Below are 71,837 nucleotides of genomic sequence, written 5' to 3'. Positions count from 1 at the left end.
AGTAAAAAGTATGCGTTGACGCTATGCGCTAAAAAAACGCAAAAACTTTACGGTGTAGCCTCAAGCGCAAACTATCCAAAAAAATGTGGCCGCAAGCGTTAGCGTAAACAAAAAATCAACGCCGCAAGTATGCGGCGTAGGCTATATGTACATCTCTGGACCTATGTAGGCATATAGGCTATATACAGTGGTGGGCGCAGCTAATGTAAAAGTTAGCTTTCAATAAAGAAATCAGGGGTTTCCAATAAATTTACTTTCGCTATAACGAGTCCGCTAAAATTTCTAAATATTAGCGAAAATGCTAATCCGCCAACCAAAGCGTTCGTTTCGCTAATTAGCGGAACTGTGCCCTCTACTGTGTGTACATAATATGAACCCTGCATGTTGTGTAAAATAAATACCACATTCCAGAGTCTGCGTTGGAAGGGGCCCCGGACTTATGTTCGGAGGGGGCCACGTTCTTTGTTGCTACGGCCCTGTGCCCAGGGCGAAAGAGAAAATTGAATTGAGTCCTGTCTTTGTCATGAGTTACCAAGGGGAGGTTGGGGGGACTTATATATCAGTCCGGTATAACCTGTCCCCTCACCCCCCATGGTAACTCATGACAAAAACAGGACTCAGTTCAATTTTCTCTTTCGCCCTGGGCGTGTGATGTTCCAGGCCAGCGTTTCTTAACCTTTTCTGACTCTAGCACCCCTGTAAAGAGGCCTTGACAGTCCAGCACCCGTAACTTTTGTTAACATACGACTACTACAGTGCCGGCCAAAAGCTTAGTAGAGGCTGAAATTTTGACATGCTTTCAGATCGCTGGCGATATATTTTGTAATGTTAAGTCTCTTGTTGTCTAATAAACTGAGCTGTTGTTTTAACGAAGTTGATTCAGGATTTGGTATTTGACTTTCATTCGCCAACAGAAATTTATTTATAACCATATATAAGTGAATCAACTCTCTAAACACAACAGCACAATTTGTTAGACGACAAGAAACTTCACTACAAAATATACCGCAAGCAATCAAAAAGCTTGTCAAAATTTCGGCGCCGTCCAACGCCGGCGCAAGACCGGTTCTAAATTTATAAGGTTTGCATCAGACGCCTGAACAAAAAAAAAAATAACTTGCAACTTTCAAAGAGATTGCTACTCAAAAAAGAAGTGGCTGTGTGGCTATGCTTTAAAAATTGCCTTTTCTGCCTTCCCTGTCTCTTGTTTTCAATATCTAGTGATAATGTTAGGACTAAAGAAGGGTTTGTACAACAAAGTCACAAATGTGTTAGTCCAAAAGGATAGGCGCATGGATTTTATTTTAAATAAATGTGAAAGCATGCTGCTAATTTTTTTGATTAATATGATACCATTTTTGTTGTTAAAAAATTTTATTGTAAAAGTGACTTGAAAAACTTAGTGCCTCACCATCTAGGAACCTCACCGCACGTCACTGCCCTTACCCTAACCTTAGAGTAATCTATGCTCTAACCCTAACCCTCGCTGATCACAGTTTCCGCAAACATTTTTCCGCAGTTTCCTCTTACCCCAACTCTAACCATCGAGTAATTCATGCTCTCTAACCCTCGTTGATCGAAGTTTCCGCAAATATTTTTCCACAGTTTCCGCTAACCCTAACCCTCGAGTTGTTTGTGGAAACATCGATCAGCGACTTTGGCTTTGTGCTATTAAACTGCGATCAGCGACTTTGGCTTTTTTAATTTTTTCTCTCAATCTTTTCAGGGTACGAATTGTTCAGGGTGCGAACTAGGTTGCACCCAGTCACTCTTCAGCTTAAATATATCTAAAGCATCATTTACCGTTTTACAAAAACCAGACACACGCTTTAGTCGTCTGGGCTAGAAAGTGAAGTCAATAAGTGCGAAATACATAAAGCGCAGTAGATGGAACTGCTCTAAATAGCGCTGTAATATAGCCACTTCCTTTATTGATTACAAACTATTCTGATAAAAGGCCATTTTGATGATAATAATAAGGCAGTGGCTGTTTGACCGGCTCCGGTCTTTTAATCTGAAACACTATTTGATCGGTCATGGCGTATTCTTTTTCTCTTTCAAAGCAAAAGACGTAAGGAAAAGAAAAAAGTGCTTATATAACTTCTAAATTCAACAATTTTATTTAACTGAGTCAGAGGCGCGTACCATATTTCTTGGGCTGGTGTTCCCGAGGGAATGAGTTCGATAGTAGCCTACTACCCGGAAGTGTTCTTTTTTTTAACTAAATTTTGATCTGAAGTGACTCAATCGTTAGGCGTAAGCTGCTGCATTTTCGTGGTCAATTTTTAATTCGAGTAGCCTTTTTATGTCTTTTCAAATATAAGTAATAAAGTTAGAGTATTTTTAATTTGCTGGAATTTGAGAATTTCTCTGGGTAAGTTTCCGTTCGTCATAAGAGGATGTGACCATGTTTGCTAAACGACGCATTAGATTTTTGCTTTCAACACGTTAGTTTGGTGGCTGTAAAAAGTGACAATACTTCTTTAAAAAAAAAAGACTTCATCAATGTTCAGTTAACTTTTAGGTTGTATTTTTAGTAGGCAATTTTAGTTTAAAAAGAAACGCTTCTGAGTAGTATCGAACTCATACCCTTGCAGATACGAGACCGAGAAAGATCGTCTGTGCCGCTGACTCAGTTGAATAAAACAATTGAATTTAGATGAAAACAAATCAATAGCTTTTTTTCCCCTAAAAGTCTGAACCTTAAAACATTTGACCAGGCTAACACTCCCAATAGTATTTCAATAAATATAATTTAATTTATGTTGTGGAATATGTTTTCGTTCATTAGAACTCTTCAGCACAACTGGACCGAAACAAAAATTATTCGAAACAAAATTAGCCTACAATATAAATAGATTTCAGCACTAGTGGACCAAAACAAACGAAAAATTACATACGGTATTAATTAGATAAAATGTTCATGACCTCCATGTTCTTTACTTTTTTTCTTTCTTTTCTTCATTGTTTTAGCAAACCCGCAACTATCGAATACTATAATTTGACCAGGCTTAAGGAAATAACGGCAAACAGTTGAAAACTCAAATAAATTTTACAAATCAGGAGGATACAGAAATGCTATTACGGTGAAATCTAGAACAAATACTTCTATTACATCATCATGCTAACCTAGCATTAAGCAAAAAGTCGAGCAATTAATGCGGCAGAAACAGGTGATAAGGGATGGGAAAGGCAGTGGCTATTTGACCGGCGCCGGTCTTTGAATGTGAAACACTATTTGACCGGTCATGACGTCACTCTATAGGCACTTCTTTCTTTTTCTCTTTCAAAGCAAAAGACGAGAAGAGTAAGTATATAAGTTGTAAATTCGATGATTATCTTCAACTGATTGGATGGCGCGTGGGTTACGTCTCTGGTTGGTATTCCAGAGGGAATGAGTTCAATACTTCGCGGAAGCGTTTTTTTTTTTAATTTTTAACTAAATTTTGACCCGAAGTGACTCAACGTTAGGCTGCTGCATTTTTGTAGTCAATTTTTATTTTCGGAAGCCTACAGCCCAATTTTTTATGTCTTTTCAACTATGAGTAATAAAGTCAGAGTTTTTTAATTTTCTTGAATTTGAGAATTTCTCTGGATAATTTTCCGTTCGTCATAACAGGATGTGACCGTGTTAGCCAAACGACGCAAAAATGTAATGCGTCGTTCGGCAAACACGGTCACATCGCAAAAATGTAATGCGTCTTTCGGAAAACACGGTGGAAAAAACTAACCGGAAAAGGCGATCTGACACTTCCTCAAATGGGCGATCAACCTAATACAGAAAGTAATCACTAAGAAAACAAATCAATAGCTTTTTTTCCCCTAAAAGTCTGAACCTTAAAACATTTGACCAGGCTAATTAGTGATTCCTTTCTGTATTAGGTTGATCGCCCATTTGAGGAGGTGTCATAGTACCAGATCGCCTTTTCCAGTTAGTTTTTCCCACTTTTAATCATAGATATGGTTTTTTCTAGTTTTCCCATCCCTTGTCACCTGTTTCTGCCGCATTGATTGCTCGACTTTTTGCTTAATGCTAGGTTAGCATGATGATGTAATAGAAGCGTTTGTTCTAGATTTCACCGTAATAGCATTTCTGTATCCTCCTGATTAGTAAAATTTATTTGAGTTTTCAACTGTTTGCCGTTATTTCCTCAAGCCTGGTCAAATTATAGTATTCGATAGTTGCGGGTTTGCTAAAACAATGAAAAAAAGAAAGAAAAAAAGTAAAGAACATGGAGGTCATGAACAATTGAACATTTTATCTAATTAATACCGTATGTAATTTTTCGTTTGTTTTGGTCCACTAGTGCTGAAATCTATTTATATTGTAGGCTAATTTTGTTTCGAATAATTTTTGTTTTGGTCCAGTTGTGCTGAAGAGTTCTAATGAACGAAAACATGTTCCACAACATAAATTAAATTATATTTATTGAAATACTATTGGGAGTGTTAGCCTGGTCAAATGTTTTAAGGTTCAGACTTTTAAGGGGAAAAAGCTATTGATTTGTTTTCTTAGTGATTAGTTTCTGTATTAGGTTGATCGCCCATTTGAGGAAGTGTCATAGTACCAGATCGCCTTTTCCGGTTAGTTTTTCCCACTTTTGAATTTAGATGTTATATAGGCACTTTTTTCTTTTCTTTTCGTCTTTTGCTTTGAAAGAGAATAGAAAAAAAAAATACACCATGACCGGTCAAATAGTGTTTCAGATTAAAAGACCAGAGCCAGTCAAATAGCTACTGCCTAATAATAATGTAATGGCTTTATTTATTGTCACTCTACTACAGCTAAGGTCTTTTAGCAACATGGCTCATTTATTGTTTTATATTAGGTTTACTGGATCATCACATCAACACTGACTTAATCTCACTCTGTTATGCAAGAAAAAATACAATCAGTACCGTTTTTAAAGTCTTTGGTTTGATGATCGGGAATCGATCTCAGTTTTACAAGAGACAAAGGTGAAATCACTGAGCTGGAGCCCATTGTGATGATGAACTTTGTCTCTCAATTTAAATGTATTTGTATAACACTTATTATATAATATGTTGTTCAGATTGTCTAAAAACTTTAAATTCAACAAAAATGATAAAAGCAGATAAGTTGTTGCTGAAATGTGTTTGTGATGTTTCGTACATGAAATCCATATATGCAGTTTCATCTCGAGGCTTACGCTACAAGAATAATGGAGGTCTTATTGGTGGGAGAAAGAAAAGACTTCCATTCAATTGGCGTGATGTAAGCAATTGTTTCAGCTAAGTACAGTAGAATGTAATATTTGTATGAAATTGCATCCTACGTTTTATGGCTAGTGGTTATTTTTAGTATTAAGGGTACCAGTATTAGCTTGTTGCTTTACCCATTACCCATTCTTTTGGTTCATGTTTATTGCCTACATAAAGAATTGCCTGTGTTGTCGCTTATTTTGTCTATTGAATGATTGACCAATAAAGCATTAACCTAAACCAGGGGTCACCAATCTACGGCCCGTGGGCCAGAACCGGCCCTCGAACTGATTTCATCCTGCCCGCCTCGTGCTGCGGAGATAACAGCTGCACTAGTGCACTACAAGTGTTGAGGAAAAAAGTTACCAAACTTTTTGTAAAGGACTGACGTTGGTGTTTATCATTAGTCCACCACAAAGGGCGACAGCCTATGCTAAATTTGGAAAGGTGTAATGTTTTTTCAAGAGCACGGTGCCCTGTAGTGTATCACAGCAGAGGATAACTTTTCCAGCAACCTTTCGATTTTCATCACAACTTTGCTATTCCACCGCTGACTTTGTTATTTATTGTGCTCAATTCAAGTCAATGGAGATTCTAAATAGTTGTATATCTTTTGGCAATTTGCATCCGGCCCGCAACTGTTAATCTCGCAGCAATCCGGCCCTCAGAGAAAAAGTTTGGTGATCCCTGACCTAAACCATTACAATCTGGGTTTTTTTTTCGCTGAGACTTTTCGGTCATTTGTCCGAAATGACTTCAAAAAATTCGGTCATTTTTTATTTATTTCGGTAATTTTTTCTGATGAAAATATTTCCTTTCAAGTAGCTGATACAAACCAAAGTGTGCACTTCCTGGCTAGCTACAACAGTAAGTTTCGCTGAGAAACGTTGTGATGTTTTATCTGAGAAAAGTCAGAACAGACAAACGTTTCTTCAACGTTCATCAGCGAAATTCAAACCTGGCCGCAGACATCTTTAATTGCACACTAACACACGTTCAAAAAATACGCAAAACAAACACACAGTACAACGGAAAGAAATAAAAACAAGTAAGAATGACCAAACAAAAAAAAACACGTTACGCTCTAATGCAGGGCTACTCAACTGGCGGACCACGGTCCGTATCCGGACGTTCTGGGTGTTAATGGTGGACCTTGAGCTTTTGGAATAATAACCTCTTTGCCACGTTTCAAGGCTTCTTTAAACAGATTTCTACTGGGAGGAAGCAATTTTTACTGTGATTATCCTAGTTACTGGAAGGCTTCGACTCCCAGACTCCCCAACACTTTCTCAGAAATCCAATTCGAGTTACAATTTACCTAAACTTTCCTGGTTGCTTGTGAGGTGTGAAATAACTTATTCACTGGACCGCTAAAATTATTCAACTTGTCAAACTGGACCTTTGTTAAGATTAGTTGAGTAACCCTGCTCTAATGGTTCGCAATTACAAAGTGATTTAACTCCTCAACAATTTCACCGCTCACGTTGTAGCGTGCTCGCTTCACGTTACGACTCGTTTCGCTGAGTCCGATTTGGTGAGTCCGATCCCTTCAAGGGAATTTTTTTAATTTTTTTTTTAAATTATCGGGTACCGTAGCCTAATTATCATTGCCGTTTTAGGGTTTGGGGTTAGGGTTAGAGGTTAGGAACTCACCGAATCGGACTCACCGAATAGTAGCAGACCCTACTGTGCCAGTACGCGTGTTATCATTCATCATTTTCAGCCTGTGAGAGCCCACTGCAGAGCATAAGCCTTCCCCTTTTCATGCCAATTGACATGATTATGTGCTAGTTGGTACCAATTGGTTGTATTGCATTGTTTGTCAATGTCGTCCCTGGGTCTGCTACTATTCGGTGAGTCTGATTCAGTGAGTCCGATTCGGTGAGTTCCTAACCTCTAACCCTAAAACGGCAATGATAATTAGGCTACGGTACCCGATAATATAAAAAAGAAATTGAAAAAATTCCCTGTTAAGGGATCGGACTCACCGAATCAGACTCACCAAATCGGACTCACCGAAACGGGCCATTCCGGTCGTCCCTCCATCTCACTTTTGGTTTTTCTTTCTTTCTTTTGGTTTCTCGTGGTGTCCATGTTGTTAATTTTTTAGTCCATCTATCGTCCTGATATCTTGCTATATGACCTTCCCAGGACCATTTTAGTTTGTTGATTGTGCTTAATATATCTCATAATTTCGTTTGGTTTCTGATCCATTCGGCAGTCTTTTTATCTCGTCATGTTAAACCCATCATGATTCGTTCATGTGCTCTCTGCATAGTTCTTAGTTTAAGTGTTAATTTCTTTGTAAGGTTCCAAGTTTCCGCACCATATGTAGCAGTTGGAAGGATGCATTGATCGTAGACTTGTTTCTTGAAAGAGGCAGTTTTGACTTAAATATCGAACTTGCTCTTCCGAAAGCTTGCCATCCAAGTGATATTCTTCTTTTGATTTCGTCTTCTTTATTGGAGTTGGTTGTAATTTTTTGGCCAAGATATATATAGTGATCAACTTTTTCGATAATTGCTCCGTCCACAAGAATATTGCTGCCGATGTCTGCCAGTTTGTTAAACATAACTTTTGTTTTGTTAAAATTCATATGAAGGCCAATCTTTTTGCTTTCTGTATTGAGTTCACTTAGTATTGTCTGTAGTTGTTTAGGTTGCACGTATGCGTACGTGGAGTGCGCATATGCCGCATCATAATTGAATGTTTTGTATGATGCAGCATTTAACCTCAAACGCATAAGTTTATCTGCAGTTGAACAACGCAAGCGATTTTGTGTTGGAGTTCGCAACCGAGAAAGCAAACTGAATCCACTTCTACGGTTGCGTTCTCTGCATTAAAAGTCAGCAAAGCAAATTAACAATAGCTGCCTAACTTGGCTTATTTTTTTTGGACATTGTGACCGAATTGACTATATTTTTTTCGGACATTTTGCTAAAAAATCGGTCAATGACCGATAAATGACCGAAAAGAAAAAACCCAGATTACAATACCATATTTTTAATGCAATGTAACACCAGAAGTAACTTGGCTAATGTGACTAAGATACTTGCCATATAAAAATTTGAGAGCTGGTATACAAGTCTGTTCCGCCCTGATCATAAATACTATGACATCAATATACATCAAAAGTTGGAATTGGCCACATATATATGTGTGGTGATTCCAATGTATATATAATGTTTTGATATTTTTGATCAGGACAGAGACTTGTACACCAACTCCAGAATTTGTTGTTTTATTAAAAACCTTATGTTTGATTAAGATTATTGTTTACTTAATGTCCATTTTGCGATGATAATGATGGCTAATCCTATTGTTGAAAATTCAAGTACCATTACCGTATATTTAGGGTCTGCTACTATTCGGTGAGTCCGATTCGGTGAGAGCCCTATTCGGTGATTTTTTTGAAAATTATCGGGTACCGTAGCCCAGTGGTTCCCAACTCATGGGTCGCGACCCAAAGTTGGGTCGCCTGATAATTTTTTTGGGTCGCTTGGTTTTCAGGCATATTGTATCTTGGGCGAAAAAAATAACAATAAAAAAAATTTAAAACGTGATGAGATCGATCACAAAACTGGAAAATATAAACATAAGTCATGAAGCGTTTCATGTCGAGACATCGGAAAGCTTTGTAGCATGATCGTAGTGCAAGAAGTTTTAACAATTTTCGCTTTTATTATTGTTATTATTATTATTAAAATGTACACCCAACAAAAATTTCAGTCTCAAACATAAATTAACTTGACAAAGTTACGGGATATATATTGTAACGTGCACTATATGTCACGAACGCTATATTGGACAAACTATGACAAAGTTTTCCACACGTTGGACCACGCATAGTCTGGTGCGGTAAAACGCATCAAAGACAAAGCCCCAAGTGCTGTATGGGCTTATTGCTTTCTCCACAGAGAGGCTTTTGCTGCAAAAAAGCTGTCTCAAGAGTTGCACGAAGTGTTGAATGATGTGAAGTGTGTAGGCCTAAACTTCATCAAAACAAGTCCACTAAATTGTCATTTGTTTTCGTCTTTGTGGATTCTGATTATTATCAAGCATTGCTGTTGCACACAGAAGTGCGATAGTTGTCACGAGGTCGTGTCCTGAAGCGAGTTTGTAATTTGCGAGAGGAGATTGCTATCTTCCTGAGGCAACAGAACTGTGTGAGATTAGCCGAGAAGTTTTTGCAAGAAGATTTCAACGCAAAAGTTGCTTACCTTGCCTTTATATTTGACTCTCTGAATTGTCTAAATTTATATATGCAAGGCAACGGTTTACGGTGATTGATCGCGCCGCAAAAGTTTCTGCTTACCACAAAAAGCTCATATTCTGGAAAAGTTATGTCACCAGAGATGAGTACGATATATTTCCTCAGCTAACGCAATATATCTGTGGCAATGAAGTTGATATAAAGCAAACAATAATTAGACACCTGGAACAGTTTGCCAAAAAGTTTGTGCACTACTATGGAGAATCTCTAACACTTAATAACCAAAATGATTGGAATTGATCCATTTGTTGGAAAAGATCTTTCTCAACTTTCCATCCATGTTGCAGAACAGTTTATGGACATAACGACAGAAGTAGCAAACCGTATTTCTTTTGCGTCCTTCCAAGACAAATACCCCAAAGATTCTGCGAACATCTACTTTTGGGCTTCCATGTACAAAGCTTATCCCACAGTTTCACAAATAGGGATTCAAAAGCAGATTCCATTTGCAACAACTTGGCTTTGTATGATTGGATTTAGCGCCATGTGTGTATTGAAAACTGAACAGCGAAACCGGCTGGAAGTTAAAGCCGACATGCGGCTATATGCCTAAGCAAAATAACGTCTCGATTTCAAAAACTCACTGACAGCAAGCCAGCACAGCTATCTCATTAGTGATTTGATAAACATATTATTTTCCGAAAAAGTTACTGCTTTTGTAGTGCTGTTTGTTTGCAACGCAATCTTGTATGGCTTTTAAAATATTACGACAATTTGCTTGGGTCGCAAGATTTTACCGAACTGAATTTTTTTTTTAAATGGGTCGCCTTAAAAACGAGTTGGGAACCACTGCCGTAGCCTAATTAAAACCCTTAACCTCAAACCCAAAAACCCAAAACCCCCAAACCCCAAAAAACCCCAAACCCCCCAAAAAAAAACCCTATCCCCTATAAAGGCAATGATAATTAGACTACGGCGCGCAATAATTTAAAAAAAAAACTCACCGAATAGGGTTCTCACCGAAAAAGGCTCTCACCGAATAGGGAACTCACCGAATCGGGCCATTCCGGTATATTTAATGTTTTTTAAACACAACTAAAAAGAGGCAACTAGGATATCATCAAATTTTAGTTTGATAGTAAATGATAATGTTGGAAAAAGATGGTAGCAAATGAACAAAAGATATATCAATTTTTGGATGCAGTCAACTGACATTAAACATGTCAATCAATTGCTATTTTTTGTCTACCGGTATGTGTATTGTGTCGTAGTTTTGGTAATTCTTGTGTATTTATGCTATCCTAGATGAATTTTAATCCTGCAAGAATCCCATCAGCATGGAAACCAAAAGATTGGGATGAAAGAAATCAAATTGATTATGAACGTGAATGTGAACTTGCCAAATATATCCCTGGGTAAAGTCTTGATTTGGTCAATGATAATTTTAAGTTATAAAATTGTTTTTTAGCTAGTTTTGTAAAACACATACAATATATATACATACTGTAAATAAGGGAGCAAGTCCTTTAGGCGCAGACAGTTAGGCGTCGGTCAAATAGGTGCGCACACTCTGGCGTCTGGTTGTTTAGGTGCAGAGCACTGTGGCGCCCGTTCATTTAGGTGCTATTCCTAGTAAAGTCTGCAGATTGTATCAGCTTGGCAGGTAGGGCAATGCTTTTCACACAAAATGTTATATTGAACAGAAAAATATGTTATGGCTTCCGTGGTGAAGCTGCTTAAATCGGCAATGCTTTTCACACAAAATGTTATATTGAACATAAAAATATATTGTATTTTAATGCGCGTGTTCAGCATTTATTTGTTGTTAGTCCATCCATGTTTACGTCGACGAAAACTTTATCAATGAATTATTCAAGTTTCCGAACATGACTGAGTTTACTGTTAGTGAGTCAAATAATAACTACACTAAACATCAGTAAAAAATATACCATAGCCTATATTCAAGCGGGTGGTAGGCTTGAGTGAAGAGTAACTTAGTTTTCCGTCAAAACCCCGACTAGGTTTAATAACGAGCACAGTTGCACCATTATGCTTGCAACTTGTAGCCAGGGTTCATATGCCTTATAGAAATGTATCCATGTAGTAGAGCATTGTCTCATACAAAGTCGCCACACGACCAATCCATTCCGAGTAGAAGTAATTGCAAAAGATAACAGATTAAGTAAGGTTCCATCTGGCTGCAACCTGTGTTCAGGAATCAGGATGCATAGCAAATGTCCTGTGGAAATGTGCTAATTTCAAGAATAGTAGAGCGTTGTCTCGCACCTCATCTCCACACGCGCATTAACAAAACATCATATTTTTCTGTTCAACATAACATTTTGTGTGAATAGCATTGCCCTACCTGCCAAGCTGATACAATCTGCAGACTTTACAAGGAATAGCACCTAAATGAACTGGCGCCACAGTGCTCCGCACCTAAATATCCAGACGCCACAATGTGCGCGCCTATCTGACCGGCGCCTAACTGTCTGCGCCTAAAAGACGTGAACCCGTAAATAAATACATTGTGTTGTGAAATGGTGAAAGCAAAAGGACTTTTGACTGAAACTTGACTAAATGTGAGTTTGTATAGGTTTTCTTGCCTTTTTTTAAACTTAATCCATTTGTCATTTTTTTTCCCAGATATAAAGCCAAGGTACCAAATCATTTGCGAGATGATTTTCATATAGAGCCTCTTTATTTAGTCAATAAAAATTCCAAGTTGGTGGAAGGTTTGAAACAAGCAATGTATTTGACCAAGTCCATTATTGTTGATAAAGGATTGCCTGCTAGAATAAATGAGCTTTCCGATTCCGTTAGTTATCCAGATCAAGACGACAATGCAATACAGGTATTTAGCAAGTTTGTAGCTTACGTGCTGCTTTATAATATTATAAGCATGAAGAGGTTTAATGTAAATCAACTTGTTAGCTATTGGTTAGAGTATCTGCGTCTGAATTGGTACGTATGAGTTCAATTTCTTGTCAGGCCATATCAAAGACTTTTAAAAGTAGCAGTGAATCTTATTCTTCCATGGGTTTCAGAGAAGAAATGAATTCAAAGTATTAATATATTCTGCTGCACTGAAACTGTTTGCTTTGCACAGCACTGTGATCAACTCATGATTATTTGCAATCAATACAGTGCTATGTAACAACAGGTTATTACAAATGTTATTAGTAAGCCTTTCATTGACATGTTAAACTTCAATTCAAAAATAATCTTTTTTAGAAAGAAAAACCTGTCCAAAGCTTATGCGAAGTGCAACATAATTAATGTTTTCACTTTGTGTCCTTGTAAACTGGCAGATTCATTATAAAATAATCTTTAATTATTATGTAATTAAATTTTTATATTGCATCTGATCAGATAAATATGCCAATGTATTCTAACTCAGTGTCAAGTAAAAGTATTAATCTTTCAAAAACAATTTCCACACACCATTTTATTTCAGGTTTTTCGCCATGCTCACCTGTTTGATATTGATCCAAAGGTTATTCCCAAAGATAGTAAACATAAACGGTATAAACAAGATCATTACCACATTTTTCCACCTCCAGAAAGGTAATGTGAAATCAATGTTCGAAATGATTTTTATTTAATCTCCTTGTTCATCATGTGTACCGTAGTGGATAGTGGATAAGCTAGTGATACTTTATTGTTTTCTGTGTCACTTCTATACATTATAAATAATATATCTTTAACTTTAACTAATCACTACTTCATAAAGTTTTTATGTGTGGCAATTCAACGAATGAAAATATGAAATTGACTGAAAGAATTTATCTTGCAGGGTGAACAGAAAGTCCTTGAACTTTTTTTCATTTTATGATTAAACATATTGAATGTCACTTATCTATTAACCGGTACATCATTACATCAAATATATACATATATAGTTATTAAAACCTCTACAGCCTGTTTCACCCTAAAAGAGAGATCATCAGAAGGTCCTTTAAGGACCAAAGACCAATATCCTTTAAGTTTAAAGATCTTTTGATAATTCCCCTTTTAGGGTGAAACAAGCTGTGAAAGTTTTAGAAAGTAATAACTACATTTGATGTAACTTACTCTGCTTGGCATTGAGCACTTTTTGTAGCATTTATTGTTTGAAGTCACTTATATACCTTTTAATATGCTAAATGTCTTGCTAAACTCTCTAAAATTTAGGTCTAATTGTAAGGTCTAAAATGAGCCAAAGAGAAGCCATCATTCAGCTCCATCGCGTAGAAATACTAACTCGGAGATCAATAAGCTCCTAAAAGTTGCCAACTCCATCGTTTACCATGTTGTGAATAAATTTAAGAAACTTGGTACGGTACATTTGAAGATCGTCCTAGGATCGGAAGATCTCGCTCGGCACGAACAAAGAAAGTAGTTAAGACTGTCAGAGGGAGGGGGAGGAGAGACCCACGCCGATACATTCGTCAAATGACCAAAAACATGAATGTGAGCAACACTTCAATGAGAACCATTGTGGAAAATGATCTTCAGTTATCTCCTTACAAGATGAGAAATCGGCAGTTTCTTACACCTCTCCAAAACCAAAAGAGACTTGAAAAAGCACAGATTCTTTTCAGAGAACTCAGGCTGGCATGGTAGGGCAAGATATCATTTTTTCAGATAAAAACTCTTCACAATCGAAGCTCAGTTCAATAATCAGAATGATAGAATTCAATTAAATGCAAAGTTTTCAGCAGATATTAAAGATTCTGTGAGAACAGTTTACCGCCGTCAAAATCCGTCTTCTGTCATGGTATAGGCGCTGTCTCCAAAACTTGAAAGTCTCCCCTGATTTTCGTGGAACAAGGAGTTAAAATCAATTCAGATCGCTATTTTGGTTCCAGCCCTTGAAGAAATTAAGAAACACGACAAAGATCAGCTGTTTACATTCCAACAAGGTGGTGCACCAATGTACCATCCCACACTTCAAGAGAGACTCAGGACTGGTGCTCACGTCAACTTTCAAAATTCTAGAGCAAGGAAATGTGGTCTCCCTCATCGCCTGACTTGAATCCCATGGGCTTTTGTGTGTGGTCGTTATTGGAGACAGAGGCCCGTTTTGTTGCTCACCCAAGTGTTGATGTTCTGAAGCAATCATTGCGGAAAGGGCCAAATACACCAGGATGAGCTACGTGCCTCGGTCGAAAACTTCTGACAAAAAATTGAGATAGTTATCGAAGTGAAGGGCGGCCACATTAAAAATAATTAAATAAATTTGTTTCTAGTATTGTAAGCTCTCGTAGTGATACCTTTTTGATAAATTTTATTTATTTTCTATTAATAAATCGTTTATAAGTTGGTCCAAGGACTTTTTGTTTACCCTGTAGACTGGGAATACTTATTTTTCAAAACTTGGTGTTTTTTCAGGTATTGCCCATTAATACTCAGGGAGTTAGTGAGATTATGTGACACACGATCTTTCCAAATGTCAAGCCAGTTTGACAATCGCATGCTTGTGGAAAATATCCACTCAACTGCATGCTTCAAAAGAGGTAAATGCCTGTTGACAAGGTGGATCATATTTTATGCAGGAAGTCGTGCAAAACAATCCGCAGAAATTCTCTAGAGTGGATCTCCGTAAACTCCATGGCAAAGCTGGTTGTTAAAAAACACCGCTCACCTCTACCCAGGGTGTAATAAGTTGGGTGGGCGTAGTTTCTGAAAGAAAGGCAGCCGAGAGAAAGGAACTGGCCACCCTACTCTCGTTACTGCCGAAGACATAGTATAATGAGAACCTCGACTTGTCATCCCCGGTGCTTGAATTGAAGTATGGGACTCAGGCCTCTAAGCTTTGTTTTCCGGCGACCAAGCATAGGCTACAAGAGCTTCCTCCCCGGAGCCAAAACAAAAAATCCGTTAAAAATTGTGTTTTTAAAAATCCTTTAATATCGTGTTTTTACGTTCACTCAGATAAGAACAACGCAAACAAGGATCTGAAACATAATTTGTAGTTGTACTTAAATGCACTGCTTCCCACGTGGTGTAGAGCTAGTTGTCGAGTTTTTATAGATCGACAGCGACGCACGTACTTTGCCTTGTTAGTGAAAAAATATTGCAAATGCGGGTGAAGAGAAAACATTTAGGATACCAATTCAGTGGAGAAATGTTGGCTTGTGGAAGCCGGCGACCAAACATGGCCTACCGGCGCTGCAGTTTCGGAAGCCATTTAACGACTTCGCGACGGCCGTTGCCGCCGCGAGCTTACAGGACTAGGACTCACTTAATCACTTTTTTTTTAATCCAATGCAAATACTAGAAACACTTCTCCAAGCATTCATACAACAAGTTCAAATTCTAAACCAATGAACACCTTTCATTGAAATATTTTACAACCAAGAACCAACTATTACAAATTATCGTTGTTATTTGATAAGGCGATTTTGTTTTTGTAGTGGTTATAAATTACATTATTCGGGTGATCAAACAAATAAAGTTAATTCTGCAAATTGAGGCTTAATCTAAAGAATTTGTTTTTGTGAAGCCGCATTTTTTGTGGATTGTTCAATTTTTATGTTAACAAAAGTAGCAATCCTCACCCTTCTTCATCCCATCTCATTGCTTATGTACGATTTTTTTTTTGTAGAATGTACAGCGATTGCGAATGATCCTACATCGATACTGAATTGGGAAGATCGATGGAAACTTTGTATGGAATCTTCTTCGGACATGCAGATGCAGTCAAACGTGAGAGTGGCAAATAGACTTTTAATGTTGAAAGACAGCTTACTTTACTTGAAAAAAAAACAAAGCAAGAAGCTATATTCCCCTTTCTTTGTTTGAACTTTCAATTACTTTTGCGACATTGTGAAATTCCACTTCACATTTCTGGTCTTTTGTTTTTTTGAATCGTAACTGCCTTTAATCAGAAAGCATATGAATATTTCGCCAAGTTACTGCCATTGCGTTGCTGCAAGTACCCAACTATGTAGCCTAGTGGCTAGTATTATTTCGTTGTTAAAGATGATGTTTTATTTATTGATAAATTGGTACATTAAACTTATTTTGCCACAAAGTTTCGTGCTTAGAGAAAAGAAGCTTACTACCTGCTGTAAATGTGTGTCTTATTAAAATAAGCTGCTTGGAAACTGTTTTTTTTTTTGCTTCTGGTAATCACTGTTCGTGAACAACTCATATTCATGCAGACGCCTTTGCCTCGTTTTGCTGATGCTGGAGCGGTTCAGGAAACGTCAAACATTCCTCTAGCGAGTGTTTATCCTTCTTTGCCGATTGTTGACATCAAAAAGACAAACAATTATGCTTTTGTGACTGAGACAGGTAAAATATTTAAGTGTGCTTTTTGTAAATTTGTGTAGTTTGACCAAAAAGGTCATCATGTGGAGCTCTAAAAATATCAAATTTGAAACGCAGAAATATGGGATTATTTAAAAATGTGAAGGGAAAAATTGTTTTTAGCTTTTAGCACGATAAAATTTATTTTACTAATTAAGTGGGGAACAAACCGACGATGGATTATGATGATGAAGTACAATTTGAGATTCGATTTATTTTAGAATTATTTTTGCAATACGGTACTCTGGTCAAAATAATTACTGTCTACTTTGCAGGCATACCAAGCCAATTCAGCAAACCTTACCTTCATACAATGGTTCTTTTCAACACCGCTCTTGAACCACCTAACGTGGTTTACTCCAAGATGTTGATACAACTGTATGCCTCTTTGTACAGTCATGCTGTCGATATGTATGGCGTAAGTTGTAAAGAATTTGTTTGACTGAGCTGTATCTCCAGTTTTCTTTCCACGGTATATCACGTCTCTCGAAGCTGAATCTAACTGCTCTATTTCTACAGACTGTTGTAAAAAGACCTCGCAACCAGAATTGGTACTTTATGTATATTTTTGGAAAAACTGCCTATTGAATGTGGTAACAATATTTTTCACGTTTATAAACAAGAAAGTTTAAGAGGTCACCTATTTTACTATTATACAGTAGTCAACATGGTACAGTAGAATTCGCCTATAGTGACACCTGAAGGGACGGTGGAAAAAATGTCACCATTACCGAAGTGTCACTATAGCCGAATGCTACTCAACTGTTGCGTATGCAAACGGGACTTTGCAACAGGTGTCACTATAGGCGAAGTGTCACTATAGCCAAAGTCACTATAGGCGAATTCTACTGTAGTAGCCTTTATTTTTATTTTTTTGTGACTTCTAACGCCTTTTAAATTCACACCAACATCGGCACTGGAAAGTACTATAGAATATTTCCTTATCTTTCCAGAAGGAGCCACAGGACTTGGAAGATCCACTGACCGGTCAATGCGTTGCATCGGACGGACGCGTCTTCCAGTTCATGTGCCTCCAGCTCAACACGACCAAGATGAATGATGACGACGGAATCAAGAATATGGTAAGTCGCAGGCACAACGGTTACGTTAGCGTCTGCAGACGTTGAATCAATGTAAAAGTGACGGGATCTGCTGTCTGTGGAGTTGCTTTTCTATCTTTATAGTGTGTCAAAATATCAATTCATTAAAGTCTTCAGCCGAGTTGCATTTCATTTGTTACCACATTGCTTCTTTTTAGATTTGGGTTGAAAACGAAGAAGTAAAAAATGAACTTTACAACGTCGACAATGCAATGACACCGTTTGAAATGTACTCGGAATGCTCCCATGCAACATGGAAGTCTCCCACCTACTACACTGATTACAACCCCGAAGTTTTTAAACTCTTTCAAGGTTTTTGGGTCAACGGAATTTTATGAAATTGCATTCATGATGAAAAAACACGTCCAGTATACAGTAGTCCACATAATCAAGTCCTGTGCAGCGGTCACAGGCATTTCCTCGTGAAACATAAATGATGCAGTTATTTATAGACACATCATGATAGTTACGCCAAGAACACGTCAGGACTTTGACTTGCTGGCTCTCCACTGAATTCAATATGGATTGTCAGCATGTGCTAGAGTACGAAAATACGCTGGGATGTATTGTATAATGTATACTAGGGTGTTTCATTTTTTCACCATTTTTGAAATTCAAAATACCTGGGCTCCCATCTGGTGGTATTTGGGGAAAAAAGTTTACACCCCAAATTTTTTTCAATTATGACGTCATATTGAGGTGGTCCACGAGGTTTGAAATTTTTGGGCCTCAAAATCTCGAAATTTGGCCGTATCTCCGGAACCACTCATCATAGATCGACAAAATTAGTATCAAAATGCGCAGAAGGGTTGGTTTTCTATACCTGATGTAGAGAATATTAAGGTCTATGTGCTTCAGAAAAAAAGTTATTTCAAAAAATCTAATTTTCGGTGTATTTTCTCCTGATGAACAGAGATCAGGTGATCAAAATAAGAAGTTTTTCTGTATTTTTCCATCTTGGAAGCTGTTATTGCGTAATAATAATCGTTGTTCGTTTTGCAAGAGATTAAATGGTAATTTGAAGGTATTACTATTATAATAATAATGTAACCGTTGAGGAAGAGGTAGGCTATGCTGCTCAGTGCTCACATGCTTTAGATTAAGTGTCATTATGGCATTAAGGTCAGGTAATAGTAAGTCGATGCAAAATTTCAAGGAATTGAAGAGAAATGTGCTTCCCCTTAATTTAGATATAGTCAGTCACTATTTTTACTTCAGGAAGAAAGTAGCCGAAACTAATCTTAAGTTTTTGAAGAAAATACCCCATTTCAAAGATTGAAAGATGAACTGCTGAAAGATGTAGTTGGCATATGGAACAAAGCTGGTCTGCCAGTGCTTAGCAAACAGAGAAACCTAGCACTTCTGGTTTACAATCTGCCAAAGCATCGGCACAACTATGTTTGAAACAGAGAAAAGGAAATGAAGTAATTAGATGTCTAAGCAGTAGCGAAAGCGACTCTGATGGTGATATGAATTGGGAAGATGATAAGGAATACGAGCCTCTGAAACCAGCTGTTTGAGGAAAAGTGTACAAGAAAGTACATTCTTTTTCCATAAATGATAGAAGTTGTGTACTTGCTGATCGTAGGATAACTTCGGTACGCCAGCAGTCAGATCTTATGAGGTAGATTCTTGGAAAAGATCAAGTAGCTGCAATGCTGCATCACCTTCGACAGTATATCGCCAACGACAAAACAACGAGAGAAAAATCTCTGACGGAAAGTGAGAAGCTTCTCAACTCAGCTTCTGCCATGCAGTCATGTTATGATGGGCGCGTTGTCAATAAAATAGATCGATGCGTTTCTTGGGCCAACTTGTTGATGATAATGGCATGAAGCACGAAAGTGTGCTTGCTGTTAAATCTTTTCCCAAAAGTGTGTCGGTCACTGCAGAACTGATTTTTGGCACCATCATCCAGGAGGCTTGCAGAGTTCACCTATCCCAAGTATAATCAGTCATGGCTGATACGACTGCTCTCAACATAAGAAAAAAGTCCGGAGTCAATACTCGACTGGTCAATTATTTTAATGATGAAGTTGGTCATGATATTCATACCCTTTAATGCATGTTCCACATAAACGAAATATATCTTTCCCATGTCATTTCTTGTGTGGACCGCGCCAAGAAGGGTCCTGGAGCAATGCAAGATGGGGCTTTGCCCAGATAAGCAAGACTAGACATTAGACAAGCATAGTACTGAAACCTTAACACCAACTATTATTACGCAATAACAGCTTCCAAGAGTGGAAAAATACAGAAAAACTTTTATTTTAATCACCTGATCTCTGTTCATCAGGAGAAAATACACCGAAAATCAGATTTTTTGAAATAACTTTTTTTCTGAAGCACATAGACCTTAATATTCTCTACATCAGGTATAGGAAACCGACCCTTCTGCGCATTTTGATACTAATTTTGTCGATCTATGATGAGCGGTTTCGGAGATACGGCCAAATTTCGAGATTTTGAGGCCCAAAAATTTCAAACCTCATGGACCACCTCAATATGACGTCATAATTGAAAAAAATTTGGGGTGTAAACTTTTTTTCCCAAATACCACCAGATGGGACCCCAGGTATTTTGAATTTCAAAAATGGTGAAAAAATGAAACACCCTAATGTATACTGTATACTTGTATAGTATACACGTTGAAGTGAAATGTGGACTTCCGAAGTGTTTTTTAGTGAAAATAATCTTCCAAAATACCAAAAAAAATTGTACACTTAGGCTACTTATACTTTTCCATTTTGATCGCCAATTAAATCGAAATAGGTAGCACATGACTCCTTGACCAGTAGATTTCAGAGGATCTAATTCATTAGTTGAATCTGAAATGTGTGTTGAAAGATTGTCAGCCGGTGGCAAAGTGACATTACACTTTTTTCCTTTTGTCTTGTAGCCCATCGATTGTTTGAATTTTCACACGCATGGCAGTAGAAAGTTAAACTTCATAGCTAATGTTTCGAAACGAGTGACCTTCGGGTGCTTTTTAACAATAAAATATCAGCGACTTGCAGTGTTGTCCTACAGTGACAAAAGACAATGGAATGGTCGTGGGTGGTGAGATTATGGGTTTGTTTTTCAAAAACCAACAAGTTTGTCTTTTGTGGATTGGAAACAAAGCTTATCCAGTTTCTGCAAGCTGCGAAACTGCCAACTCTCATAGAAGCAAATTCGTCTTCAATTTCTGGTGTTACTGTTAGATCAGTGATGTCTGTCACAATTCATTCTTGTTCTTACACGTAAAGAGACTTTGGAAAAATTGTTGACGTAGTTTATTGGGATACCAAACGTTAGTCGAATAGTTCTACTTGTGAGATGATAGATGAAAATTCTTAAATTGCCGAATGATTTACCACTTCCAGCAAATAAAGAAATCAAATTCTGAGCAGCAAACGTCTTCAATACACTTTTCATTCAACTTCTAATCCCCATGATACACAACTCTGACGATAATTGTAATCAAATCAATTTATAACAGGTTTGCTTGGACCAGAAGCTTCCATAGACTAGGGTAATATTACATCACAAAAATTTATTCTTCTCGTTAACAAGTCAAAAGAAGTTTCCAGAATCAGACGTGCGTGAAATTTTTTAAAAGCAGATTTCACAATAAAAGACTACGAAACTAAAGGTTACAACAGCATTACACAATAAAATAGTTCACCTATTCAAGAACATAAATGCAGCCAGCCACCCGAGCTACGCATTACCCTATGATATTGATTGTGACATACGACCTCCGCCTAGAATATTGTTGCAAACAGTATAACAACACAATCGATACAAAACTATGTAGTATCCGTATCCCATTTGCTAATCACAACCAGTAGCCTAAGTCATTGAAAGAAAAGTGATACAACTCGAGACGTCGCATATAGGCTAATGTTTTACGTTGGACGGCGTAGTCAGCTTACTCACACCAATAAACCACGCGGGCATTAAGGGTAGCCTTCGCTGCGCACACAGGATTATGTTACTGGGAGAAGAGAACATTCGTTATAACTTGACTGTAATGTTAGCAACAAAACGGTCACCTTGAAAATGGCTGCTCCGTTTTTATTATAGGCCTATTCAGGGGTCGGCAACCTTTCGTATGCAGTGTGCCAGTTTATGAATAATATCAAAATATCAACAACTCGCGTGCCAAACATTTTTGTATGTTTGGTTTTGTACTGGCAACTATCTGATGTTAAAATTAAACAGTAAAGTTGACTGAGTTAACAGACAAGAAACAAATTTGTTTTATTAACTTTATTGGAAAACATCGAATGCAGTCATGAGAGTCACTTTTTAATGAGATCCTTGTCCTTGCTTTTTCTTGCTTAGCTCTGTAGTATTAGGATTATTTTGGACACTTTAAGTAGAACATATGCTTCCGAATGATCTTCCGTAAGTCGGCTGCGATGTGGACTGAGAATAAAATTCATGTGCGAAAATATTGGTTCACACAAATAAGTGGAGCCAAATGCAGATAGCAAAGCTATTGACATCTTCTTGAGACAGCTAAATTTCTCCGGCAAAGATTCCCAGCACGTCAAAATGCTTGTTTGTTTGTTTTCAATTGTTTCCAGCGATCTCCGCATTTTGACGAATTTTGATGTCCACAATAAGGATGCTTTGAAATCGATCAGCTGCATCTGGAAGTCTTCGCTGCTCTCGGGCTTGATAAGAAATGAAAATACTGAACCAAAATGTTGAAAATCTTGAAATCTATTGAGACGTTAGATTCCTCATGTACACATCAATTTCAACTATGTTGACTTGGTGATCCAATGAGAAAACCTTCAGGTATTTAAAGTAGCGAAAAGTTGCAGTTTGGATGTCCCTTGTGTAGATATATATCCAATTTAGCTACAAAACCTTTCCATGCCTCAAAAAGATCCATCACCGTTTGTTGTTAACCTTGCAGACGAAGATTAAGTTCGTTAAGGTGGGTATGGTGAGATCTGCAAGAAACATTAGTTTTACAAGCCACTTTTTATCCTCCAGTTCAGGGTAGATCTTGCCTTTCCCTGCCAAAAAGACCCTTATCTCGACTAGACATTCAACAAACCTCAAGAGAACCTTACCGCAACTTAACCACCTGACACTGCAGTGCAGGGGCACATCATGGTATGCACTGTTCATCTCTTCAAACAAAGATCGAAACTGTCGGTGTGTTGTAGCAGAGCATGCGACAAGGTAATTCACTATTTTCGTTACGGTTGACATTACGTCATTAAGAGCTGAATTTGAAATCTTCGCACAAAGGTTTTCTTGATGAAGAATGCAGTGCAATTTCATAACAGGGTGCCCAATCTTTTGCTCAACAAGAGTCACAAATCCACAGTGTCGTCCTATCATAGCAGGCGCACCGTATGTTGTAACCGAGAATATCTTTTTTATATCAATCCCTCTTTCCTCAAAATGGTTAGTGAAGGTGTCAAGTATATCTTTCCTTTAGTAGTACCATAGGCTACATAGGTTTCAAGCAACAAAGCTCTTCATACACCTCGCCTTTACTGCAGTACCTAGCTACAATCGCTAAACGTGGATTATCGTTTATGTCTGTGCTTTCGTCAAGAGCTACGCTGAAAATATTTGCAGCTTTTAACGCAACATTTCGTTGCTCATTTACATCTGCAGCCATGTCCGCGATGCGTCTCTCCACTGTCCGGGGAGAAACAGGCATATCATTCATCCTCGAAAATATCGTGCTTTTGTTCGGTAAATCATCAAACAACACATCGGCACAACTGAGAAAAGCCTTTTTTACAAACTCCCCGTCAGTAAATGGTTTCCCATGTTTGGCAATGACCTCTGCGACTTTGTAGCTACTTTCGATTGTTCGATTTGTGCTATGAATCACCTTCTTGAAAATGCTGCTTTGTTTTTCGTAGCCAGATACTGCCCTTTTCAGTGATTCGATCTTCTCTGCATCGTCCTTCAAGGATTTCTCGTGCTTCGTTTCAAAATGTCGTTTTATGCTTGATGTTCGGCAAACGACGTTTTCACAACACAGTGCACACACACTCACACAGCTCGGTCGTCTCGAGAAACGAATCCAAAAACTGTCGTCCAGGATTCTTGAGATGATCTGACATCTAATTTCCGTCTCTTGGGATACGCCATTAAACCTAATTTCATAAGTTAAATTCTGTAAATATACCCTAACCCTGATAAAAAAAAAAAAAAAAACGAACACTGCAGATCAATGTTGCCACTCTCTTGTCATGAAAAAGTACTAGATTTGACTGAAAAAAAAACACTAGAAAAACTAGCTTCACAAAAAACTACTTTGAACTCTTTTCACAGTTATTTGTGTGTATTTTTTAAAGTATTTATGCTGAATATCTCAAATTTAGTCATCATTGGGTGTAACCAGACAAAAAACTCACTCTCCACTTTGAAAAGCACTACAAACACGTTGATGCTGCCAAACAAAAAATAGGTGGGGCTACTTTGAACACTGTCCAAACTTATGCATACCAACATAACGCTAAATCGCTAAAAAACACTAGAACACTAGATGCAATCCAAAAACACTAGATCTAATGGAAAAACCACTAGGAGTGGCACCACTGCTGCAGATCGAACTGGAAATAAGTGCAACCATTCAGTTGAGTTAGCGCTAGTGATGTAATAATAATGTTAGTGATGCAATGGTTGCACCTTCTTAAAATGCTATAACGTGCGCGTCAAATCATTTGGCGTGCCATGAAAAATCATCTCGCGTGCCACAAGTGGCACGCGTGCCAGGGGTTGCCGACCCCTGCCCTATGTCATTCAAAATAGCCTAAGTTTATTGAGTTTGGAAAACATTAAACATTCATGTGCCTACACATCAACCAGGTAGGCCTAAGTCAAAGTAAATATTTTGATGTATTAAATAGGCTACTATGCCTTGCCTAGCGATGAAAATACAAATATGCTAGTGATAGAAACGCTCCAGCAATTTAAAGGTAAGTTATTTACCGTCGCCTATAGCCTACATCCAGGGCCGGTTTTAGGCCGATTTGACCGATTAGATCAAATTGGACCCCGCACCTTGAAGGGGCCCCGCGCTAGCGGGGGTCTTTCTGTATTACGAGGTTTAAAATACTACTGAAACGTAAAATAAAAAGACTTAACAGTTTGTCAATGCTTTCTATAGAATGCGAGATTGCTAAAGCCATTGACTTTGAAGTTATTTTGAATGACTTTGCTAATAAAAAGGCAAGAAAAGTTTTTTTCTGAAAAACTAAAGGTTAATCGCCTAATTTTCCTTTTTTGCTATTAAAAGTAAAACAACATATCGTAAATAAACATCCACATTACCTTTAATTTGTTTTATAGCAAGTAAATGTCTATCTTTGTAGTTTGTATGTACTGGTATGTATTTTATGATATATAAACACCCATAAATTTTGCTATGAAGAGTAGGGGCCCCGTCATCACATTTCTAATTGGGCCCCGCGGTTCCTAGCACCGGGCCTGCCTACATCTAACTTAGTATTCGAGTCATAAACTTCAAACTGAGCTGGTTGTCCTTGAAGCAAGTGCAGTGAAGAAAATTATTTGTTACTTTTGATAGCCTGACTTACGAATTATAGCCTAATTAGACCTAGGCTGTAACAAATTGTTGTAGGCCTAGTTGTAACGTGAAGATGATCCTTGAGGTTGTTGAGAAACGTGAGACACTGTTTTCCACAAGCTCGTTTTCCTTTGATCTTTTCACGAAAAGCAGTGTGTTCTAATCAGTGATGTAGCCTACGCGTATCCTACAAAAGATATTAACACCGTCAGCCCAAACGTTCGAAAAACCATGCGTCAACGTAGGCTGACTTGTAAAAAAGCTGACTTGTAGGCTGACTTGTAGGCTGACTTGTAAAAAAAAGTTGTCAGCGTCAGCGCATACACTAGCGTGAACTCATTTTGTTTGCTCGGTGCCAAACATTCACACGGTTTTAACCACTCGAAACACACAAGTTTTATTTTGAATTTCCACCAAGAAACACAGCAAGCATCTGAAAGTGTTCATCTGACATTTTGCTGCGTTTTGGTTGCAATATGTCTTTGCCCATTGAAAACATTTTTTCAACTGCAAAATTAAAATGCAAACAGCATCTAAAACATTCAAAAGTATACTTTGACGCTAAAATAGACTACGCTAAAAAACCGCGAAAACTTTACGGCGTAGCCTCAAGCGACAACTATCCAAAAAAAAATGTGGCCGTAACCGTTAGCGTAAACAAAAAGTCGACGCCGCAAGTATACGGCGTAGAATTTGCGGCGTATACGTCGGCCTACATCTCTGGTTCTAGCCTAATTGTTCGTTTCTCATGACATGGCCAAAAAAAAATTGTTTATCGCTTCATGATGCTTTTCAAAAGGTTTCAAGTCTGACTTAAAAATTTTCCTTGGCTATCTATTGTAACTTCACTCTCTCAAACTTGGTGGCAGGGCCTGTATTAATGATTCAAAGCCTCTACAAGTGTGCGAAGCTGCCAGGATTAAGCTCCCTAAGATGCTTTCTCAGACTGATGGTGCCGATTCTAATGTTAGATGTGTATTTTCTAGGTAAGTATGCAAATGGTACAACAAATACTGTACGTTAGAAAATTAAGTTTTTGCAGACCTTTGTGAGATTTTTGGTTTTGCTTACAATTCTTGATCTTCTTCTTGCGTTTGAGGCCGCCACAGATCACGTCTTCGAAACTCTGGGAAAGAATCTTCTAGAATATTTTACGTCTGTTTGGAGACTAAAACCGTTGCTGCACATGTAAAAACCAACAACTAAAGTTGCCAAGCGGCCATAATTTGGCAGAACGTTGGCATCACTTTGTACACTGCTTTTAATGGATGAAAAAAAAATTTTGGACATTTATTTATGGTAATATTTAATTTAACAAGATATGAGGTAAGTGATGTACCATAACTGCTACATTTTTTGTGACTTGTCCTAAAACATTTTAATTTCATTGTGTGCTGTGGTTCTTCCCTGGATTATCTGGCAACACTTCCAACAACACCCGTCCCAACCCAAACAAGTTTGAAGTTGTGGTTTGATGATTCCAACAATTTAAATTCCAACTTTATTCTGAAAAGTAAGTTATCAGTTATAGGGTAGAAGGTTAGCAGTTTTGTTACAGTCGCTTTCGTAAAGTTTTATTTTCAAAATTTTTTGACCTGCAGAGTACCGGTATTGAATGGCTAGCATATGTTAAGTTACATTATATTGGACAGATTGTCAGTGGGGATAAGCAACGATACGGTAGAAGTCAATTTATTAGTTTTAATAGCACAATATAACAAACAAGCGAGCGAAACTGTCAATACAATGCGTTGTACAACTGCAGGTTAGATTTTAGCACAATTAGGATCATCAATTTTACGAAAGACCACAAATGGTCATCTAGTCAGCCATCATCCTACAACAATAAATCTCACTGCACAATCATACTGTACAGTGTACACACAGGTGTGCAGAGATAGGCACATCTTTCAATAAAAAAAGACTTAGCTACTCGCATTGTGAACAGCGTTGTTGGTTTGAATCTTCTTCAAACTAAGAAAGCTGAGGATAAACATATCCTGTGACCAGATCCAAACAATATGAGATTGTGTAGCCTTCTAGATTACAGTGTTCATCGAAGTTTTACTGAAATAACAGAGAAGAACATATAAAAGCCACCATAACAATAAAACAGGATAATAGCACGAAGAATGGCCTCACAAAGGTTGATTTTTGGTGAACTGTTCTTTAGGCTACCCTATTGTGCTTACCTGGGTTTTTTTTTTGGCAGTGGCTATTTGACCGGCGCCGGTCTTTGAATCTGAAACACTATTTGACCTGTCATGACGTTACTATACAATCCCTTTTTTTCTTTTTCTCTTTCAAAGCAAAAGACGGAAGCTCGTAGGCTATATAAGTTCTAAACCCGACCAGTTTATTCAACTCATTACGTGGCGCATGCAATACGTCGCCGGCTCCTATACTAGAGGGACTGAGTACGATACTACCCGGAAGCGTTCCTTTTTTTATTCATTTTTTTTTTAACTAACTTTTGACCCGAAGTGCATTTTTGTAGTCAATTTTTAATTTGAGTTGTCTACAGCCCAATTTTTTATGTGTTTTTAAATGTGAGTAATAAAGTTAGAGTTTTTTTAATTTGCTGGAATTTGAGAATTTCTCTGGGTAATTTTCCGTTTGTGGCCGTGTTAACTATAGCCTACTACATAATTTTTCATTCAGGCACGTTTTAAACCTTTCAAGGTTTTGCCACCTTTTCCCGTTCATTAACGTGCTGGTAGGTCTACATCGATTTTTGTAGTTAGTATCTTTTTCGTCCCGGACGCGTTTATGACAAAAAATAAAATGATTGATTGATTGATGTGACCGTGTTTGCCGAACAAACCATTACATTTTTGCTCTCAACAAGTGAGTTACATACAATGCTTTCAAGCCTTAAAGCAGCCGGCGGCCATCGCGGCCATGGCCGCTAAGCAGTGCTTGAATGACCGCCGGTGCTACCTTCTCAGTCGGCCAAGTTTGGCCGCCGGTTTCTTCTGGTCAATTATTTAATTTCGCAATAGAATGATCGTGGATTAACTGTTGAAAATATGTAGTATCAAAGAGTGACGCAGAATTAGGTCAGCGCGTCATAATCACCAACTGTTGTATTGTGCGGAACATTTGCTATCTGCGATCACCAGCGCTGTAAGTCTTGTTTGTAATTCCCGACCTTTATTTTAACAAAGTCTTAATCCGAAGTGCTAATTTACATCGGCTGGCAATATTGTCGTTTTTATGTCGATGCAATGTTGTCGGACATTGAATCGTTGTTAAACAGGAGAACTATATAGGTTAGTTCACATCCGAGGGAAACACATGACTTCATAGTTGAGAAATGTTCCCGCTGTGGGTTAGTGACTTCACACTTTCAATGGTGACATCATAACGGTATAAACGGTCAGGTTTTATGAAAGGCGGCATTCGGTAATGCAGTTGAAACAATTTGCTGAGCAGCGAGCAGTTGAAACAATTTAGTGTCGTTAGTAGATGGTCCCGCAATACCGGATTACAATCCCGATAAAGCAGTTATTGCATGGTACAACGATTCTTATTGCAGGACGTCGCCCAGACTTAAGAGATCATTTTAGCATTGTAGCAAGTTTAATTCTATTTACTTATGCCATCGTTATTTATTTGTATTTTGGCCTCCAAGCGCGCAAATTTGGCCGCCGAGAAGGAGCTCCCAGTAGGCCACAATGGCTGCCGGAAAAAAATACGAGTTTTAAGGCCTGGCTTTTTGGCAGTGGCTTTTTGACCGGCGCCGGTCTTTGAATCTGAAACACTATTTGACCGGTCATGACGTCACTATATACTACAGTCACTTTTTTCTTTTCTCTTTCAAAGCAAAAGACGAGAAGCGCATATAAGTTCTAAATCCGACCATCTCATTCAACTCGTTATGTGGCGCGTGCGATACGTCGCCGCCTCCGACTCTAGAGGGACTGAGTTCGATACTACCCGGAAGCGTTCTTTTTTTTATTATTTTTTTTTAACTAAATTTTGACACGAAGTACATTTTTGTAGTCAGTTTTTAATTATTTTTTATGTCTTTTCAAATGTGAGTAATAAGGTTAGAGTTTTTTTAATTTGCTGGAATTTGAGAATTTCTCTGGGTAATTTTCCGATTGTGGCCGTGCTAACTACTGATACGGTATATACTAGGGTGCACCATTTGCCCCAACTTTTTACAAGAAAGCCTAACTTTTTTTTACTTGTGAGGTTAGCTTAGAAAATAACTATTCCTAAATTTTGAGTTGCTCGGACAAGGTTTGACCCCCCCAGCCGGCCATTATTTAAGGCCACTTACAACACTTTTTGGCGATTTTTACCACTAGAGGGCGATGTGTAAAATACACAACTAACAATTTAGTTTCAATAGATGCCTCTCTTCTTACTAAATCATTTAAAAAAAAGTTGGTCAAAATTGGATGAGAGGATGCAGAAATATAGGCAACTTTATACATTCTTATGCTTAAGAGCACCTCTAGTGGTGATAATACATTATCAGATATCTTGCTTCTTTCTTATCCAAATCAAATGAAACTGGTGTCTAACCCCCCATTTTCGAGGGTGGAGAATTCATTTTTGATGCTTATTTTACAAATTGGTCACTATAGGGCACTATATCCTCATTCACTCATATATCACTATATCCTTCATCACCTTCAGATCTTGGTGGAATCTTTCTCCCCTTACTCATCGCTGACCACACCAATGTTTTCCGGGAAATTAGCAAGATGGCAATGCAAAAAATGCATCTTGATGCTCATGTTGCAGCCGAGTTCTTTGTAGCTTTCCAATAGCCTCTGAACAATTTCAATATAATTCTCTGCCCGTGTACTCCCAAGAAATCCCTTGACAAGGTTTTTAAATGATAACCACGCATTTTCTTTCAATTCTGACATTGAACCACAGAATCGTTCATCTTCGATGAGTTGCCGAATTTGTGGACCATCAAATACACCAGCCTTATTTTTTTGTATTGACAGGCCAGGAAAAGCCAAAATGAGGTGATTGAAAAAGTTGCTTTCAGTTGACAATGCTTTAACGAATTGCTTCATTAGGCCGAGCTTTATATACAGTGGGAAAATAATTTTCTCTTTGTCAACAAGGGGCTCATGTAGAATATTGGGATCACCAGGTTTAAGGTCAGATCTCGGAGGCCAATTCCTCTCCATCCAGTGCTGATCTGGGCTCTGCTGTTCCACATACACAAATAGAGGGGGTACTTTGTGTATCTGTGTTGCTGACCAAGAAGAAAACATACAATCTTAAAGTCAACACATATGATCCAATTGTGCTTGTGATATTGCAACGATTCCATAACTCTTTTTATGTTTCCGTATTCTTAACGAAGACTAACTGAATGTGCAATTGGTACTACACCGTATAAATTGACATTATGGAGAAGGTTGTACTAAGCTCCTCTTTGAGCTGTCAATGAACATTCGCCATTCAGTTAAGTTGTAGATCGGAATTCCCAACTCCTCTAGTAAACCTTTTACATTATGGCAATACACAAAGCCACAAATACACAATGCAACTGTCACTTCGAAAGTACGGTAAAAACACACTTTCTCTCGATCGAAAGTACGATATGGTACCTTCGCTCCTTTTCCAAGTAAGTTTTTCTCATTTAGTCTGGATGCTAAGTTCCGAAGCTTTTTTCCTAGTCTCAAATCATTCAACTCATGCTGATGGAATACTCCAAGTTCTGAATCATCTTCAATTTCAAAATCTTCATCATTAGGCCTGCCATCAATAAGACATTCATCATGATCCAAATCTTCGAGCGTAGGTGTTTCGAATACCAATTTGTCACGTGTTCCCTTGGTCCACATCCGCAAACTCTCGATACACTGCTTACATACCTTGTGGGGTGCTCAAGACTTATCTTTATCACCAAGTTTTCTTTTTAAATATGCAAAGTAGGCTTATTTGACAGATGCACTGACGTCTTTTCTTTGGCTAGGAAAGTAAAACTGCCGCAAATATATATAGCAAAAGGAAACCAGGTTATTTAGACACTGACGACGAGAAACAGCAGACGCAGTAGCAGACATGATAGTATTCTAACAAACAAACGGCCTACATACATGGTTGAAAGTGGAAAGCAACTAACTTTAATTTTACCATTCTAATCTAGTTTCGTTGGATGATTGCATCCTCCAACCAAAAATGTGGGAAAAAGCATCCACCTAAATCGATGCCTATGCCTTTGTTGCTTAATAATTGAGTTGACCCTTCTTGTATATAACTTACTATATGTTTTGCTTGTGCATTCCTAATTACGTATAGAAAAGCTATATGGCTAAAGCAGCGGCGCAACTAGAAAAAATCAAAGGGGGTCGGCAACAAGAGAGAAAACTAACAATTATTTGTAGAAGCGGATTTTCACAGTTAGATTGTTAGAATATCAGCCTAATGTAAATTAACAGCGCAATTGTGACGTGCAAAGCGACCTTTTTCGGGTCTGCTACTATTCGGTGAGTCCGATTCGGTGAGTTCCTAACTTCTAACCCATAACCTTAACTCCTAACCCTAAAACGGCAGTGATAATTAGGCTACGGTACCCGATAATTTAAAAAAAAATGGAAAAAATCCCCCGTTAAGGGATCGGACTCACCGAATCGGACTCACCAAAACGGGCCATTCCGACCTTTTTCGCTCTGTCTGCGCTTGCTACTCACACTCAAAAAAAGTTTCCAGCACTTGCGAAAGTAGACAGCAAATTGTTTGCTCTCCAGGCCCACATTTTAAAAAGTATATAGTCCACACAAGCTTCGGGCCTGGATACACGTCAAGATTAGGAAGAAAATTTAATTGCCATTTTTTTGATACCAAAATTATAAAATTAGTTTAAGAATGTGTGAAGTTGCGACACTACGAAGATTACGAATCAGGCTAGCCTAAAGCCAGCTGCAGTTTCGTTTTGTGGGTTAATAATAAGGTTGCATCCTAAGTTAGCCAATTTCGCTGAGGCTTTTCGGTCATTTGTCCGAAATGACTTCAAAAAATTCGGTCATTTTTTATTTATTTCGGTCATTTTTTCTGATGAAAATATTTCCTTTCAAGTAGCTGATACAAACAAAATTTGCACTTCCTGACTAGCTACAAGATTAAATTTCGCTGAGAAATGTTGTCGTGTTTTATCGGAGAAAAGTTAGAACAGACAAACGTTCCTTCAAAGTTCATCAGCGAAACTCAACCTTGCAACACCTGGTCGCAGACATTTTTTATTGCACCGAATTGACTATATTTTTTTCCAACATTTTGCTAAAAAGTCGGTAGGCTAAATGACCGAAAAAAATACCCAGTTATGATGTCACCATTGAGGGTGTGAAGCCACTAACCCACAGCGGGAACATTTCTCAACTACAAGACACGTGTTTTCCCCTCCGATTTCAACTAACCTAGTTCTCCTTTTCAACAACGATTCAATGTCCGACAACATTGAATCGATATAAAAACGACAATATTGCCAGCCTATGTATATTAGCACTTTGGATTAACACTTTGTTAAAATAAACGTCAGGAATTGCAAACAAGATTGATAGTGCTGGTGATCGCAGCTGGATATATTCCATTTATATACAATAGCAAATGTTCCCGCGCAATACAACAGTGGTGATTATGAAGCGCTGACCTAATTCTGCGTCACTCTGATATCCCATATTTTCGACATTTAATCTACAATCATTCTAATGCGAAATTAAATAATTGGTTAGAAGGAACCGGCGGCCAAACTTGGCCGACTGAGGAGGTAGCACCGGCGGTCACTCAAGCACTACTTAGCGGCCATGGCCGCCGGCTGCTTTAAGGCTTGCGTTATCTGTACCCGGACGCAATCATTCATTTAAAGCGATCGATATAAATTCAAGAAGAAAATTCTATGGCACAAGTTTGCGTGAATAAATGACGGTCTGTTAATATTTTGTATTGCAGTTTATGCGACTTGAGCGCAGGCCCGGATTTAGGGGGGGGCAGAGGGGGCAGTTGCCCCGGGCCCCCCGACTTTTGAAGGGCCCCCCTATGTGGAAAAAAATGTGATTTTGTGCTATTTTTTTCCTTTTGGCCTTTAAAGTTTCTGCAAAATGCTGTGCAGTACTGGACTGATGCTACTGTATACGTAGAGATGGTTTTTCGCGCCATAGGCGCGAAAAATTTTTTTGCACGGGGGCCCCCCGATCTAAAAGTGCCCCGGGCCCCCCATCAGCTAAATCCGGCCCTGCTTGAGCGTGAAACAAGTTTGGTATGCATAGAATGTAGCTTGAACTGACACACGTTAAGTAGTACGTAAGTCTCAGTCTAGTTAGTCGTCCCTCTTTTTGAAGTTGCAAATCTTAAAGGGGGCTGTCATGCCGACTAGACAGCCCCCCTAGTTGCGCCCCTGGGTTAAAGTGGTGAAAAGTTGCATACTTTGGATGTATGCTGTAGAGCAAACACTTGGCGTGATAGAAAAAAACTGGCCACAATTTTGAAATCAGCACACCGGAATTAGCCTAAATCAAGTGTGAAATCAAAGTCAACAAAAATTTGTTTCAAAGTTGTTTCCCAGTGTAATTTGCCTCAATTGAAGTGACAATGATATAGGCAAATTCTTTTGTATATTTATTATTTGCTAGTTTATTGCAATAACCAGGGGTTCTTAAACTTTTTTTAACGCGGACCCCTTTGCCTTAAAACAAAATTGGTTTGCGTGGACCCCCTTTATGGCCTAGTCCGAGAAACTTTTTAGATCAGCATGAATTGGACATAACCAAATAAAATTGAAATGAATTGGTAACAAAATTTATTTCTATTTGAATTAGGACCTTCTGATGATCCTCCTTTTAGGGTGAAGAGAGTAGTAACTATCTTTGATTTGAGGTAACAAAATTTATGTTTCATTAAATTTAAAAAATAGCGAATGCAGATTGTTTTTCATTATCTTTGATTTAATTTCTTTAATTTGAAGGATGCTGCTGTTCGTCTTCAACAAAAACATGAAATTGTGCCTTCGTCTTTGATAGGGCAACACGCATGTCATCCTTTGCATCCAATCGGTTTCGACTCTTTGTTTTCATAGTTACCAAGGATGAAAATCCAGACTCACATAAATATGTAGTTGCAAAAGGGATTATAGCAGCCATGGCTCTCTTTACCAAAAACCTTTCACAATCTTAACCGAGCCTAGCTGACGTCTAGCTTAGCTGCAACTGATAAAATTTTGCAATGTTCAAATAGCAATAAAAGCAACAATGTGGCAAAGACAACAAAACAACAATTCATTTTTGAAATTATACACTAGGATTTCCATTTGCCTTCATGGACCCCCTAAAACTAGTCCGCGTACCTCTTGGAGGTACACGGACCCCAGTTTAAGAACCCCTGCAATAAGCCATTGCTTTACTTCTCCATTAAACATCTCATTTTGTGTAAGCTAATATAAAAAACCGCAACTCTCCGTAATAACACAATTTCATCTTTTGCATACAGTAGTGTAAAATAAAAAATATGATGTTTTTGTCATTCAGTACCAAATCTGTTAAAACCAAGCATCAAAAATGAAATCTCCACCCTCGAAAATGGGGGGTTAGACACCAGTTTCATTTGATTTGGATAACAAACAAGCTAGTTATTTGATAATGTATTATCACCACTAGGGGCGCTCTTAAGCATAAAATTATATAACATTCCCTATATTTCTGCACCCTCTCATCCTATTTTGACCAATTTTTTTTTTAATGAATGAGTAAGAAGAGAGGCATCTGCTGAAACTAAACTGTTAGTTGATTATTATCCACAGCGCGCTCTAGTGGCAAAAATCATCAAAAAGTGTTGTAAGTGGCCTTAAATAATGGCCGGCTGGGGGGGTCAAACTTTATCCAAACGACACAAAATTTTGAAGTTGTCTTTTACTAAGCTAACCTCACAAGTAAAAAAAAGTTAGGATGAAATGACAGAAGTTTTAAAATTTTTGGGGCAAATGGTGCACCCTAGTATATACTAGCCTATATTATTTTTCAATTCAGGCACGTTTTAAACTTTTCAAGGTTTTGCCACCTTTTCCCGTTCATTAACGTGCTGGTAGGTCTAAATCAATATTTGTAGTTAGTATCTTTTTCGTCCCGGACGCGTTAATGACGAAAAATAAAATGATTGATTGATGTGACCGTGTTTGCCGAACGAAGCAATACATTTTTGCTCTCAACAAGTTAGTTATATACAATGCTTCTTTTAAAAAAATGGTAATGGTATGTAAATGTAATACAACTCAAATTAAAAATTGACTACAAAAATGCACTTTGGGTCAAAATTTAGTTAAAAAAGAAGAACGCTTCTGGGTAGTATCGAACTCAGTCCCTCTAGAATAGGAAGCGGCGACGTACCACACGCGCCACGTAACGAATTGAATAAAATGGTTGGATTCAGAACTTATATGCGCGCTTTTCATCTTTTGCTTTGAAAGAGAAAAAGAAAAAAAGTGACTGGACAATGACGTAATGACGGTCAAATAGTGTTTCAGATTCAAAGACCGGCGCCGGTCAAATAGCCACTGCCATGCTTTTTTTTAAAAAGTCGTAATGGTATGTAAATGTAATGCAACTCAAATTAAAAATTGACTACAAAAATGCACTTCGGGTCAAAATTTAGTTAAAAAAAATAAATAAATAAAAAAATAGAACGCTTTCGGGTAGTAGCGAACTCAGTCCTTCTAGTATAGGAACCGGCGACGTATCGCACGCGCCACGTAACGAGTTGAATAAAATGGTCGGGTTTAGAACTTATATAGGCGCTTCTCGTCTTTTGCTTTGAAAGAGAAAAAGAAAAAAAGTGACTATATAATGACGTCATGACTGGTCAAATAGTGTTTCAGATTCAAAGACCGGCGCCGGTCAAATAGCCACTGCCTTTTTTTTCGCTGACACTTTTCGGTCATTTGTCCGAAATGACTTGAAAAAATTCGGTCATTTTTTATTTATTTCGGTCATTTTTTCTGATGAAAATATTTCCTTTCAAGTAGCTGATACAAACCAAAATTTGCACTTCCTGACTAGCTACAACATAGGCGCCAACTTTTTATGCTGTATTGATACATAAAACAATAGATGAACTAGCGATCAGCAGCAGGACAACATTTTTTGAATGCAAACCGCAACAGCTTCACGATAAATAATCACTAGAACGAGTAGGATGCTACAATTCCACACCAGACAAAATCTGTCATTTTTACATTGATTTAACGTCTGCAGACGTTGAATCAATGTAAAAATGACTGATTTTGCTGCCTGCGACATAGCAAAAATCTACCATTTTGTGTCGATTCAATGTCATCAGATGTTGCACAATTGCAAATGCACCCAAAAACAACATAATTTGCTACGTTGACGGAGTGTGCGTTTAGCTTTGCGCTTGCAAACAGACTCGATGTTGCTTTCGAAAGTCGAAACCTCTACAGTGAATTGTCGCGGCAGTGAATCGCTCGCTGTGAAAATGAACTTGAAGTCTCGGCACGACGTAACCACCAACCAACGCAACAAGGGCTGGTACAAACCGCGCACATGCGGAATAATCAACGCAACAACGGACTCGCGCAAACTGCATGGCGCACACACGACCGTTGCCATAGAAACCTTATCAAAGGCGGGAATATGCGCATCTTTTGTTTCATCTGCAACACGAAAACAGGTCAGTCATAAAGTTGAAAGCAGGTCAGTCATAAGTTGAGATATTGTAGTGAAAAGGGAGCTATGTCAAGTCGAAAACTTAATCAAACGTCTCTCCGAAACTATTTTTCAAGGGCTGCTTACGGATATCGGCAACTTTTATTTTTATTTGTTCAAGGTGACATGCTGTTGAATTGATGTAAACGTGAATGATTTTACTTTCAACAGGTACATTTTCAAGCGTATAATCAAGTTAGTACAGTTGCATTCCATCTTCAAGACATTGTCATTCCATTTACAGTATACCTTTTACTTTTTAGTAAACCTTTTCGTCTCGTTTCATGGTAATAAATCTAATTCGTTGCTTAACTTTATGTTGTGCTTAGCTTAAAGAGTCGCAGTCCATCAACCGCTCGCCTACGCAGACGCATGGCATGTGTTTGCTTAACGTGGCTAAGCACAACATAATTAACGGTAGGTCGAACGTAGCGATAACTCTGAGTGTGGCAATAAAAGCAATCCTAGTGTGACGACATAATTATGTCATCCATCTGCGTGACATTTTGCTGAATTTACGTTGCTGCTGATGAAACACGCTTTCGCCCCCACGACCAAAAAAATAGTTAGGCGCCTATGAGCTACAACATTAAGTTTCGCTAAGAAATGTTGTCGTGTTTTATCTGAGAAAACTTTCTTCAACGTTCATCAGCGAAACTCAACCTTGCAACACCCAATTTGACTGGGCTGTATAGTAGGGTGCATCAAACCCCCCAATGTCAATGAATTGTCATGTAGATCGGTACCAATGTTCCATTTAGGCCAAAAACAAAGTTTGTGAAATTTGGTTGGAATCCGCACCTGCCTATGTGGGCAACCATCAACTTTTCTTTTCAGGGTTGCCATTTTGTAAATACTATATATAATTAAATGAATTTTCGCATTTAACTTTAATAAAGTTTATGATTTCAGGGGGAAAGTGCACCATAGCATACCTTATTTATTATTACAGCGTTTCCTACATTTTCAATTTTGGAATCCAGCAATTAGGCTTTGGTTTTACTTTCTCTTTTACAAATTTTTGTAAATAAACGTAGTTTTGGGCAAAATTCTATCTTTTCAGATTTCTGATTGTAGTCATACGTTTATATGACAACTACTAGAAACAAAATATATGGCTTAGGTGATGCTGTCACTAAATGGGATAGCGAAATAACAGGAAGCAGTCTTCCAACTGCGCTACAGATTTTGAGATCTATTATCTTTCACTTAGAGGACGGATATAGTGAAAATCGCACAAAATATGAGGCTGCCAAAATAGTGTACATGAAAACTATTCCATTTTTTGAAAAAGGAGGCATGTACCCATGTTAGCTGAGCAGACATGTTGTCAAAAAATCATAAAACTGTTACAGGAGAATGAGAAACTGAGGAGAATACCGAAGGCACGAAGAACAACTCCTGCTGTAATTGCTAAGGTTGAACAGTACCAAAATGACCTGTCGAAAACATTCCCTTTATGGACTCCAAATTCCGAGAAAATAATACAAAACCCAGAAGACATAAGATTTCTAAAATCGATGAAGACTGATAGAATAGCTACTATAGCTGGTTTCGATATGAAATCATTTTCAAAACTGAAAAGGAAACAGGAGAGATTTGTAAGCGCAGAGAAACGGCATGAGAAATCTGCTAGAGAAACTGAAACTTTATTTTCTACTGTTGGATTCGAAAGCAGCTCTAGCGAGGATGAAATGCCGCTATCATCATTTATACCACAACAAGCTCCAAAATCTCACAAAAGGACTGTGCGCACAGGGAATGAAGCTTTCATTCCACATGACATTGTCAAATCTCCAAAATTAGTAGCATTAGCTACTAGAATAAAAATGACAGCAGCACAACAAACTGCGTTTACGGAGGCTTTCGTAGAAGAAGCTGGAGGAGATGCTTCAAAAATTACAAAATCCTACTCACAAGCTGACAAGGCCAGGCATCAGGTTAACCAAGAAATAGCACAGGAATGTAGAGAATTATGAATGCCACCGAAGTTTATGTCGCTACATTGGGATGGCAAAGGGCTCCCAACCCTCGCCAATAAGTACGAACACGAAGAGAGGTTGGCGGTTGCCGTAGGTGACTCGAAAGAACTGAAATTACTAGGAATCCCAGCTTACAAAACAAGAACTGATTAACGGGCTGGACATATCATCTTAAACTTAAGTTGTGGATTGTTGCATAGCTGGCAGTGCTCGGAGAATGTAGTCAATATGGTATTTGATACTACATCGACTAAAACAGGTCAAATGACAGCTGCAGCAGCATCTATAAGTATTCAGCAACAACTTGATCGAGCGTTGCTATGGTCAGCATGCCAACACCACATTGGCGAAATCATAGTGTCTCATGTGTTTGAAGACTTGAACATTGAGTCATAAAAGTCTCCGGAGATCACTGTTTTTACCAGGCTCAGGACAAGCTGGAATCATCTTCCCCACGATGGGGATCAAGGACTGAGCCACTTGGATTTACAATGCTTTTCTGTAGAGGCACGTCCTCTTATTCAAGAATGGATAGATGAAGTCCTCGAACTTGCAAGAACTCAGCTAGAGTATAGGCGTGACGACTACAAAGAAATGATGAGTTAATGCGTGGCCTATTTAAGTTCTGATACTGTGAACTTTAGCTTCAAACAACCAGGTGCCATCCACAAGGCCCGATGGATGGCCAAGATCATATATACCATAAAGATTGTACTGCTAGAAAGCCAAATATCTGAGCTGCCAAAGGGGACAATAACTACCAGTTCTCAAATACCGAAGCTAAAACGATTCGTGACATTCATTTCTCTGGTGTATTGTCAATGGTGGTTTTGTTGCACAGTAGCTGTCGACGCCCATGGAACAGCTTAACTTTATATCACAAGATTTTAAAATACAGAACAGTGAACGAACTGATATCAAACAGTGCAGCGAAGAGTTTCAAACGACATCTATGGTATCTTTCTGCTGATATGGTACCATTGGCTCTCTTTAGTTCAAAAGTTCCGAATGCTGAAAAGAGACGAATAGCCGATAAGCTCATCGATATGAAGCCAGCAAATCCACTTGTATCACCGCTAGATCGCACTGGTTCCGGATACGGAAACCCCAATTTCCCAAATGAAATTACTCTAGTATCATGTCTGACAGATTTCATCACAGTTGACTCGTGGTTTTTCTTCCATATCTTGGAAATAGACGATAGTTTTCTCGCTGTGCCTGTGGGCGAATGGTCGCAATCTGCTGCTTATCAGTCAGCGCTTCTCTACGTTGGTTCAGTAAATGTAGTCAACGATGTTGCTGAGCGTGGTGTACAACTGGGTACCGATTACTTACGCAGCGCTAGGAGTGAGAAACATTTTCAAAACACTATTCAAGTTGTTGAAAGTAACAGGAAGCACATTCCAAACTTACGCAAGAGAAAATCTGTGCCTGCAGAAACTGTAACCAAGTGATATTACATGACTATTGCTTTTTTTAAGACTGAGAGTACCGGTACGTTTAAGCATATTGGAAGACATGCTACACAATTTTACACGGTCGGATTTTCCACTAGCATGATCTTGAATAAAGTTATGTTCAAATACTTATGAGTTTATATCAATATCACTTCATGCCATTCAAAATGTGCTTAGACTAATATTATAGCATTTATCTCATTTTTTTTTTTTTAAGAGATTTTCAAGCTGCCGGTTGCCTACATAAACGCTATCCAATTTCAATGATCTTTGAACACAGTAACTTAACTTGGTTAGTCTAACAACAGGTGGGATCTACAAATTAATTTCTCAAAAAACATAAAAATGTTGGGGAGACGATGCACCCTACTGTAGTGTATAGTGTATATTTTTCGGACATTTTGACCGAATTGACTATATTTTTTTCGGACATTTTGCTAAAAAATCGGTCAATGACCGAAAAAAAAACCCAGGCGCTTACCAGTACTACCATAATTAAAGGGTTCAACCTATTTCATCCCCTGAAAAGATTAAGAAAAAAATACAGCAGAACCGAAGTCGCTGATCGGAGTTGCCCCAATACTTCAAACATTTTTTCCTTGAAAATATCGAGAGAGAAAAAAACAGAAGCGCTGAAGTCGGGGTTAGGGTTATATATCTGGATAAACCAAACCTCACTTTCAGGTTAGAATTATCGAATTAAGATTGTTGCCCCTCCATTACAAATGATCACGAGCTGCCATAGTAATAATAATGGTGTTGCAAGCACAGTGGCGCTTTTTCACCTTCATGATAACTTACATAGCAATATTAAATAAATAAAAAACGAAATACACTACCAAAAAGGAAGTCATAAACAAGAGAAAAAACACCAAGAAAAACAAGTCAATATGATACTAGAGCGTATAGTAGATCTTCTAAAGGCACAGCATAACACTAAAAATCAAACAAAAACACCTAGGGCTGGAGACACCATAAATAAGATAAAATATAACTGTCAGTAGAGATAGGTAATAGGTATATATACATTACATCATACCATACATAGTGGGCTACATAATGTATATATATACTGTACAATTTACAAGATGTAGTGAATATCAACGTTAGTGGAGGCGGCCAGTACTTGCAAAATAATTATGACTACCCAAGTGGGTCAAATTTAACTTCTCTATTTCTCCAGTTATGATCCAGTCATGCTTTGAAGCTGTTCAAACTAGGTGCTGTGACAATTTTCTCGGGTAACTTATTCCATTCATTAACGATCCGATTCGGAAAAAAATTTCTTTGATTTGTTGTTTTGAAGGTGCCGTACTGCTTTTTAATTTAAATTTGTGACCTCGAGTATTGTAGACACATTCCCTTCCTGTAAGGAAAAAAGTTCTTTTTCATTAACATCATAAAAATGTTGAAGATACTTGAAAGTTTGAATCATGTCATTTCGGAGTCTTCTAACTGTTAGTGTTGGTAGGTCTAGTCTTTTATTGTAAGGTAGGTCATGGAGACATGGGACAAGTTTTGTGGCTCGACGCTGCACACTTTCTAAAGATACAATGTTGTATTTGAGGTATGGGTGCCAAATGGTGTTGTTGTATTCAAGTTTGGGTCGTATTAATGTTTTGAACAGGATAAGAAACATTTTTATATTGAGAAATCCAAATGACCTCTTGATTAGTCCAACAAGCCTGTTTGCACCAGATACCACCGATTGATTGTGGGTGTTGATGGTTAAATTGTTGGGTCATTCTTTTTCAAATCATCCAGAAAAAAAGTGAAAATGTAACCCACCATCTCAGATTTTAATGAAACTTTGCACAATTGTAGAGAAAGTTGTACTGAGCAAAATGAAACCAATTTTACCGAAATCGGTTCAGTACATCCGAAATTATGCGCATTTAAAAATTGGCAATTTCAGAATCACTCAAGCGTGAAAATTTGCCCAAATTTTTATGTGGAGAGTTTGATGTTGTGTAAATCAGCAACATTTTAAGCTATGACCTTCAGATTTGGTGAAGATACACTTGAAGATAGTTGTCAACCTCATGCAAAGTTTCGAAACTCTAGGTCATGCATGAATGATTTTGTCGTTGTTTTAGTTGGGGTGCATTTTTGAAATCAATCAACCATGACATGTTTTTGCGATGTTGTGCCGAACAAAGCGATACATCAATATTATCAAGTAAGGTATCAAATGAAAGGTCTTGACCTCCTCTTTCTGTTGGTAAAATAAAATATGTGTGTATTTGTGTTTATCTTGTTCAAACAAGCAAAAGATTAAGAGTTATTGCTTTTCATATATTTTTGCTGAAAATACACTCTTGAAATGCAATGCTCGTTCAATGAATCAGCCTAATTGGTCATTTAATATAATAACAGTAGCTGCAATTACAGTAGTGGCTATTAGTGATGCAAGCCGCACAGCGTACGCGGTTGCTTTCGACTTTTTTTGCCGCGCCGCGTGGAAGGTTGAAATCACAAAGCCGGGCCGCTTGCCGCGTAAACTTTCAAGAAATGTTAAAGGTTCCAGAAGAAGATATGGCTGATACTGCTTCTTCTTGTAACACCAATGCAACTGGTATGCCAGATGATACAACTTCTTTCAAGTGGCTCATGGAATTGCTGAAATCAAAGATCAACAAATCAGAAACAACAAGACCACAAAAAATCCAAATGTTGACAATGGTTCCTCTATCTTGGAGTCGTCAGAAAGTGGCAGATTATTTTGATATTTCCGAGTATATGGTTAGAACAGCAAGAAGCTTGTTGCAACAAGATGGAATTTTGACCATGCCACCACCAACTCACCAAGACAAGGAAAAACTCTGCATCAAGATCTTCAGCAAGGAATAATCAATTTTTACTGTAACAACGAGTATACTCGGCACTCGCATTATGCCGGGCATCAGTGATCGGATGAGCATCAGAAAAAATGTATATGAGCAAAAACGATTAATTCTTTGCACATTAAAAGAATTACATGTGGCGTTTCGAGACAAACATCCTGAAGACAAAACCAGTTTTTCTAAATTTTGCACCTTAAGACCTAAATGGTGCGTTACTGCTGGGTGTTCTGGAACTCATTCTGTCTGCGTTTGCACAATCCACCAAAATGTTATATTGCTAATAGATGCAGCGCAAATTGAAGAAAGATACCAGGATCTCATCAAGCTGTTGGTCTGTGACACGAAAAATAGAGATTGTATGCTAATGAGATGTCAACATTGCCCTAAACAAGAAGTTTTAGAAGCTTTCTTAAATGACAAATTTGTGGATGTGGATGAAACAATAACATTCAAGGAATGGACGGCAGTTGACCGCACTGAATTAATCACAAGACAGATGACTGTTGCAGATTTTATTGAAGTTTTAGTCCAAAAATTAATCAATTTGATATCTCATTCATACATTGCCAAACAGCAGTCCAACTATCTTCAAAACCGAAAAGAAAATCTTGATTTGCCTTCAGTTTTAATTCTTCTGGATTTCAGTGAAAATTATACATTCCGATTTCAAGATGAGGTTCAAGGATATCATTGGTCCCACAATTCTTGTTCGGTGCACCCAACAGTATGCTATTTCAAGAATCAAGATGACAAACTTTAACACATCAACTTCTGTTTTTTATTTGATGACATGCAACATGATGTTGCATTTGTCTACGTTATTCAGTCAGAAATCATCAAAGTTTTGAACAGCAATATTCCTAACCTACAGACAGTGGAATATTTCTCTGATGGCTGTGCTGCACAGTATAAAAATTTCAAATTTTTTTATAACTTGTGTATGCATAGTTGCATACTCAAGATTTCGGCACCAGAGCATCATGGTCCTTCTTTGCAACTTCTCATGGCAAGTCACCCTGTGATGGGATTGGGGGTACAGTAAAACGTTCAACTGCCATGGAAAGTTTGCGAAGACCTCTTCAATATCAAATTGGATCGTTAGATGATATGATTATGCACTGTGAAGAAAAACTGCCAAATATTCACTGCTTGAAAATTCAAAAAGGGGATATTGAATTAGCACGTAAAAGTTTGGAAAATCGCTTCAAATCTGCTACCACAATCAAAGGTACAAGAGAATTTCATTTTTTCAGACCGATTAGACAAACAAAAACTTCAATGAAACGAATCAGCAATGACATAAATTGTTCCTACACCAGTAGTTTTCATCCTCTGTCTCTCAATTCCAGCATGGTTGTTGATTCAAGTCCAGTGCCTAAACAGGGTGACTATGTTGCTGCTACCTATGATGAAAAATGGTATGTTGGTGTCATTCTACAGGCAGATAAAAACAATGGAGACATTTTGATCAATTTTATGCAACCACATGGGCCTTCAAATTCATTTACTTGGCCTAAACACCAGGATAAATGTTGGATTCCAAACGAACATGTGCTGTGTGTTATTGATAGTCCTAATCTTGCAACAACTAGAGGACAATATCAATTTTCACAACAATCTATCAGTACCATTTCAACAAAATGGAGATCACTTCATGCATAATAAGCGCACACTATATGCATGATTATTTGCCAATTACTTGGGTATGTTCAAATGATGAACTTTAAGTGTTATTTTCAATAAAAATATATGAAAAAGAACAACTCTTAATCTTTTGCTTATTTGAACAAGATAGACACAAATACACACATATTTTATTTTACCAACAGAAAGAGGTGGTCAAGACCTTTCATTTGATACCTTACTTGATAATATTGATGTATCGCTTTGTTCGGCACAACATCGCAAAAACATGTCATGGTTGATTGATTTCAAAAATGCACCCCAACTAAAACAACGACAAAATCATTCATGCGTGACCTAGAGTTTCGAAACTTTGCAAGAGGTTGACAATCATTTTCAAGTGTATCTTCACCAAATCTGAAGGTCATAGCTTAAAATGTTGCTGATTTACACAACATCAAACTCTCCACATAAAAATTTGGGTAAATTTTCACGCTTGAGTGATTCCAAAATAGACCATTTTTAAATGCGCATAACTTCAGATGTACTGAACCGATTTCGGTAAAATTGGTTTCATTTTGCTCAGTACAACTTTCTCTATAATTGTGCAAAGTTTCATTAAAATCTGAGATGGTGGGTTACATGGCCTGGATGATCTGAAAAAGAATGACCCTGTTGTCAAAAATTACTCCAAGGTCTTTTTCATTCTTAATGCATTTGAGGACTGTAGATATTCCACTGGTATTTTTAAATTTATAATAAAAGCTGGGTGTGTGCTTCCCAATAGACATCGTGGTGCACTTTTCTGGGTGAAATACCATACTGGAAGAACTTCCAGGGGTGGGTAAACTTGTTCAATGAAAGAGTCACTTGCGAAAACTTACAACCACTAGCGAGCTGCAAAATGTGTAGCGTCAGTAAAATATGTTAATAATGCAAGCTTTACATGAAATAACTTAACGGAAACAAAAAACAGCAAACACCATATTAATTAAGTTTTTGTTTGATTTGCCAATCTCTAAAAGTGTGGACTATATGTGTTATCAAAGGAGTCGACTTTTCAAAAAACCTTGGGCAGCTAGAAAGGTGATTTCATAACCATACAGGCGCTTGTGGTGAGCATATCTTCCCTTGTGCTAGTCTTTAAAACCTTTGATCCACACTCTTCCCTTGTTTTCCAATACGCTTTTTGTTTGCGGACCAATCCTTCCTTCCTGCAACGCCTCAACGCAAATGCTGCATGTTACTACATCAGCAACTTCATCATACTGAACCTATGGAAACTCAGTCTTCCGATGTGGTTGATATTTTCTTCCTTCGCTGTTAGGAGTGGGATTTTCACTTGTACGTGCTGCAGTGGCGCTTGTATTCAATAATCAATTAATCATTAATGTGTAACCCAGTGAATAGAAAAACAGGACAAAATTAAAAAAAAAAGAGTTGACCTTTCCAAAGTGGTAGCTTTGAAATTTTTATAGGCTTGCGCCACTTTTTGATCTGCAAAACGATATTAATGCCAGCTGGTTGGTTGGTTTTGAATCTTTATCCTCGGACTGACAAAGCCTTGATAGGTTATTTCTGGTAGTTTCGCATACCGTACTTGTAGAGGCTCTTGACACAGAGCTGGTTACCGAGATTGGCAGAGTAAAGTTTTCTGATTGTTGAAGTGTTGTTGCCAGGAATTATTCCATTCACTAGGTGCCGCTGAATGGAGAGCAGTCCTGAAAGTGTGTTGCTCAATCACACTCCCTGGGAGCCAAACCAGCGCCGCGTGATCTTGAGCTGGGCGCGTAACCACTGAGCTAACGGGTCGCAGTTTACCCTATTTTTTGTTTGATTTAAATGAACTTACCAGTGTACTAGGCAACACTATTTTTTGTGTAGTTGAATAAGGTAGTGAGAGCCCTGGTTCAATAGGGCACATGTTTGATACTGCTTTAGACCAATAGAGCATGTAGCTGTGTTGTGGCCTTATCAATCAAAGGCATGTCGTCAATTGTATAGCCCTTTATTTTTCTTATAATTATGAACAGTACTGCTGCTCTAGAGAGCAATGCCTATGGCTTGCTTAGGGACGGTACATTACGGGACGCGCAACTCCGTTGTTCCTTCAACATTAGAAGGGTCAATTGCCAATTTGACATTTTTTTACGCTTTACTGCTGGCTTGCTTTCAACTAAAAACCTTAAATTACTTTAAAACCAACTTCACTCTTCTTATGTAACCCATAAAAAGTAAAATATTTTGTAAATTACAAAAAAACGTAACCCTTCTACTGTTGCGGATAAGCCAAAAGCGGATGAAGTTTCGCATCCCTATGATCTACAATCCTTAGGCTTGCTGAACTGCAATCAGTTGTATCATCTGGATTTTTTCACTCTTTTTCAGGTTTATCTAAATTTTAATCAAATCTTGTCAAGATGATGAACATTGAGACTCAAGCTCCTCTCACAGTTGCTGGTGAAAGGACCACTGGAAAAAATGTACGAACACAAAATGTTCTAGCAGCCTCATCAATCGCTAATATTGTGAAGAGCTCCCTTGGTCCAGTGGGTCTAGATAAAATGTTAGTTGACGATGTTGGAGATGTTACTGTTACCAATGATGGGGCAACTATTTTAAAACTGCTAGATGTTGAGCACCCAGCTGCTAAAGTGCTTTGTGAGCTTGCTGATTTGCAAGACCAAGAAGTAGGAGATGGAACAACTTCAGTTGTACTCATCGCTGCTGAATTGCTCAAAAATGCAGATCAACTAGCACAGAACAAAATCCACCCAACTTCAATTATAAGTGGTTACCGTTTAGCATGCAAAGAAGCTATTCGTTACATGAATGACAATCTGACTATTCCTGGTAGTGAATTGAGTAAAGAAGTGGTGATAAATTGTGCAAAAACTTCAATGTCATCAAAAATTATTGGTGTGGATTCTGATGTTTTTGCCAGTATGGTTGTGGATGCAGCAAATGCTGTGAAGTTTGTTGATGCCAAAGGTGTTGCAAAGTATCCGATAAAATCTGTAAACATCTTGAAAGCTCATGGGAAAAGTGCTAAAGAAAGCATGTTAGTTAATGGTTATGCCATTAATTGTACTGTTGCTTCAGAAGCTATGCCCAAAAAGATCACTAATCCCAAAATAGCTTGTCTTGATTTCAACTTACAAAAGACAAAAATGAAAATGGGAGTTCATATTGTTGTAGAGACACCTGATAATTTGGATGAAATTCGTAAACGTGAAATCGATATCACAAAAGAACGAATTGCAAAAATCATGGCTGCTGGTGCAAACGTAATTTTGACTACGGGAGGCATTGATGATCTTAATCTAAAATACTTTGTGGAAGCAGGAGCAATGGGCGTGAGACGTGTGTTAAAGAGAGATCTGAAACGAGTAGCCAAGGCTACTGGGGCAACATTATGTTCCACTTTGGCAAATCTAGAAGGGGAAGAGAGTTTTGATGCCAGTATGCTTGGACAAGCAGAGGAAGTAGTTCAAGAACGAATTTGTGATGATGAGTTAATTTTTATTAAAAGTCCCAAGATTCGTTCTGCCGCCTCAATTATTCTTCGTGGGCCAAGTGATGTTGCTTGTGACGAGATGGAGCGCTCACTCCATGATTCTCTCTGTGTTGTGAAGAGAGTTCTTGAATCTAAGAGCGTAGTTCCTGGTGGGGGAACTGTTGAAGCAGCGTTATCGATATTCTTAGAAAATTATGCAACGTCAGTTGCAACAAGAGAGCAACTAGCTATTGCTGAATTTGCTCATTCTTTGTTGGTTATCCCAAAAACTTTAGCTATTAATGCTGCTCAAGATTGCACGGAATTGGTAGCAAAGCTGAGGGCATTTCATAATGAAGCACAGAGTAACCCAAAGCGAAGAGATTTGAAGTGGACAGGCTTAGAGTTAACCACTGGGGTTGTTCGTGACAATAAAGCAGCTGGTGTCCTGGAGCCGACCATCATCAAGAGCAAAAGCATCAAATTGGCGACTGAAGCAGCAATTACTATTCTTCGAATTGATGATCTGATCAAATTATATCCTGAACAGAAGGAAGGCGGAAAGTCTTACCAGGAAGCACTCAACGCTGGAGATTTAGATGGTTAAACAAAATAACTGATTTACACTCAAGTTTGAAATATAAGCCAATCTGACAACCTGTCCATTGGTTTTGTTGTTTTTGTCCAACGTTTACAACATTTTGTGGATAATTGAATTTGTAGACGGCTTAATAAAGCCTTGAGACATGTAGGCTACTGTGAATGTGCAGTGATTGATTTTTAGTGAATTGTAACCGGCTGTTTGTTTATCAAACAGTATCCTTGTTTCATTGCACGTTTGTTAAGCTTTGGTCTAAACTTGCTCGATTAGTTTTCAACACATGCCTAAAGTTCTCAACGTAAAGTGTGTAACTTGAAGTACCAGTATTTGTAAAAGAAATTAAAGCATGACACTTCACTAAGTTTGCGTGGACTAGCTGTTTGTGCATCCCGTGATGTTTGCTAAAATGTGCAGGACGAAGTTGAGCGAAGATGTGATTGTTGCAGAATGACCATGCAGTACGCTTAGCGTGTGGCACGAAGCAGGTGTTTAAGGTCACAAGCGTATCTGTAAACTAGTCTGTAGGTCGCTACAGTAGATGGGTGTTTGTTTTACCCTGTGGGCTTACTTCATCAGAACATTTTCATTAAATGCAACAGCCAAGGTTATCGGGTAATTTTGGAGAGTTTCGTACGGTAGCTACAGTATTTGTCTGCAATTCAGACAAGTATGAAAAGAAGTTTTTATTTACAGTCCAGAACTTAATTCTGCCCTCAGTAGTAGTAGTCCGACTAAGCGCCCGACTCAGAGATCAAGTGGCGCTAGTTCAGCTCTCGGGGTGTGCCCTGGAGCAACGCATTTCATGGACTGCTCTCCATTCAGCGGCACCTAGTAGATGTCACGCAATGGTTCACAGAAAACACTTCGAATAACTATAGAAACTTTACTGTCCGCCTCGATAAATTGGGCCATGCGTTAAGCGTGCTGCATCATTTAATGATTTTGCTGTTACAATATTGCACAACAAAATAAATCAATCAAAAACCAGCTGTGCTCATTGTTGGCAATTGACATGACCTGTATTTTGAAGATATGCTTAGGCCTACCGGTAGGGAATTTTTTTTTCTTTTTTAAACAAAGCCATATAAACAAAATATAAAATTGTGAATCCAGGTTTTTGTGAAAAAAATGGAAGCTACCCGCGTAGCCTACCACCTGAAAAACTTTCGCGTAGCCTACCACAGGTTAGGAACCCCTGTCTCCAAGCATGCGAAACTGCCAGTACGGTAATAACCAAATTAAGAAGCTTTGTCAGTCCGAGGATAAGATTCAATACCAAACCAGATGGCACAAACAAAAGCTCTGATAATAATTTGTTTGCCGTCGGACACAGCACATAAAATTGAGCCAATTTATCCCTTTTCATCCAAATTTTAGGCCACTTGATGGCAGCAAGGCTTCAAGGTGATCACTAAAAAAAGTTTTGACCTTACTCCAAAGGTGTATGAAGTCAGATTTTTTTACTAGTGCTCCAAGTATTTTGAATTCAAACCATAGCCTAAACCACATCAATCCAAACTTTTTTTTATTTCTACCATAACTTATGGGTTGGCGCAACGGATAAGGCGTTGGCTTTCCAAATATGCAAACCTGGTTCGACTCCCGGCTTCAGCTGGTTGTTGTAAACACCGCTCACCTCTACCCAGGGTGTAATAAATTGAGTGGGCGTAGTTGCTGAAGCAAAGGCGGCCGAGAGAAAGAAACTGGCCACCCTACTCTCGTTAGTGCCGAAGGCTTAGTAGTAGTACAGTGAGAACCTTATCTTCTCATACCCGACACTTGAATCAAGTATGGGACCCCCCTTTACCTTGACTTATACCTTTGCACCGTTCTTATCACTTGTCATAAAAATGTACAGTATATTATGAAATGCAAAAAAATGACTGCTTAGAAAATGAAACCGACAGAAGTAACCTACACAAAATAACAACTACGCCAAGTGCAGCGCAAGTATTTGTACGCTAAAAGTATTAACTGGTGAAAAGATCAGAATCCGATTCATGTTGACGAAAATTTCAGACCCGTCCCGGTATTCGACTGTCCCTATTTCCAGTGCATGCCTTGCTGGAACAGCAAATATTTCCAAATCGTTACCCGAACGTGAATTTTTGCCAAGTTTCCATGACCCGGCTTAACTTTCTTTATTTGGCAACACTGTTTCGTAAGTAGAGATTATGATTTTATTTTATAATGGAAGTATTGGTGATGAATATTAATGGCATTTGCAGCTTTTTTCCATTTTGTTTTGCATATCAAGCTGTTTTAATAAAAAATTCTAAATCCGGCTTCTATTTCACAAAAATTCAGACACAGCAGCCACCTGTACTGCTTTACAATTAAAGCATCAGAAATCCTTCTTCCCTCTGATAATGGTTTGTGCTCAACTGCTCAATGAGCAGTTGGTGGGGGAGGTTTTTGAAAAATTTTCAAAAAAAAATTTCACATTCTTGGTACACATAAAAAAAGTTCATCGTTTCCCATAGCAGGCAAAAAAATTTTTTTTTAGTCATCACCCTACTGCTCATCTCTATCACTGTTGCCGGTAACTTTGATATTAGTGGGAATTCACAACGTCAACTGGAAAAAAGTAAAGCATAGGGCGTAACAAACTTTCATAAGTAAGACAGTTAGTGGGATAGGGGTGCAACCTAATTCGTACCATTAGTTCGTACCTTGAAAAAGTCAAGAGAAAAAATTAAAAAAAGCCAAAGTCGCTGATTGCAGTTTCCGCAAACATTTTAAAAGGGTTAGGGTATCGGTTAGGTAAGATCAAGAGAAGAAAATAGAACATCGCTGATTGCAGTTTCTGTTTTTCTGCAGTTTCCGCAAACATTTTAAAATTTCTGATCTAATGATCCTAAGAGTTTGCCGAAGTCGCTAATTGCAGTTTCCGCAAACATTTTAAAAGGGTTAGGGTGTTTCCGCAAACAAACAAACTGAAAAAATCGAGAGAAACAATAGAACAAAGTTGAAGTAGCTGATCGCAGTTTCCGTTTTTCGGCAGTTTCCGTAAACATTTTAAAATTTCCGGAAATGATCCTAAGAGTTTTTATTTGTTTGCGGAAAATTTGAGTTAAAGGGTTTTCCGAAGTCGCTGATCGCAGTTTCCGCAAACATTTTAAAAGGGTTAGTGTTGATCGAAGTTTCCGCAAACATTTTAAAAGGGTTAGAGGTTAGGGTTGATCGGAGTTTCCGCAAGTTTTAAAATTTCTGGTAATGATCCTAAGAGTTTTTGCTTGTTTGTGGAAAATTTTAAAATGTTTGCAGAAACTGCGATCAGCGACTTCGGCTTTTTTTTAATTTTCTCTCAATCTTTTCAAGGTACAAACTGATGGTACGAATTGTTCATGGTACGAATTAGGTTGCATCCGTGGGATAGCAGGTAGGCTAGCCTATTGTCTAGCCTACATGTTTTTTTCCTATCAAGCAAAGTAAAAAGTCTTCAATATTGATAGCAGAGTAAGGCTGTGTGGCTAAATCTGACCTGAGTGTACTTTGTAACCTACTGTTATTGGACATGTCTGCACGAAGTGAAAAGAGCCAAGCTGATCATGATGACATTGAGTACAACATAACCTTTCCTGCTGGTAAACTAATAATAATTAACTTTGGTGAAGGATTAGCTTTTAAAACGTATATATATGGTTTTTATTGAGTTTATGGAAACAACATGTATGGTACACTATAGAGGCTAACTTGCTTGTATCCTAAAATTTTCCTATATGCTTGTTACGGTACGGTACCTTCGTAGTACAAACTCAGAAAAAAGCGGTGCAACCTATTTTGTCCCCTGAACACTTCGTCTACCGGTTTCGTCCCCTGAAAAGATCAAGAAAAAAATTGCAACAGAGCCGGTCGCTAATCGGAGTTGCCTCAAACATTTCAAAATTTTCCCCTTGAAAAGATCAAGAGAAAAAAATACAGAAGCGCCGAAGTCGCTGATCGGAGTTGCCGAAACAGTTGACCATACTAAGTGTCTTGAAATAATAATTCATAAACCAAATCTCACTTTCGGGTTAGAGTTACTGAATAAACATTGTAGCTCCTTTATTAAAATGATCACGAGCTGCCACACTAAAATGAACTATTCATTTCCAACTAACATTTCTAGACAAAATTACAAAGAACAAGTCATGCTGATTTTGTGATGGCCCATAAAATGAATCATTCAATGAGAAAATTTTAAAGTGTTTGTGGAAACTCCGATCTGAGATTTCAGCTTTGTTCTATTCTTTCTCTCAAATTTTTCAGGGGACGAAATTGGGAGACGTAGTGTTCAGGGGACAAAATAGTTTGCATGCAAAGAAAAATGTTATTTGATATTGTTTATTCTAACATTTTTTCGCAGTAAACTATGGAGATACAGAACCAGTTGTTTTCCTATTGGGATGGCTTGGAAGCAAAGATAGACATTTAGCTAAATATAGTGCTATATATGAGCGGGAAGGCTGTGTAACTGTTAGATATATTCACCCCTCTTCAAGTGTTATGTTTACAGGTATATATATATATTTCATATTTGAGTGATGTTTTATATAAAGAATAAAGAGTTGATTGGTGCTTTAAAACTTGAAATTCCCATAAGAATGTCGCTCATAGCTGCAGGTTATCGTCTGACTCTTTTCTTCTGATCAGTCAAATTTATATTTTATTTTTCTCTTACCATATTATAAATACTTTACGACATTTACAATCACATTTAATCTGACAATACCCTAGCTTCTGAAGAGAATCAGATGAAAACCTGCAGTTTTGAGCAACATTCTACATGCAATTTTTTATATGCACAATTTAAACTCATCAATATTGAACTAACTTATAACTTATTGTTGGTAAATCATAATATTTTTTATTTTGTCATTTGAGTTTGGTGATTAGTCCATGTTAAACATTAAAAAAAGTAAAAACCAATGTCTTTTACATGTTTTACCTCAGATCTATGGTAGCCTATTGTAGCAATTAAAAATGTGATATTGAAAAGCGGAGAATGCAAATATTTTTAGGCACAAGCTGCAGTTAGCGTATCATAATTATATAGTAACTCTAAATACATAAACATCATCAATAAAATGAAAAAAAAATGGCAAAAACATGAATATAAAATATCGATATAATGCTGTCTTTTGAAGTCAACATCATAACTTTGTACAGCCATCAAACCTACTCATTAACAGTGCGAAAAAATGCTTATGAGCAGTGTTGAACCAAGATTTTACAAAACTTCGTACACAGACTTTACAGATGTGTCATGTAACTTAATAAAAAAATAACAAAAAATGATAATAACGTGGTTATAGCAAGTTGTTGTTGAAAAGACAGTGAAGCAAAAAGACAAGCTCATGCTTGATTGATGCGGTACATGCTGCATTCTCAGGGGTTAGGGCTACAATATATCAGAACTATACTTAGTGCAAAATTCAAATTTGACATTAACATAGACCTTTTATAAAATATAACAAGATTTTTCTTATTTTCTCAGATCCCCTAGAATCGGAAGAGCACAAAAAAGCAGCATTGAAACTAGTACAATTACTTGAAGATTATGATCTTTGTGAAAGTCCTGTTTTCATTCATGTTTTTAGCAATGGTGGATATTTTGTGTATCGATTTCTTGCCGATGCCTTTCATGTAAGTGAGTAATAAGCATTTAAATTGAAAATGCTGCCTCAATAGCTTTAATCCCATAAGTTTATGTCATAAGCCAGTATGGGATACCTCACCTAAAACATAATTATGTTTTTTGTGGTGAAAACTATAGAAAAATTCTCATCATTCATTTGGGCGTGCGCCGTGCATTATTGACATATATTATTATTAACATATAGTCCTTTCAAACAGTTTTGTCCTTCATGAAATTTGTCAGTATGAAATCTGCACTCCGCTGTCCTGTCACTTATCATTTGTGCTGAAAGATTTTTCCTCGCCAACCCGTTTTTCTGATGCCATAGTTTTGAGTTCATTAATTTTCAGTTCAATGTCTATGCAGAAAATTCTACTAAGTGCTAAAGCTTTTCAGGCTGATAGTGATGATGTGGTAGATAATAAAACAATATCATCTGCAAAGTCGATGTCAGTGATAACTGTTGTAGAATGTCTTAATAATGTTTTTGTTTCAGTGTGAATCCCAAATGTAGATTTTGTATAATTGCTATCTTCAAAGCATAATCAAGCACATTCATAGATACATCGACTTGTTAGCTTATGCCTGCCGGCCGCTTTCCCTTTCACTTACTAGTTAGCCAGCTGCTGCGGAAGTCTATTTACCAGCTTGCTTCTGCAATCTGCATTAGACACATCATACCACCCTGTGCTAGACTGACCAGCAGTTAAACTGGCAGTTGATGCGATTCACACCGATTAATTAGGTCATTTACCGTGTGGTACTACTTTTAATCATATAGTTTTATGTTAAGTGGTACTTAGTAGTATGAGATACTTCACTCTTTACTGAAAACACCACATTGTTTAGAAAAAAAATATCAAGGTCAGTGGTGGAATCTTTGACAGTTGCCCTTCCAGACTTGAGTATTTGGTTGGAGTTCGTGTATTATTTCAACACAATGTTCTACCTAATACATTTGTCTCTCTATTAGCTGCATTTGCTTTCACAATGTATTATTTTTATCTTCTCGTGAAAACCAGCCTTGGTTTTGACAAATGGCCAGATCTCTATCAGGTAAACATACTTTCCATTTATTCCATTAACACTTTCTTTCATTTTGGTAATGTAGTTTGTGGTAGCAAGTGGGATATATATTTAGTTATTTTTAATTGTTTGAGTTTATATTGAGGTTATTTCTATCGGTACACGACTTCATACCGCGGTCCGAATGACTTGATCCCCCACCCGCAATGCATGAATGACGCAAGACCTGAATACGAAATAGGCCTACAAAATTCGAAAATAAAACTTTGTGAAAGAACTTTTCAATCTTTTGCATTTACCGATGATCCAAATGGATGCGTACTGCGATCATTACTAATGAAAGAAGTAGATAGTAGGCGAATCTGTACAACACCCTTGGATCAATTTGATGTAGTAATCTATTCTCTGTTTCTTCAATACAGAATGTTTGTATTTTCGGTACATTTTTGCGCATGTGCGTAGTCACAAATCAAAGTGATCACTTTACCGTGTTTTACCATAAAAATCAAAACCAGAAAAACTGTTTGCGGCTGTCTTTCAACATTATTAACGTGGTTTAGTACAGTAGCAAATAATATTTGAACTTTATATGTCATAAACCAAAAGTGACGTCAAGGCAATTAAAGGCGAAAAGTAATTTTTGCGGTAGGGGGCGGGGTGTTTGAACGGAAATTTCAAAAAAAATTTCAGAGGTCTTAGAATGTCCTGTTGTACTTCAAAGCCAGGGCTAAAGTTGAACTTAAAGTTAACCCCCCCCCCCCCTCTCTGCTGAAACTATTTTTTTTTATTACGGTAGTGCCATTTGCCACGGTAGCAATTTTTAACATATTTAAAAGAACAATAATTAATTTTAGTACGAAATAATCAAATCTCGCGTCATTCAGGTCATGCGTCATTTGGGTCTTGCGTCATTCGTGCTTTGCAGTCTGGGAATCGCGTCATTCGGACCGCGGCATGAAGACGTGTATCCATTTCTAGACCCTTTAATTTTAATAAAGAGAATTATCTTACATTAATGTTAGTATCCGTGTATGTGTCAGAGAGTAGATACTGTCATTGTTATAGAGGTGCACAACCGTTTTGTTTCTGCTGGCCGCATCAGCAGCCTTTTTTACTTACGCCGGCCAGTGAGTCTTGGTATGTTTATGAATTATGTTCGAGAATGCGATTTTTCCGCTAGGCTTAGACCTAAAAGTATAAGGAAAGGCCAAAGTTAGAATAAATTTATTTAAGCACAGTTTGTATCGCATTTATACTACCTTGGTCTTGCGTGTGCTCTGATAAGCAAGCAAAATCAAGAGTCTAACTGGAAATCATTAATCTTAGTCCAGATTGCTGCCTAGCGATTCTACTTTTAACGTTAATTATTCTTGAGTAATCGTATCCTTGATTTGATAGTATCCGCATTTAACGGCGAAAGAGCTTTCATCAATGCCCAGCCGTAGGTTGTGTTCCCCTGTTTTAAACTGTACATAAATAACTGATTAATAGTTGTTTGTGAGATTTTGACGGTAATCAACTTATGCCTCCTTACTGGATACATAGGAAACTGTTTAGTGTTTACTGCCAGCTCAGAAAATTATCAAATCCTAAAATTTGCTGTTGTTTTGAATAGAGTAAGCCATGCATATACTTAGCTTAAAAATTCTTAATAGTTGATTATTCTTTAGGTGATGAGATCTTCTAGTCACGATACGTGGCCGCATCTATTCTTGTACTCTTCTGCTGATGTCCTTATCCCAAAGAAGCACATTGAAGACATGTGTTACTCCAAAAAGAAGAGTGAATGTCCGTTTGTAGAAAGTCATGACTTTATGACATCCCCTCACGTCATGCATTTTAAAATATTTCCGAAGATTTACGCAGAGAAGTGTATCAAGTTTTTAAATGACTGTTTAAGGTTGTACATCGGTGATCCAACAGACGATGAAGAACTCCTCGCAAGGTTGGATGAACCAACCACTCGCACTTAGTGATCTGAGCAGAATTACGTTTATCAGAACTTTCGTCAAATTACGTTAATGAAACTTATCACAATGTATTCAGTGATGGTCATCCCCCGTCTTCGAAGATAATGGTCTTCGCAATAAAAATATAAATAATGCCTTTGAGATCTGCTCTTCTCAAACGTGGCAACACCTTCATGAGTGGCAGATCTCCAAAGAAGCCTGTCCTCTGCGTTTTCTTCCCAGTTGTGTAATTGATATTGCACTTTTTAAGATTACTCTTCAGTGAATCTTTATACCGCTTCTTTTGTTTACCTACCGAACGCTTACCTTTAGCCAATTCTGAGTAAAACATTTACTTAAGAAGACGCTGATCTTACATCCGCACTACATGGCCGCACCATCTGAGTTGGTTTTGAATAATGCGGGACCCAATGCTTGTTGCTTCAACCTCTTCTAGCACGCTCAAATGTGTTCTTCCTTTTTCCCAGCTGATATTCAGAATTTTTCGCAGGCAGCGTTGTTGAAACCTTTCAAGAGTTGTAATATGGTTTCCGAAGCATACAGTAGTGTTGTGATAACTACTGCATTGTAGACCGCGAACTTTGTACCGTTTCGTGTGTATCGTGAGCGAAGTTTTCCAAAAGCAGCGCTGGCACACTTTAAACGATGTTGCATTTCATCCTGAAGGTCAACGCTGTATGAAATTTCACTTCCTAGGTAGAAAAAGTGTTTCACATTCTTTAGACGTGTACCATCGAGAAGGATTTCTGGCAGAGCGCTGTTACGATCTTGAGTCTTGTTAATATTGACGCTATGTCCAAGCCTCTTGTATGCTTGATGGAAAACATGCTAATTCTGCTGTCACAGGTGATTTTCACTCAGTGCTGCTTCACTGTTATCATTGGCATAATATTGAAATTCCATGATACCGGTACTACGTGTCGTAGTCTTTGATTGACTTTTAAGGCGGGCGAGGTTAAACTTTCCATTCATGCGGTAAGATATGTCAATGCCAGATGGAAGGTCATGGTGGACTATTTCTAAGATAGTATAGTGAAAAACATTGGTTCATTGCGGTTAGCAAGCCTCTCCTTTACTGTATGTACAAGGGAAGGCTGATTAGAAGTTTTTAGCATTGTCCGATTATACTGAGCATGTTTCTATACTGTAAGGCTGAGTTTTATCATTCCAAAGCCATGTCAGCTGTGATCTGTGTTTGATAACAACCTATTGTTTGTGACCCTTTTACCACTCACATTTGTGATCCTTGTACACGTTTATTTCACAATCTCACTGTTTTTCTTTTAACTTTTGGTTGTGAAAATAAGTTTTTAGTACGTACTGTACCTACTGTCGAACTTCATTCATTGTCCTGAGCACATTTTTATTAAATATTTCACTCTGTTACTAGGTGCGAATTATCCTAATACTGCTCCAAGATTTGATGCAAATTTCCCAAACTCACTAAGGCGTGTCTCCATTAAATAGTCCAGTCGTTGAAGCGAAAAAAAGGGTCGAACCTTGACTTAATTGGTGTAAAGCTGAAACTTTGCACATTGCTTCTGTTGATTATGTACATTGACCAAAAAAAAATCCCCGTGAAAATCTTTTGGTGAAAAAAAGTTATCCGCTTTTTTTGAAAATCCGCCAATTTTTTTCTCAAACTGGCGGATAAACAAACTTTTCAAAACAAAAATTTAAAAACAAAAAAAATTTTCTACAAAAGGTTTTCCAAAAGGTTTTTTCTAGTAGGCCTATTTAGGCTATCATCAAGAATAATATATTAAAAATCTAGGAGAATCAGAGCACCGGAAAGTTGTCATTTTCAAGATGGCCGACAAAACAGTGTAATGACAATAATTCACTTAATATTCATGCTAGAGCTTTAATTCTGGCGTCTATCCCTAAGCTTAAGGTGGTAAAGAACTCATTAAAACAATTGAAAATGAAATTAACTCATTAGTTTAATGGAAAGACTTATATGAAACAAAACCAATAACGTGAAACATTGGCTGTACAGGAATGGCAGACCACTTATTAAGTTATTTACATTCAGTTGAATACTGAAAAGTTTGGGTGTTCATTAGGACAATTATCGCTTCTAGTACTAGTTGCAACGTTCATCTGATGAAATTGAAAGTAAAAGCTACAACAAACAGGATGGTTTATTGCTTTACTGACGTTTCGCGCACCATGAGAACGCGCATCCTCAGAGCGAATAACATTCAAAATAAAACTTTACAAGGTTATATACTGTAGTGCGGTTGAAGGCAAGAAAAAATAACAGATAACTTAAAATTGAACAACTGGCCAATGATGTGTGAGCGGTTACTTTCCACGTTAAATTACGTAAAAACCTCCATCAATTAGTCCTGGTCATCATCTTCATCCAGTAATGACTGATTGTACGTATTGTTACAGGCATCAAGTTGCACTGTCCACATGATGCGGTACAGGGTAGATTATTCTGCCTACAGCTCCACCTGGCAATGCTACAGCCAGTTGTACAGTTGCTGTAGGTTCTATAAGAGGGAATCTGGGTCAGCATCCATGTCCGACTCTGTTGTCACAAACTGACTGCCTTCCAGTTTCCAACCCCACCCGTAAGTTTCCATATCACCTCCTGTCCTAGCCAGACCATTATTTGGTAGTAAACCCTTAGACAGTGAAATTTTGTCGATGACTCAGTAGGTGGTAGGCGTTCTGGGCGTTCTGGTAGGCGTCACAAATGATTGGGAAGAGACTACTTTTTTATTAGTAATCTGTAGCAATGACGAGAGGGAATCCGTCCGCGTGCCCCCAAAAATCACAACCATTGCTTGACAATCTTTGTTCACAATGGATGCTGCTGTCTGCTTTGGAAGAAGGAAGTAATTGGCACAGTCTTTCAGAGTAGCAGCACCCTTTACCAGCTTGTGAAAGACAAATTGCTTATCAACACCAAAGATTCTTGATGCTGTGTCACATCCAGTGTAGGCATGTAGAAAAAGTAATTGGGAACATAATTCTTCACCCATCACCATTTTCAGTTCGTTTATTTGATACACTTTGTCAGCATTTTCCTTGTCGGAACGGAAATATAGATCTTTGTTTGCTTGTTGCGCATAATGAAGAAGCAGGACCAACAGATCTGTGTCTTCTTCAATCAACGTTGTCGAGTATGACATTACATTAACAACAGTAGCCTTCACAATCGGAACATCAGCATCCCCTGGGACATTGATCACTTTGCAGCCTTTTGACTACCCTGAAGTGTTTTACTGATCAAGTCGATCATTTTTCGTTTGTTTATGCCTACATTAACGTCATTCTCGGCCACAACACCATTCACAATATTCCTCAGGGTTTGATCCTGAGAAAAAGGTACATAACCAGCCAGTGATGTATTCTGCGCTTCAGGAGGCCTTCTGCGCTTCAGGATGTCTTCTGCGTCTTCAGGACCGAGATTGAGTGTCGGTTGCGTAGCGAAGTGGTGAGAACGTCTGCGCGACGTTCGAAAGGATGTGGGTTCGACACCGCTCCAGAGCACGCGACTGTGTCTAGACACAGACACTTAATGGCAACCCAAAATAAGGAGAGAAGCTGACTCGAAGACTAAGCCTATATGTCACTTCGCTGCCTCCTGTCGTCTGTTGTAGGCTATCACATCTGTGATCGCAGTGTCATTGTATGTTATGTATCGCCTTGGGCGCAAATGAAACACGATTATTATTATTATTTAGGAGTGCGTCTGTGCTTGGATAGTGATCATTAACAGTTGGAACACCATTATTGATGAGCCTTGCCGCAGTTTTAACTATTTCTCTCTTTTGTGACTTTTCATCATCCTCATGTCTTGTTTTTAGGTAATGAGATCGGAGGATTTCGGATGTCTTCTCTCTCATAGTGACAATGCAATGAAGGCCCTGACCTTCAGCTATATAAATAGATTCACCACACTGTTTCTATAATTGGGTCTTCAGATATTTTGATCCTTAAGGAAGGCAATCATCATTTGCTAAAAACTCCTTCATTTTAGATCTGAGGTCTGATATCGTTAACTGTTCTTCATCATTCCGTTCAAGATGGGAACACATCTTTAGAAATGCCTGGTCCTGTTCCTCATCCTTAGGTCGCCCAGATTTTAGACGTTTTGCCTCAGGTACTCTGCCGCATTGCAAGGGTACGTTAAATCCACATATAAAATTAACACTACAAGAATGATGGTATAAACAGTCTGCAGCATGCAAATCGCTACCGTAATATTCAATACGACCTTTCATGGCGCATGACCAATTGTCAGAACGTCTCTCACAACACTCTAATATAGTCCTTGCAAAAACATCTGTTTTAACAAAACTAAAGCCAGGTCTGTCCGTGAGAACTCCAGTCCCACAAAACAAACAATGAGTCTTACTGTGGAAATTGCCATCAAAAATTCGAACACTTTGTTTCCCCGTGAGGCAGGACCCACTTTCCTCTCTGTTCGTCTTAAGCTGCAGTGTATATCGATTGGGTTGGTATAACGTTTACGACAGTCTATGTGTACTTTTCGACCAGCTGTCGCAACAGTATTGTCCCCTCTATTAGTACTAGCAGCATTAATCCTATCAGCACCTTTTTGACGCAGTATAGCCTACTGGAGGCTCCAGAAGCTTGAATTTCCTTGTCACAGACGGTAATTTCTTTGCAGGCATTTTTTCTGAACTCTTTTTCCGTGTATCCGTAAACTTCCTCCGGCAATCACGGTGGACCAAAACTTTGCCAGTGTGAAATAATTGCAGTATAAAATTTACTTTTAAATGAGCACCAACACTAACTATAATTTCATAAAAATTGAATAATTCAGTAATTGTATATCCGCCATTTTGAAAAAAATGGCGGAATTTCGAAAATAGCGGATAACTTTTTTTCACCAAAAAATTTTGACGGGGATTTTTTTTTGGTCATTGTACATAATGAACAGAACCAATGTGCAAAATTTCAGCTTTACACCAATTAAGTCAAGGTAAAACCCTTCAACGACTGGACTAAAAAGAAAATGAAATATCTTCTGACGATGTCAAACCCACTACAATGCTTTGTATGAACGACTCAGTCAGGTAGCAGCTTGATCATTTTCAGTTAAGCTTATTCAAATAGAATTTATTTGAATAAGCTTAACTGAAGATAATCTAACTGCCAGCTGATCGGAATCGATTTTTAGCTGTTTATGATTGAATTACTTGTGTGAAAATAAATTCGTTTGTATATTCTCCAGAAAGAGGTCTTCACTCGTTGATCCCCCCATTCATGCTCAAAATTAAAAAGATTACGAATTTTGTAATTTCTTCGGTGACTTTTTCAAAACAGTGTTCCAAACATATTCCGCTCAGTAAATGGGGCTTTTATTTATGGAAAAGGTTTTTTCAAGTTTTGTAATGTGCTGTTGTGCACATACGAAGGATATTTTTGTCACAAGCAACGTTTGATTGATTGAATCTTTATCCTCGGACTGGGAAAGTTTCCTTGAGAGCTTAGTCCTGGTAGTACTAGTTACGCATACTTGTAGAGGCATTGAACCACTGACGCACGTCTGAGTATTGAGATTGAAGTTTCTGATTGTTGAAGTGTTGCCGGAGAATTATTCCATCGATTAGGTGCTGCTGAATGGAGAACAGTCCTTAACGTACGTTGCTTAAGCACACTTACCGAGAGTCGATCCAGCGCCGTTTGATCATGAAATTTCTTCGTCACGCGCTAACCAACTGAGCTAAAACACACTCTTAAGCAACCCCACTGGCTCAGGCATTCTCGAACCTGTTCCAAAGGCAACCAAAAAGTTTGTCCAAACACAATAACAGCATTTTATGTGGCGAGATTTTTAAAAATTAATACTGTAATAGCCTAACAGCTCATTCGGTTCATGCCCTGGCAATGATGATCTACGGTACTGAAGTAACGACACAGATCTTCCAAGAGGATAAAAGCTTGAAATAACCTACGCATCGTATGGCCAGAACATTTAACCAGTGTTGACGCAGGGTTGGGACCCCGGGATTTTAACCCATTTTTCTGACCCCGATCCCGGGATTAATTTTATTAAAATCTCGGGATTTCCAGAAAACATTTAAGAAAATCTGTTTAGCGCCATATCACTTGACGCTTATATTATTTTGGCTTTAAAGCAGCTTTAGAATATCAGCTGGTTGTCTTGAACACTCCACATTGGCAAAATGCCAGAAAAGTAAGAATAATAATGTGGAGTCCACATTAGTGTGATAATAATACCAACTATGGAAAAACAATGAACTACGCAATCACTTCAGTAGTAGCATTAGTGCAACTGGATATCGTTGCGTTAAAAAGACGGTAGTGCCATTGTCCTGTTGAAACAGTTTCTTCTAATTCTGCACTAGGTTTTTGCCAAGGAAAAATTAAAATTTAGCTCAGAATGGCGAATTTTGAAGATGTAAGTTCAAAGAGAAAATCCGAGGTGTGGCAAAACTTTTTGTAGATTGTAAATCTACGCAAAAAGCAAAATTTAACTTGCGTCAAGCCGTTTTGAAAGCTTCAGTGTCCAGTACAAAGGGACTAATAACTAAATTCGGAAATTAGCAAGCACTTGAAAAAAGAATCGATGAGCGTCGGAATGTTGAACTGGTTCACCTTTTTGGGTACCGTAGCTCAAGAAACCTTCTTACATTGATCAAATCTCGCTGCCCTGGCCACAAACGTTCTTCAAAGATTGTTCCCAAGCCCAACTGTTGAATTGGATCGAGGCTCTACTGAACAGCATGAAGATGCCATAACAGAGAATAGTAGATATGACACTGAAACCACTTTAGCTCAAGAGCTGCATGCTTTCGTAGCAGATGATGAAAGTGAAGAAGCACAAAACTGTGATGTCGGCCCTCGAGTAATGCAAAAAGAAATGCTGCTATATGAAGCAAGCGAAAAAAGGCCAGAAAACCTGAACAATTTACTGTATATGCATTATGCAGCATTGAAAAGTATTAAGCCAACATATGTTGAGACTAAACATGCATTTTCAGGGCTTCGATATTTTGCCAACAAAATTAGAAATCGTCTTATCGATGACATTCTCGATGCTCTCATGTTTTTGCGTCAAGTATTACAACAAATAAATGTCGCTTGCTTGTGTACACTGTACAGTATTTTTCTACTTTGTTAATCCCGAGAAATCCCGGAATTTCAAATTTGATCCCAACCCTACGTTTGACAAAAAGGAAGCGATTTTTACTTTCCGTAAACAATAGATAGGCTTTGTTTGGTATATTGAGCTACATACTGCTCTCAACTGCGCAACACTTTTTCCATGTTTTTGAAACAGTTAGCCTAACTTACCGTACGAAATAACAGACTTTGTTGTCTGGGCACGTTCTCTTTTCTATTAATGATAGACTATGGTTAAAATTTGCAAACTGATTTCAGTTCTGATTAGGTTGAGAGTTTGTAAGTAAAATACAAACAAAACTACAGTACGTTAGGTCAAGGCGGAGTTTCTTTTTAGCTTTTGTCAACACAAGGCTGAATACCTTACTGACCAACACGGCGAGCTAGTTTACTTCATTCATGTTGCATAACAACGCCATTATGAGAGTATTCACTTGATAGTAAGCCGTGCATATAAATTATTATGGAAGGAAGCTTATTTTAATGTAAACTGCAATATGTTACTGGATCGTGCAGGTGCAGAACGCAAAGGTGTAATGCGATCATTGGGATGAATCAAAATTTTAAGCGTATTAGGCTACTCCATTGTCCTGACCTTACTAATTCGATCAATGCATTTAGTATGGCTGCTTATGTTTGTAATATTAAAAAAAAATTATTCACAGATAAGTAAAAGCATAGCATCCTATATCCAAATGTTTACTGCATAACTGACAAGAAAAGTTATAGGTTAGGCAGCGGTGTACAATCGTGTAAACAGGTATTGCATCAGGCTGCTACGGTAAGATGTGCATGAAAGTAAGTCAACAACAAGAAATAAAGCCAACCGCACTCATGGTATTTGAAGAGGGATGTGCCGTGTTTCGAAAGAAAATCTAGAGCAGTTAGATTTTACAGTCTGCAAACATAGAATCAATGTTCTCAGTTCGGACATTTTTCATTCCCGCTTATGTCAGTGGTGTAAACAAAACTTCTATCCACGAATCTTCAAAATGGTGCTAGACATTACATTGATTGGAGAATAGCCTACAAATTAATTCATTAGGCCTACACCAGTTTTAAAATGGAAGTTTTTTGTCCTCAGAACCAAGAAAATCTAGAACGTAAATATTTCTGCTCAGAACTAGCTCTGTTCGTTCTGTGCCAAACACAACTCCGCACGATTAATGCGATTTATTTTTCCGATTTAAGGAAACGTAATTGATCTATGGTAACCATCATTGGTGGCTAGTTTTTTGCTGCAAGCGAACTTCAGATGTCCAGCCACAGATTTGAGACACTACACAATTCGGCCTCCTAAATAGATGGCTTTGGGGTAATGCTCCAATAAGTGAGGCCATTGGATGTAAAATTTATCAGCAAACGGATACAGAATGCTTCCACTCATGGACATGGTTGTAACGCGACATATACTTTCCACATATACAATTTCTGTCCAGCAAATTCCAAGGCACTAAACATAAATAGATTTTGCGTTTAAAATGAAAACATAATTACACAACTCTATGATTGCAAGATAACTTCGAATAAGTTAGTTTCAAAAATACTGCTTTGTGGCACCATAGTGTAACCTTCCTAGTTTTGACTTAGGCGTACTGAAGCAAGACTTTATTTACGAGAAATGAAATTTACTAACAGCTGATATATATAATCGGAATATTTTTCTTCATGTTATCATTGAATGATTATGGAGAGTTATCACAAAAGTGTGAAATTGATTTACGAAGAACATAACTAAATCTTCCACCTTTGACCATTTAATTTTCTCCCTTGAAATTATGTGAGTTAATCAAGTTAGCATTTACAGAGCGTGACAAGCAGCTAAGCTCTTGAGTGCTGCATGTAACGATGGCGAGAAAACATTTCATTTAGTTAGTCTTTTTTAGTAAAATGGATTATTTTTTAATCCATTTAACTTTTCTGCTTTCTTTGTACTAATAGGAAAATACAATTGCAATTGAGTCATCAGAAAAACTTTACTGCATTCAAACATTCCCAAATATATAGAACAGTAATGATATTGTACTATACCTTAAATATCAAACCAACAATACAAATAGGTATGCAAGTTCCAGGCCCATTGCACAGAATAACGTCTGGTTTACACTTCCACATTAGAGGAAATGAATAAAGCAAAGCTATAAGAGTGGTATAAACTGTGCTCGACCACGATTGAGCAACTTCTCTACTCCTAAAAAAGGTCATATATCTTGATAAATTTGAACTTATGATTGATACTTTATTTCAAAACCAAGTCGTATTATTTGAAATGTACAGTTAAGTTACCACTTTCAAGTCATTAAAATTATATGCATGTCTATTGTAATGACAACATATTTACTCGAACAGAAAACATTGCCGGTATCTATATATATATATTTTTACAGAACAAGGAAGTCCATGTACAAAAACTTTTACTTGTATTAACAAACTAATTATATGTTGAAGACACTTGGATACTAATTGATTTGGATATCAGTTTAACACTTTTTAGTTAAAAAAAAATACTCTAACCAACTTAGAACTTTTTCTTAAACTATACACAATTTAAGTTATATACAGTTTATACATTAATCATCAAGTGCTGCGGTAGTTACGTCTGCAGCAAAACTTATATGCCTTGTCAAATATTACCGTGGAATTTTAAATATTGAATAAGAGTCAATACCAAATTTCCTTTTGCTTTCAAGTTCAAGTAATTTTTTCTCACTTATTTGATCAGTTGCAGCAATAACATAATTCCGTGGATAAAATGTGTCTGGAAACTCGGCCAGCAACCTGACCAATTCTGTTGTATGACCACCTAAAAATAGTCAGCATTGCTGTATTAACATTACTGGTACCAGTAAAATCAGTGATAGATTCCAACCTTTGAAGATTTGTGCCCTATGATGAAGAAGAGAAAATAGCCTGTAGTAGCAATAAATTCAGAAGAATCTTGTCCACAGACAAAAGGCCATACTAGAAAATGGGTTGTAACACCATGCACAAAATACATTGAGGCACCTTAGCAAATCACATAAAATGGCACCACAGTCCATAATGCACTGAATGACAACCACAAGGGACACTTCTTCATTGTTTGAGCCTCAGTCAAATCCTTTTTTCACTCAGACTGGTACTGTTTACCAAACTACAGTGAAAAGCTATTGGCAATCAACGAGTTATTGGTTTCTTCTCACTTCATTTGGTGAACGACCTAATCATTAATGAAATAATTTTCAGTCTGTTCCTTATTCACTTGTAAAAAATACAACACACAATTGTTGCATAATGAAGCAAAACAGGATGATACACATGTAGAATAAGTTAAGATACATAGATGCCTGTAATGCCAACAGGCCAATCCTGCTGTTCCATATAGCAATCTAATAAACTGTGATTAATTTTTATGGCAGTTACATTGCTTCTGAATCAAAGCACTGTTTCTAGTCTTTTTCAACTACCGTAATACAAAAACAGCTATATAAAATAACGAGTTTAAAGATTAATACTCCTAAGAACATGTATAAAAAAAAAATATATATATATAATATATATCAATACAAATAAACCTGACTCTGACAAAGCTATGCAAAATAAAATAGCATGTTTTACCTGAGCCAGCAATTGCCATTAAGTTGATTGAGTTGTTTTGACTGAAGGACTGTGGTTTGCCTAAATTTGTGTAAACAAAGATCAAGCGTGCAAACAGCAGCAGAAGTGCTATGAGACATATCATAGAAAGCATGTTAACAAACCTTGAATCTAGTTTCTAAAAGATGTATATATAATGTTGTTTGTTTATTGTATGAATTTTTAACTTGATGTCAGTCTATGAAAAATTACTAGGCTACGTGTGGGCATTCCAAACCGCACTGTTTTCTTAAAAAAATTAATTTTTTTTTCAGTTTATTTGTGTTTATTTCTGACCATCACAGCAAAAAAAATACATGTCAACATAGCAAAGGTCGAGAAATAAGTAAAAACAACAAAATGTGAATGTTAAAACATGCTTGATACCAAAATAGGCTACCGTATTAAGTTGAAAGAAAATTTGGCACAGTTGCAACAAATTCAGAAAAATTCAAGATTAAAGGGAAATAAATAAAAAAGTTACAAAGCTAAAAACAACAACATGGATTCAGGCAATAGATTTAGTTGATATTTTTAAGATTAGTATAAATATACAACACTTGCTATGAAGATCGGCCATGGTGCATTATCAATGAGTGTTGGTGGTCGTGAGGGGAACACATCTTGATGCGTTTAGCTCATAGCAAAAAGAGTAAGGCAGGCAAAGAATACCTCATAAAGAAATCCTACCACGAGAGAAGCCATTTGAAGTGCAACGCACCAGGCCTTGCACAACTTACAAAATTGTAACAACTTAACAATTTTTTTGAGAATCTACGGTACGAAAATGTGATCAATGTCCACCCTGATAGCTCACTTGGATTGTGTGTGACTTCGTGAACAAAGGCTCTGGTTCAACTCTCGGGGTGTGCACTTGACCAATGCATTCTAAGGACTACTTTTCATTCAGCGGCCCCTAATGGATGGAATAATTCCAGACATTTCAATAATTGAAAACTTCACTCTGTCAATCTCGGTAATCCGTCCTGGGTCAAAAAGCCTCTTAAAGTATGTGAAACTACCAGGAATAACATATCAAGACTTTGTCAGTCCGAGGATAAAAATTTAAAACCAATCCAAACCATCGCACTGCATTAGTGCATTTACCTGATAAAATGACAGCCTTTTCCCTAAGACCCATGGCGATCTGTATACACAGGCCTTGACAACGTACGAACTGGAGGGCTGACTGAAGGCCGATGTATTTTCAATTTTGAAGTTTAAGCTAAATTCACTTTATATTCCTTTTAAATGATAATTTAAACAATTTAAATTGCCAAAGTGGGATCACTGAATCCCAAATCACTGTAAAACTCCTAAAATTATGTTGACAAAATGACAATATTTTCCGAAATACTGGTGTTGCCAGATGCTTTTTGGATTTCCAGTACAAGTGCCAAAATCTATTCCGTTATTTGAATGGTAAAAACAGCACAAAAGTAACTCAAACTCTCACAAAATATAGACAAAGACTCTATCTATTAACTAATACTCAAACTATCAACTTATACTCGCGATTTTGGCTACTAACAGATCGGCCTTCAGTCAAATTTTAAGCTGCACGTTGCCATGGCCTGTGTATAAAGGTCGCCATGCTAAGACCCTAACCAATGCAACAGTTAACAATGTTGCCAGAATAATAACAATCAGGTTTTATTTTGCACTCATTGCGACACCACACACTCAGTTCAGTAGCCTACACTGCGATCACAGATGCGCAGAGATGTACGTATACGCCGCATACTTGCGGCGTAGAGTTTTGTTTGCGCAATTGCGCTAACACTTAGGCTACGGCCACATTTTTTTGGATAGTTGTCGCTTGGCTTGAGGCTACGCCGTAAAGTTTTCGCGGTTTTTTAGCGCTAGCATCAACGCATACTTTTTAATGTCTTTTTTTCGCTACAACACGCCAATACCTTCCAGCGCTGCAGTAGAAAGAATGTTTTCAATGGGCAAAGACATCTTGGAACTAAAACACAGCAAAATGTCAGATGAAAACTTTCAGATGCTTGTGTATCTTCGTGGAAATTCAAAATAAAACTTGTTTGTTTCGAGTGGTTTATACCGCGTGAATGTTTGGCACCTAGAAAACAAAATTAGTTTACGCTAGTGTATGCGCTGACGCCGACAACTTTTTTTACAAGTTACGTTGACGCATACAATGTATGGTTATTCGAACGTTTGCGTTTTACGCTGACGGCGTCAATATTTTTGTATGCGCGTACATCACTGCAGATGCAGTGGCGTAGCCACAGTGGCGTAGCTACAGAATCTGCAGCCCGGGGCGTATTCAGATTTTGCCGCCCCTTCAAGAAAAAGTATGTGAAAATGAAATGTTTTTAATTGACTTAAAGTGGAATTATTGTATGTTTTGAACCAGTAGCGTAGCCAGTAATTTTGAAAGGGGGGGGGGGGGGGGTTTAAGGTCCGGCTGGCGAAACCCAGCGGCGGGGGGTCTGGAGGCCTCCCCCAGAAAATTTTGAAAAATTACTTTGAATTTTGGTGCAGTCTGAGCATTTTCAACAAAAATGTGGGTATAAATCCCCTAGTATAAATATTCCTATAAAATGGTGCTGTCCAATGGATAGCAAAAGGATAAGATCATGTTTTCTTGGGAATTTTTTGGTAACTTAATAAAGCTAAGTCTTTATGTTTTCTTGTTGCTAATTCCTGGCTGAGATATTTGAATGTTTGGTATTGGCAAAACTCGCTCTTTTAATTGAGTTTCGTTTAAAATTAAGCAAACTTTGTTTTAGAGAGATAGAGACAGAAAGCATCATGCTCAATATCGTGACGTCACATGCGTGCCAAAGGGGGGTTGAAACCCCCAAACCCCTCCTTCTCCTTGGCTACGCCATTGTTTTGAACCTTGCCATTCTGTTTGCTTTTATTTTTCGTGTACTTTTGCATTATCAACAAAAAAACAAAACGTCCAGTCTGAAAGTGCGGCCCCTCACACGTGCCGCCCGAAGCGCCCCCTGCCTCCCCCCTAGCTACGCCACTTTGCAGATGCGATACATTGGTCTTCGAGTACTCCCTTATTTTGGTAAGGCATTTTGGCAGATGCTCTTTTCCAAAACACATGCTAAAATCAAGTCCATTATTCCAGGGCTGTGGGGTCTTGAAGATTTTGGCGTCTAGAGTCAGGGTCGTCAAAAAAATCGCCGACTATGACTTCGGCTTGACATAAAAAAAAAAACAATAAAATTTTTGTTTGCTATATTTTTTTAAAATAATGTTTCTTGCTCACTGTAAGTCCCTCTAAAACTTCTCCAGAAAATTTAATAGTTTGTTTTTGTCAGTTTTTGTAAAAATCATCGTTTCAAATTTGATTACAACTTTAGTAACATTAAGTTTAAAAAATGAAAAGAACAAAATTTAGTTAATCTGGCAACT

The 71,837-nt window shown here is 37.8% G+C and overlaps 5 protein-coding genes across 7 annotated transcripts; 4 read left to right on the top strand and 1 right to left on the bottom strand.

Moving 5' to 3' along the window:
- Window positions 1-5,059: 5,059 nt before the first annotated feature.
- Window positions 5,060-18,647, top strand: LOC145780841 (large ribosomal subunit protein mL37-like). The gene is made up of 10 exons (XM_082592489.1): window positions 5,060-5,236; window positions 10,742-10,851; window positions 12,083-12,290; window positions 12,894-13,003; window positions 14,810-14,934; window positions 16,026-16,126; window positions 16,585-16,717; window positions 17,008-17,150; window positions 17,686-17,814; window positions 17,991-18,647. The coding sequence occupies exons 1-10, from the start codon at window positions 5,084-5,086 to the stop codon at window positions 18,168-18,170; spliced, it is 1,392 nt and encodes a 463-aa protein (XP_082448615.1). The 5' UTR covers window positions 5,060-5,083; the 3' UTR covers window positions 18,171-18,647.
- Window positions 18,648-26,614: 7,967 nt separating this feature from the next.
- LOC145780814 (T-complex protein 1 subunit alpha-like) lies at window positions 26,615-49,402 on the top strand. 2 transcript variants are annotated; one of them, XM_082592459.1, is made up of 2 exons: window positions 26,615-26,713; window positions 47,368-49,402. In XM_082592459.1, exon 2 carries the CDS (start codon window positions 47,400-47,402, stop codon window positions 49,080-49,082), a length of 1,683 nt encoding a protein of 560 aa, XP_082448585.1. In that variant the 5' UTR covers window positions 26,615-26,713; window positions 47,368-47,399; the 3' UTR covers window positions 49,083-49,402. The 2 variants fall into 2 exon arrangements, with proteins under 2 accessions (XP_082448585.1, XP_082448592.1); XM_082592466.1 differs by lacking the exon at window positions 26,615-26,713 and adding an exon at window positions 26,882-26,900.
- On the top strand, window positions 43,406-44,116 carry LOC145769866 (uncharacterized). The gene has a single exon (XM_082581411.1). It carries the CDS (start codon window positions 43,406-43,408, stop codon window positions 44,114-44,116), a length of 711 nt encoding a protein of 236 aa, XP_082437537.1.
- Window positions 49,403-52,529: 3,127 nt separating the features above from the next.
- LOC145780804 (transmembrane protein 53-like) lies at window positions 52,530-59,142 on the top strand. The gene is made up of 5 exons (XM_082592447.1): window positions 52,530-52,663; window positions 53,425-53,574; window positions 54,556-54,704; window positions 55,546-55,752; window positions 57,393-59,142. The coding sequence occupies exons 1-5, from the start codon at window positions 52,594-52,596 to the stop codon at window positions 57,693-57,695; spliced, it is 879 nt and encodes a 292-aa protein (XP_082448573.1). The 5' UTR covers window positions 52,530-52,593; the 3' UTR covers window positions 57,696-59,142.
- Window positions 59,143-65,262: 6,120 nt separating this feature from the next.
- LOC145775835 (UDP-N-acetylglucosamine transferase subunit ALG14-like) lies at window positions 65,263-69,667 on the bottom strand. Of its 2 annotated transcripts, XM_082587225.1 has the most exons (5): window positions 69,549-69,667; window positions 68,424-68,483; window positions 67,461-67,629; window positions 66,858-67,017; window positions 65,263-66,279 (listed from the first exon to the last, which is right to left on the bottom strand). In XM_082587225.1, exons 1-5 carry the CDS (start codon window positions 69,580-69,582, stop codon window positions 66,106-66,108), a joined length of 597 nt encoding a protein of 198 aa, XP_082443351.1. In that variant the 5' UTR covers window positions 69,583-69,667; the 3' UTR covers window positions 65,263-66,105. The 2 variants fall into 2 exon arrangements, with proteins under 2 accessions (XP_082443351.1, XP_082443343.1); XM_082587217.1 differs by lacking the exon at window positions 69,549-69,667 and having other exon boundaries at window positions 65,264-66,279; window positions 68,424-68,576.
- Between the last annotated feature and the right edge of the window lie 2,170 nt (window positions 69,668-71,837).

This window comes from Aplidium turbinatum, chromosome 1, assembly GCF_918807975.1.
Source record: "Aplidium turbinatum chromosome 1, kaAplTurb1.1, whole genome shotgun sequence".
NCBI lineage: Eukaryota > Metazoa > Chordata > Ascidiacea > Aplousobranchia > Polyclinidae > Aplidium > Aplidium turbinatum.
The sequence above is the reverse complement of the archived record's forward strand: the minus strand, read 5'-3'. Positions and strand labels throughout refer to the sequence as shown.

Excerpts from the sequence above, each read along its gene's own strand:
- LOC145780841 (XM_082592489.1), top strand. The coding sequence starts at position 5,084 with ATGATAAAAGCAGATAAGTTGTTGCTGAAATGTGTTTGTGATGTTTCG. Across the intron at positions 5,237-10,741 it reads TTCCATTCAATTGGCGTGAT|ATGAATTTTAATCCTGCAAG; the intron begins GTAAGCAATTGT and ends ATGCTATCCTAG. Across the intron at positions 16,127-16,584 it reads ACATGCAGATGCAGTCAAAC|ACGCCTTTGCCTCGTTTTGC; the intron begins GTGAGAGTGGCA and ends ATATTCATGCAG.
- LOC145780804 (XM_082592447.1), top strand. The coding sequence starts at position 52,594 with ATGTCTGCACGAAGTGAAAAGAGCCAAGCTGATCATGATGACATTGAG. Across the intron at positions 53,575-54,555 it reads TTCAAGTGTTATGTTTACAG|ATCCCCTAGAATCGGAAGAG; the intron begins GTATATATATAT and ends TTATTTTCTCAG. Across the intron at positions 54,705-55,545 it reads TTCTTGCCGATGCCTTTCAT|AAAAAAAATATCAAGGTCAG; the intron begins GTAAGTGAGTAA and ends CACATTGTTTAG.
- LOC145780814 (XM_082592459.1), top strand. The coding sequence starts at position 47,400 with ATGATGAACATTGAGACTCAAGCTCCTCTCACAGTTGCTGGTGAAAGG.
- LOC145769866 (XM_082581411.1), top strand. The coding sequence starts at position 43,406 with ATGCCGGGCATCAGTGATCGGATGAGCATCAGAAAAAATGTATATGAG.
- LOC145775835 (XM_082587217.1), bottom strand. The coding sequence starts at position 68,556 with ATGCTTTCTATGATATGTCTCATAGCACTTCTGCTGCTGTTTGCACGC. Across the intron at positions 67,630-68,423 it reads AATGGCAATTGCTGGCTCAG|GTGGTCATACAACAGAATTG; the intron begins GTAAAACATGCT and ends GACTATTTTTAG. Across the intron at positions 66,280-66,857 it reads TTGTTGGTTTGATATTTAAG|TGCCTTGGAATTTGCTGGAC; the intron begins GTATAGTACAAT and ends ATTTATGTTTAG.